General features: G+C 42.3%; 4 protein-coding genes across 4 annotated transcripts in view; 3 read left to right on the top strand and 1 right to left on the bottom strand.

Annotated features, from left to right (window-relative positions):
- Window positions 1-34,276: 34,276 nt before the first annotated feature.
- LOC311114048 (myc target protein 1 homolog) lies at window positions 34,277-36,089 on the top strand. Its single transcript, XM_084189324.1, has 2 exons — window positions 34,277-34,376; window positions 35,209-36,089. The coding sequence occupies exons 1-2, from the start codon at window positions 34,322-34,324 to the stop codon at window positions 35,787-35,789; spliced, it is 636 nt and encodes a 211-aa protein (XP_084045450.1). The 5' UTR covers window positions 34,277-34,321; the 3' UTR covers window positions 35,790-36,089.
- A 2,043-nt stretch (window positions 36,090-38,132) lies between these two features.
- Window positions 38,133-47,622, top strand: LOC311114046 (tubby-related protein 4-like; the record flags this gene model as incomplete). The annotated part of the gene is made up of 16 exons (XM_084189322.1): window positions 38,133-38,150; window positions 38,593-38,862; window positions 39,262-39,390; window positions 39,638-39,799; window positions 40,104-40,284; window positions 40,574-40,681; window positions 40,839-41,002; window positions 41,326-41,550; window positions 41,799-42,033; window positions 42,265-42,409; window positions 42,653-42,797; window positions 43,043-43,136; window positions 43,300-43,443; window positions 43,595-44,660; window positions 44,901-47,202; window positions 47,506-47,622. 16 exons carry the CDS (start codon window positions 38,133-38,135, stop codon window positions 47,620-47,622), a joined length of 5,505 nt encoding a protein of 1,834 aa, XP_084045448.1.
- Window positions 47,623-50,701: 3,079 nt separating this feature from the next.
- LOC311114047 (MFS-type transporter SLC18B1-like) lies at window positions 50,702-64,109 on the top strand. Its single transcript, XM_084189323.1, has 14 exons — window positions 50,702-50,888; window positions 51,232-51,374; window positions 53,777-53,872; window positions 55,940-56,013; window positions 56,228-56,375; window positions 56,760-56,916; window positions 58,773-58,909; window positions 59,119-59,220; window positions 60,958-61,049; window positions 61,155-61,250; window positions 61,397-61,471; window positions 61,571-61,664; window positions 63,735-63,784; window positions 63,913-64,109. The coding sequence occupies exons 1-14, from the start codon at window positions 50,846-50,848 to the stop codon at window positions 63,968-63,970; spliced, it is 1,365 nt and encodes a 454-aa protein (XP_084045449.1). The 5' UTR covers window positions 50,702-50,845; the 3' UTR covers window positions 63,971-64,109.
- A 7,974-nt stretch (window positions 64,110-72,083) lies between these two features.
- LOC311114045 (uncharacterized protein) overlaps window positions 72,084-72,089 on the bottom strand; it is a 10,595-nt gene continuing 10,589 nt past the window's right edge. Inside the window, exon 7 of the mRNA XM_084189321.1 lies at window positions 72,084-72,089. This exon is cut by the window's right edge and continues 218 nt beyond it. The gene's annotated coding sequence lies outside the window, so the exon portion shown is untranslated.

Here is a 72,089-nt window from a genome sequence, read left to right as displayed (position 1 = left end):
ATTTAGATTTTTTTTAACACTTCTTTGGTTACTACATGATCCCATATGTGTTATTTCATAGTTTTGATGTCTTCACTATTATTCTACAAGGTAGAAAATAGTAAAAATAAAGAAAAACCCTTCAATGAATAGGTGTGTCCAAACTTTTCACTGGTACTGTATATATTGTTTTATGGCACATGAGACACCTGTCTGATTGATGCCTGTCTCAGTGGACTAATCCATTGCCGTGGGGGAGGCACACCAGTATCACCAGTGGTACATTTACCCTTAATTCTCTAAGTTTGGTTACCGTAATTTCTGTTAATGCATTCAATATATTATTATTAGTATTTTACTGTTCTCATTATCGGAGTGGACACGTTGCTTGCAGAGCACACGACCTAGGTTACACTTGTGAGGAACAAGTTTTGGTTTATTTCATTCCATTTAGTAGTTGTCAATTTATTCATTGTGTTTTGTTTGGAGCACTCCTGTCAATGTTGAGTAAGGACACGCACCTGATTATACATAGAAGTAGGTCTATAGGCTACCTGGCTTGTGCTCAAATGTCGGCCTATAAATGTGCCCATTTGGGGATCTGATAGTATTTCTGATTGCCTTAACTCACCACCACTGTGGAGCTTCTCAAAGTATTTTTTTCTTCACCTCAAACAGCAAGTAAACAAAGTCTGTTTTTACATTCATTGAGAATGACAATAGTTCCTCAACGTAGCCTATTTGAAAAATCTTTCCAGCTCTCTTTCGATAACCACTCAGTGTGAAGGGGGGGGGAAGAAATGTCATGCTCTGATCCTGGTGGAAATGTCATAAAATAGGCCTTCCTGATTACTTATTATCCCTTGCCTAAACACTACAGCTATGTCTGTCCAGAGCTCACTGGAGCTGGAAACTCTGAGGGCCCAGAATATTTTATACAATGTTTGCTAGCAAGAGCTTCAGATCAGACCCAAGTTAATAGTTGATACAATGTTTCCAGTTCCTTGCCAACAGGATATTTATTTTCATTAGGGTGCAGTATGTTCTACCTGCAGGCTGCAATGTTTTTATTTGTTGGCTTTATTTATGGAGGCTATTTTTACATCGTTGGCAATAGAAGTTACTTTTAGAATTTTGATTAACCACATGAAAATGATTTTGAGATACAAAGACTTTATTATAAATGAAATGAAACTCTTCCACGAAAATGTGCATATATTAAAAATCATAACTGGCATGCAGATCGGTAGAAATGGTAAGATAAATTGGCACTCCAAATGGAAAAGGTTCTGGTGTAGCCTATCAGGAGCGTAATAATAATAATAATAATAAGCCATTTAGCAGACGCTTTTATCCAAAGCGACTTACAGTCATGTGCGCATACATTTTTACGTATGGGTGGTCCCGGGGATCGAACCCACTACCCTGGCATTACAAGCGCCGTGATCTACCAGCTGAGCTACAGAGGACCACAGTACAGCAGGAGTGTAACAGCAGGAGTGTAACAGCAGGAGTGTAACAGCAGGAGTGTAACAGCAGGAGTGTAACAGCAGGAGTGTAACAGCAGGAGTGTAACAGCAGGAGTGTAACAGCAGGAGTGTAACAGCAGGAGTGTAACAGCAGCAGTGTAACAGCAGGAGTGTAACAGCAGGAGTGTAACAGCAGGAGTGTAACAGCAGCAGTGTAACAGCAGGAGTGTAACAGCAGGAGTGTAACAGCAGGAGTGTAACAGCAGGAGTGTAACAGCAGGAGTGTAACAGCAGGAGTGTAACAGCAGGAGTGTAACAGCAGAATCTGCCAGCAGCAGCAGCGGGAGGATGAGGCTCGGGAACAGCTCATGTTCTCCATCTGCACCGTGTTGCTGCACACCATGGACACACACACACACACAGACACACACACACACACAGACACACACACACACAGACACACACACACACACACACACACACACACACACACACAGACACACACACACACACAGACACACACACAGAGACACACACACACAGACACACACAGACACACACACAGACACACACACACACACACACACACACACACACACACACACAGACACACACACAGACACACAGACACACAGACACACAGACACACACACACACACACACAGACACACACACACACACACACACACACACACACACACACAGACACACAGACACACACACACAGAAACACACACACACAGACACACAGACACACACACACACACAGACACACACACAGAGACACACACACACAGACACACACAGACACACACACAGACACACACACACACACACACACACACACATACACACACACAGACACACAGACACACAGACACACAGACACACACACACACACACAGACACACACACACACACACACACACAGACACACAGACACACACACACACACACACAGAAACACACACACACAGACACACAGACACACACACACACACACACAGACACACACACACACAGCTCCAATCTACAGGTAATATTTATGTAATTCTGTCCATTTATGTAGTTCTGTCCTTGAGCTGTTGTCTATTAATGTTCTGTCATGTTTCATGTTTTGTGTGGACCCCAGGAAGGGTGGCTGCTGCTATCGCAATAAAATACCCCCAAAATACCAAATACCATCTTCTCTAAAATGGCCTGGTGAGCTCCACTACAACAGAGTGACAGAGATAGTTCTACCTCTTGGCAGAGACCTTACTATTCCTTTCTCCTCATCTTGACTGTTCGGATCACATTGACTCAGTAAGACATACTGCAGGCCCACTGTGGCCTACTCAGAAACTGAGCAACTCAGGGATCTCTGCCCTGAGTCATATTTACTAGAGTCTCTCTCTGTCTGACTCTCCTCTGGTTCCAATGTTGTTTTGACAACCCAACATGGTGTTGTGACAACCCACTGTTTCCAATGTTGTTGTGACAACACAAGATACTCATTTTCAGCACAGTTGTCACTATTAAAATAACTCCACAGGACTGATACTGAATTCTACAAACAACTCAGTAACTAGTGTCACACAATCCAAGCATCCAGATAATTAAAAATGTTACGAGCCTATCATGACCTCAATCAAACTGTAGTTTCCATATGTAAATAAGGTACATAAAACCTCTGACATTGATTCTAACAGCTTCAATGTAATGGAGACCTTATTTACAGTCTATCTTTATTTATCTAATGTGGTTCTATTGCACTATGAGGTGCCTCTCAGAATCATTATGATTGGATGACAACTCTCATCTCACGGTCCAATCTCAGTTCACGCATGAAGGGTCATGAAATACCACTGTCCAGAGAGAGGCTATAAGACTGGCCCGGTCACAGACATTACAGCCTGATTACATACAGTGCTATGAAAAAGTATTTGCCCCCTTTCTAATTTTCTCTACTTTTGCATATTTGTGATACTGAATGTTATCAGATCTTCAACCAAAACCTAATATTAGATAAAGGGAACATAAGTGAATAAATAACACAACAATTACATATTTATTTAATTTATTTCATAAACAAAGTTATGCAACACCCAATTCCCCTGTGTGAAAAATGTATTGCCCCCTTACACTCAATAACTGGTTGTGCCACCTTTAGCTGCAATGACTCCAACCAAATGCTTCCTGTAGTTGTTGATCAGTCTCTCACGTCGCTGTGGAGGAATTTTGGCCCACTCTTCCATGCAGAACTGCTTTAACTCAGTGACGTGTGGGTTTTCAAGCATGAACTGCTCGTTCAAGTCCTGCCACAACATCTCAATTGGGATTAGGTCTGGACTTTGACTAGGCCATTTCAAAACTTCCAATTTGTTGCTTTTTAGCAATTGTCATGTAGACTTGATTGTGTGTTTTGGATCATTGTCTTGCTGCATGACCCAGCTGCGCTTCAGCTTCAGCTCGAAGACGGATGGCCTGACATTCTCCTGTAGAATTCTCTGATACAGAGCAGAATTCATGGTTCCTTCTATTAAGGCAAGTCGTCCAGGTCCTGAGGCAGCAAAGCATCCCCAAACCATCACACCACCACCACCATGCTTGACCTTTGGTATGATGTTCTTACTGTGGAATGCAGTGTTTGGTTTTCGCCAGGCATAATGGGACCCATCTCGTCCAAAAAGTTGACTCAAGTTTGCCAAAAAGCACCTGGATGATCATCAAGACTCTTGGAAGAACGTTCTATGGACAGATGATTCAAAAGTATAACTGGCAAAAACCAAACTCTGCATTCCACAATAAGAACATCATACCAAAGGTCAAGCATGGTGGTGGTGGTGTGATGGTTTGGGGATGCTTTGCTGCCTCAGGACCTGGACGACTTGCCTTAATAGAAGGAACCATGAATTCTGCTCTGTATCAGAGAATTCTACAGGAGAATGTCAGACCATCCATCTGTGAGCTGAAGCTGAAGCGCAGCTGGGTCATGCAGCAAGACAATGATCCAAAACACACAATCAAGTCTACATGAAAATTGCTAAAAAGCAACAAATTGGAAGTTTTGGAATGGCCTAGTCAAAGTCCAGACCTAATCCCAACTGAGATATTGTGGCAGGACTTGAAACGAGCAGTTCATGCTTGAAAACCCACACTTCACTGAGTTAAAGCAGTTCTGCATGGAAGAGTGGGCCAAAATTCCTCCACAGCAACGTGAGAGACTGATCAACAACTACAGGAAGCATTTGGTTGGAGTCATTGCAGCTAAAGGTGGCACAACCAGTTATAGAGTGTAAGGGGGCAATTACTTTTTCACACAGGGGAATTGGGTGTTGCATAACTCTGTTTACGAAATAAATATGTAATTGTTGTGTTATTTGTTCACTTATGTTCCCTTTATCTAATATTAGGTTTTGGTTGAAGATCTGATAACATTCAGTATCACAAATATGCAAAAGTAGAGAAAATTAGAAAGAGGGCAAATACTTTTTCATAGCACTGTAGAACAGGATAATATTCAGGATAGCAATATTATCATAGTGATAAAATTGTTGTATCTCAGTGACTATACCGTTGTAATAACATTATCGCATAAGCTCAGCTCCTATATGGAAATGGAAGCTGTGGGTGTCATAATAGCCCACCATAGACTACATGTCTTATCAAGTGTTGTGAGAGAAGCACAAGGAGAAAAATAAAAGTCATACCCTCTTACCTTTGTCAAGTGGGAATTGATCCATTTTGTAAAAGTCCTCTTCTGTACTGCTTCTTGCTCATCTGTAAGAAAAGTGGTACAGAACATTATCATGATGTCACAGAACATTGTCATGACGTCACAGAACATTGTCATGATGTCACAGAACATTGTCATGACGTCACAGAACATTGTCATGACATCACAGAACATTGTCATGATGTCACAGAATATTGTCATGATGTCACAGAACATTGTCATGATGTCACAGAACATTGTCAAGACACTGCTTAGTCTGCTTACACCCATTGCTGCCTCCACTATTTCATACTACAGTATATTCTCTATTCCCAATGCTTCATGTAGCCTGTTAAAGTAAGTGCATTCACAAACCGTGTGAATATTTCATTGAGTAGTGAGTAGTGTCCATCCTTTTTACAATAGCAGACCTCTGACCTCCCCAGCCCCAGACCTCTGACCTCCCCAGCCCCAAACCTCTGACCTCCCCAGCCCCAGACGTCTGACCTCCCCAGCCCCAGACCTCTGATCTCCCCAGCCCCAGACCTCTGATCTCCCCAGCCCGAGACCTCACTCCCCAGCCCCAGACCTCACTTTATCAAAGGTAGGCAGGGTTATGGGACAGAGGAAGAGAGAAAGAGATGAATGGAGGAAGAGAGGAAGGGAAGAAGAGAGGAAGGGAGGAAAAGATGCAGTGGAGCATTCTGCAACACAACTATACTCTGACTGGACAAAACTTTAGGAACACCTGCTCTTTCCATGACATAGACTAACCAGGTGAATCCAGGTGAAAGCTATGATCCCTTATTGATGTCACCGGTTAAATCCACTTCAATCGGTGTAGATGAAGTGGAGGAGACAGGTTCAAGAATTGCAACACTGCTGGGTTTTTCACGTTCAACCGTTTCCCGTGTGTATCAAGAATGGTCCACCACCCAAAGGACATCCAGCCAACTTGACACAACTGTGGGAAGCATTGGAGTCAACATGGGCCAGCATCCCTGTGGAACAGTTTCAACACCTTGTAGAGTCCATGCCCCTTCGAATTGAGGCTGTTCTGAGGGCAAAAGGGGGTGCAACTCAATATTAGGAAGGTGTTCTTAATGTTTTGGACACTCAGTGTAGTTCAAGACCTAACAGATCAAGAACGGGACGTGTGGAGAAACCTAATGACCAGCGATGCACTCAAACTTCACAATAATACTGTCATTTCTCTTATAAGCAATAGAAATCGACAGGAGCTGCCTTCCTTCCTTCCTTCCTTCCTTCCTTCCTTCCTTCCTTCCTTCCTTCCTTCCTTCCTTCCTTCCTTCCTTCCTTCCTTCCTTCCTTCCTTCCTTCCTTCCTTCCTTCCTTCCTTCCTTCACAATGAGGTCATAAGTAGATCTGAGTACGACCAGAGGAGATTTCTATTCTTGCAGACTCACTGCTCAGTGCACAATCCACCAATTAGAACATGCGTGGCCTTTCAGGTCACCCCCACTAACCCCTTTATGGAGGGGGGATAATATATGCAGACAGACTCTGTGTCTGATGCATAATGCCTTTCTGTTTTCGCACAAAACAAAACATCTGATTGTGTGGATCCTACTTCTGTCGGTGACATAGATAGATACAGTGACATGTGACATAGATAGAGTGACATGTACGCCGGTAGGTTGAACAATACTGGACACACACAGTGGCCATTTTTAAACATTCGCACTTGAAATATACTCACTGTTCACTTGCTGCAGGAGAACAGGGCCAGGCTAACACACTATCATGCATCTGGCTCATGCGTCTAGTTCACCTACATATAAGCCACAATCCAAGCCACATTCCTTGTTATTTTTCTATCGGCACTAACTAAATCCTCCACTAAGGATGAGAGGATGGGGATGCAGTGAGAGACGATGATCTATATAAAACGCTGCTGCCGGCCTACTTACCACGGAGATACTGAAAGAATCCCGTCACCAAGTTAAGAGAAGAGGTCTTTTTGACAGCTACATCCTTATAGTGAGCCATTCTCCACTCACAGGCTCATCACCTCCCTCCCTATGTCCTTCACATTGTGAGCTTGTTGTGAGCCTCTGTCTGTCTGTCTGTCTGTCTGTCTGACAGTCTGTCTGTCTGTCTGTCTGTCTGTCTGTCTGTCTGTCTGGGCTGCCTCAGCCTGGTTGGTCGCTTGTTTCCCAGTGACAACACAGAGCTGAGCTGCTGGAGGTTAGCTGCCTGCCAGCTGCAGGAATGCAGCCTCAATCCCTTCCTACTCCCTTGACACACACACACCGACCACACACACACACACACACACACACCAGTGCAGGCAGTGGAAACCCCTCTAATAGAGACAGATATTTACAATATTTCCCATCATCCCATCCTTCCCTCCTCTTCCTGTTATTCTCCCATGATCCAGAGGACAGGAGCCATGTGTGTGTTGTGTGATGCAATGTGTGATGTCATGTGTGATGTGTGCACAGCCCAGCCCCTGCTACACTGCTAGCCTCCCTGCCTCCTAGTAGCCCCGCCTCCCTGCCTCCCAGTAGCTCCGCCTCCCTCTAGCAGCAGCATCGTCCCAGACAGAGGGATCAGCCTGGAGCACTGCTCAACCAATCAGCATGAGGGAGGCAGTGATGTCACAGGCTGCCTTGGCTGCATTACCCCCCATTTAAGCAGGGAGGGAGGGTGTGTGTATGTGTGTGTAGTGGGAGGATGTGTAGTGTGTGTGTGTGTGTGTGTGTGTGTGTGTGTGTGTGTGTGTGTGTGTGTGTGTGTGTGTGTGTGTGTGTGTGTGTGTGTGTGTGTGTGTGTGTGTGTGTGTGTGTGCGTGCAGGAGGGTGTGTGTGCGTGCAGGAGGGTGTGTGTGTGTGTAGTGGGAGGGTGTGTGTGTGTGTGTGTGTGTGTGTGTACTGAATGTGTGTGCTTGTGCGTGCTTGTGAGTATGTGTGTGTGTGTTTGTGTGGGTGTGTTTGTCTAAAGTCTTCTAAGATTGAATTTGATTATTTCCCTCCAACAAAGACCAGAACATGCTACAATACCCCAGCATGGTTCAACAGAATAGTATCAACAACATGCTACAATACCCCAGCATGGTTCAACAGAATAGTATCAACAACATGCTACAATACCCCAGCATGGTTCAACAGAATAGTATCAACAACATGCTACAATACCCCCAGCATGGTTCAACAGAATAGTATCAACAACATGCAACAATACCCCAGCATGGTTCAACAGAATAGTATCAACAACATGCTACAATATCCCAGCATGGTTCAACAGAATAGTATCAACAACATGCTACAATACCCCAGCATGGTTCAACAGAATAGTATCAACAACATGCTACAATACCCCAGCATGGTTCAACAGAATAGTATCAACAACATGCTACAATACCCCAGCATGGTTCAACAGAATAGTATCAACAACATGCTACAATATCCCAGCATGGTTCAACAGAATAGTATCAACAACATGCTACAATATCCCAGCATGGTTCAACAGAATAGTATCAACAACATGCTACAATATCCCAGCATGGTTCAACAGAATAGTATCAACAACATGCTACAATACCCCATCATGGTTCAACAGAATAGTATCAACAACATGCAACAATATCCCCAGCATGGGACAACAGAATAAACCTCTAAATGAATGTCACGCCCTGACCTTTAAATGCCGGTTGTTTCTCATTGGTTTGGTCAGGGTGTGAATTTCTATGTGTAAATCTATGTGGTGTATTTCTATGTTGGCCGGGTGTGGTTCCCAATCAGAGGCAGCTGTCGATCGTTGTCTCTGATTGGGGATCATACTTAGGTAGCCATTTTGCCTACCTATGTTGTGGGATCTTGACTCTTGTTTGGCTTGTTTGTGTGTAGCCATTGTGAGCTTCACGTTACGTTGCTTTTGTTGTTTTGTCGTGTGTGAACTTAGTGAATAAACATGTATGCATTCCACGCTGCACCTTGGTCCAATCCTGTACTCAACGAACGTGACAATGAATTGTCTCTGTTGTAAACCTCTAAATGAATTGTCTCTGTTGTGAACCTCTAAATGAATTGTCTCTGTTGTGAACCTCTAAATGAATTGTTTCTGTTGCAAACCTCTAAATGAGTGTACATTGGGAGTCCTCTGCTTTTTGGTCATATCGACTGTTTTGATTGCTGTCTGATCATATTTTATTATCAAGTCACGGATCACAAGTTCAGACTAATAATTTATTATCAAACTTTCACATTATCTAATATTCTTGTGATCCATTACATTACATTGTGATCCAGCAGTACTGATTCCACAATGACTTTCCCTAAGAGAACAATAAAGTTTGAATTGATTGAATATAGTAGAGGTATTTGATAGCTAAGGATACTGAAAAGATTTGGCATGGGTCCTCAGATCCTTAAAAGGTTCTACAGCTGCACCATCGAGAGCATCCTGACAGGTTGCATCACTGCCTGGTATGGCAACTGCTCGGCCTCCGACCGTAAGGTACTACAGAGGGTAGTGCTTACGGCCCAGTACATCACTGGGGCCAAGCTTCCTGCCATCCAGGACCTCTATACCAGGCAGTGTCAGAGGAAGGCCCTAAAAATTGCCAAAGACTCCAGCCACCCTAGTCATAGACTGTTCTCTCTGCTCCCGCACGGCAAGCGGTACCGAAGCGCCAAGTTTAGGTCCAAGAGGCTTCTAAACAGCTTCTACCCCCAAGCCATTAGACTCCTGAACATCTAATCAAATGGCTACCCAGACTATTTGCATTGCCCTTTTTACGCTGCTGCTGCTCTCTGTTTATTATCTATGCATAGTCACTTTAATAACTCTACCTACATGTACATATATATTACCTCAATTACCTGGACTAACCGGTGCCCCCACACATTGACTCGGTACCGGTACCCCCTGTATATAGCCTCATTATTACCTGGACTAACCGGTGCCCCCACACATTGACTCGGTACCGGTACCCCCTGTATATAGCCTCATTATTACCTGGACTAACCGGTGCCCCCACACATTGACTCGGTACCGGTACCCCCTGTATATAGCCTCGCTATTGTTCTTATTACTGCTGCTCTTTAATGATTTGTTACTTTTATTTAGTATTATTTGATATTGTTTTTTTGTGTGATTTTTTTTCGGTATTCTTTCTTAAATCTGCATTGTTGGTTAAGGGCTTGTAAGTAAGCATTTCACTGTAAGGTCTACACCTGTTGTATTCGGCGCATGTGACAAATAACATTTGATTCGATTAGATTTTAACTGGTCTTTATTCAGTGGCTTCACAATACTATGTACTGTGTGCATTACAAAGCTTAAAGGCTATAGATTGGATGGAACACGTAAGTGTCTGTATTAAAACACCCCCAAGACACTGCTAAAATACTGTTAGGAAAACGATTAACTGGCCGTCTAATATTGTTGCACTCGCTAAATCTAGGGGTCTTAGTCGTAGTTAACTGTTCTGTAACCTGATTTAAAGATGTGCATCTATGTGAGAAATCAGCGTATGCGCCTAGGTGCCACTTTGTAACACAACAAAACGTGGAAAAAGTCAAGGGGTGTAAATACTTTCTGATGACACTGTACGTACCCAGCAGACAGATACCTTACCTTAAGTCCAGGGCCAGCTCCGTCTTGACCTCTTGGTCAGCCAGTCCGAGGATTATTATTTGTTCAATTGGTGACTAAATAAATATGTACAAAAAGGAAAAATACAAAAAGGCATGCTCAAACAAAAGGCCTCATGGCCACCAAACAAAACCCGTAGCCTGCCAGCTGTGACTCTGACTGACGATCCCCTTAATTGTCAGCACCTGATGTGCTTATCAACCAGGCTCAACACCTGGACAAGGTCGCTGCTGCCCCCTGGGGGAATGGAGTGTGAATGTGGTAGTGGGATGTAGTGTGCTGTCTAGTGGTTATCCCACTGGCTATAGGGTGAATGCACCAATTTGTAAGTCGCTCTGGATAAGAGCGTCTGCTAAATGACGTAAATGTGCCCTTGAGCAAGGCACTTAACCCTAATTGCTCCTGTAAGTCGCTCTGGATAAGAGCGTCTGCTAAATGACTAAAATGTAAAATGTAGACTACCTAAACTATTCCATAACTATACTTACAGTAATCCATCCTAAATGGTTAACAATGTAATTCCAATGTGAGTCCAAATCAACTAACATAACTTGCTCATCCTACGAGTTAGCAAGACAGCACAACTATATCTGGTACCAGGCTAGTACAACACCCCTTTCCTGAATAAAACAATAGCATTTATATCATCTAGTATTTGATAGCTTGTCATATCCAGCACAGAAAGCCCTTTATTATTTCAGGACCACAGCAGCTATTCTTCTAAAAGCCTTTTCTTACAGGCTATTAATACACTGGAGCGAGTCATCATACCATCATTACTGTACTGGACCCTGTTAGTCAGGCAGTAAAAAAAAATATGGTTTTATTATTTCAAAAAGGTAAAAGGACAGATATAGTACATGCACTGCATGTTGCTGTTATTGAGGGGGGGGGGGGGGGAACCTCATACAGTCTCCCTGAATACACAGTGCACTCATCTAGTGTATTCAGGAGCTGTCCTGCCCTGAACTCAGAGAGGAAGGAGTTGTTATGATACAGTATTGTCTCCTTTCAGGGGAATCAATTGGGTTATACTGTATAGGCCTATTCTAAACCATGACTACATTTACTGGGTATACCAGGACTCTCCAGTGCTACCATTCTGGTCACATGTGATCCTACATATTTTGCTGTGCTACCTGGAATTCTATTTGGGAGCACTAGTGCCCCTAGAAAACAAATCACCCAGATAATAATTGTTGTAATGAATACTTCGCTGTGTTGTAGCCTCTGAGTGCCACAGAGAATACACTGAGTGCAGATTCATGACCATCATGCACAAATACTACAGGGAAAACAGCTTGTTTTTGCTCAAACTGTTCAAATGTTGTGACTCATATTACCGGCGCACCGGTTTCTTCCTTTCTATTGCGTATTGGCGAGACCGCATGTCACGTGCCGTTCAAAAACTACTCACGAGACGCTTACCTTGTTCAGTCATGTTACAGCATCAACTAGCTAGCTAACAACCTGGTAACGCGGATGGAAGTTATCATACTCTGTGTGGTGACTAACAGCAAACATTTGGTGGCAGAGAAAGAAAAGGAAAGGGAGAGCTTCTTCAGGAGATCCAATCTAAGCTACACTGAACAAAAATATAAACGCAACATGCAACAATTTCAAAGATTTTACTGAGTTACAGTTCATATAAGGAAATCAGTCAATTGAAATAAATTCATTAGGAACTAATCTATGGATTTCACATGACTGACAATACAGACATAATTCTGTTGGTCACAGATACCTTAAAAAAAAAAGGTAGGGGCGTGGATCAGAAAACCAGTCAGTATCTGGTGTGAACACCATTTGTCTCATGCAGCGTGACACATCTCTTTCACATAGAGTTGATCAGGCTGTTGATTGTGGCCTATGGAATGTTTGTCCCACTCCTCTTCAATGGCTGTGCAACGTTTCTGGATATTGGTGGGAACTAGAACACACTGTCGTGCACGTCGATCCAGAGCATCCCAAACATGCTCAATGGGTGACATGGCTGGTGAGTATGCAGGCTATGGAAGAACTGGGAAATTTTAAGGAATTGTATACAGATCCTTGCGACATGGGGCTGTGCATTATCATTCTGAAACATGAGGTGATGGCGGCGGATTAATGGCATGACAATGGGCATCAGGATCTTGTCACGGTATCTCTGTGCATTCAAATTGCCATCCTCGAAGCGGGGAGTTAAGCTTGGCTTCTTCTTTATATGTGTAGAGTAAAGCTTAAACCATGCATTTAGATTGTAGGTAGGTATTGTAGTTAGGTATTGTAGGTAGCTTATGCAAGTAGTTATTGTAGGTAGTTATTGTAGGTAAGTATTGTAGTGTATTCGATTGAGCCCGATGAAGCACGAGGCTAGCTAGCTAACCCACTACCTGGACCATTAAAGCTAGCTAGCTAGCGGGTAGCAACACTGCAGCCACTGCTAGCTGGCCAACTATACCAGCTAGCAGTACTGTAGCAACTAAATACATTTCAACGGAACGATTTGATTAGTGTAAAGTTAGCTAGCTACATACAGTGGGGAGAACAAGTATTTGATACACTGCCGATTTTGCAGGTTTTCCTACTTACAAAGCATGTAGAGGTCTGTAATTTTTATCATAGGTACACTTCAACTGTGAGAGACGGAATCTAAAACAAAAATCCAGAAAATCACATTGTATGATTTTTAAGTAATTAATTTGCATTTTATTGCATGACATAAGTATTTGATACATCAGAAAAGCAGAACTTAATATTTGGTACAGAAACCTTTGTTTGCAATTACAGAGATCATACGTTTCCTGTAGGTCTTGACCAGGTTTGCACACACTGCAGCAGGGATTTTGGCCCACTCCTCCATACAGACCTTCTCCAGATCCTTCAGGTTTCGGGGCTGTCGCTGGGCAATACGGAATTTCAGCTCCCTCCAAAGATGTTCTATTAGGTTCAGGTCTGGAGACTGGCTAGGCCACTCCAGGACCTTGAGATGCTTCTTACGGAGCCACTCCTTAGTTGCCCTGGCTGTATGTTTCGGGTCGTTGTCATGCTGGAAGACCCAGCCACGACCCATCTTCAATGCTCTTACTGAGGGAAGGAGGTTGTTGGCCAAGATCTCGCGATACAGGGCCCCATCCATCCTCCCCTCAATACGGTGCAGTCGTCCTGTCCCCTTTGCAGAAAAGCATCCCCAAAGAATGATGTTTCCACCTCCATGCTTCACGGTTGGGATGGTGTTCTTGGGGTTGTACTCATCCTTCTTCTTCCTCCAAACACGGCGAGTGGAGTTTAGACCAAAAAGCTATATTTTTCTCTCATCAGACCACATGACCTTCTCCCATTCCTCCTCTGGATCATCCAGATGGTCATTGGCAAACTTCAGACGGGCCTGGACATGCGCTGGCTTGAGCAGGGGGACCTTGCGTGCGCTGCAGGATTTTAATCCATGACGGCGTAGTGTGTTACTAATGGTTTTCTTTGAAGTTGGAAGAGTTGTATTTGAGTGTTTCAGTGAAAGGTTAGTGAGGGAGGCCTCGTTTCCCCAGATATTTAGTTAATTTCATTCCGATCTCCTTTGCATTAGTGTAGCCTTTTCTGTAGCCTGTCAACTATGTGTCTGTCTATCCCTGTTCTCTCCTCTCCGCACAGGCCATACACACGCCTCACACCGCGTGGCTGCTGCCTCTCTAACCTGGTGGTCCCTGCACGCACGACCCATGTGGAGTTCCAGGTCTCCGGCAGCCTCTGGAACTGCTGTTCTGCGGCCAACAAGGCAGAGTTCATCTCAGCCTATGCTACCCTCCAGTCCCTCGACTTCTTGGCACTGACGGAAACATGGATTACCACAGAAAACACTGCTACTCCTACTGCTCTCTCCTCGTCTGACCATGTGTTCTCGCATACCCCGAGAGCATCTGGTCAGCGGGGCGGTGGCACAGGAATCCTCATCTCTCCCAAGTGGACATTCTCTCTTTCTCCCCTGACCCATCTGTCTATCTCCTCATTTGAATTCCATGCTGTCACAGTCACTAGCCCATTCAAGCTTAACATCCTTATCATTTATCGCCCTCCAGGTTCCCTTGGAGAGTTCATCAATGAGCTTGACGCCTTGATAAGTTCCTTTCCTGAGGATGGCTCACCCCTCACAGTTCTGGGTGACTTTAACCTCCCTACGTGTACCTTTGACTCATTTCTCTCTGCCTCCTTCTTTCCACTCCTCTCCTATTTTGACCTCACCCTCTCACTGTCTCCCCCTACTCACAAGGCAGGCAATACGCTTGACCTCATCTTTACTAGATGCTGTTCTTCTACTAATCTCACTGCAACTCCCCTCCAAGTCTCCGACCACTACTTTGTATCCTTTTCTCTCTCGCTCTCCTCCAACACTACTCACTCTGCCCCTACTCAGATGGTAACGCGCCGTCGCGACCTTCGCTCTCTCTCTCCCGCTACTCTCTCCTCTTCCATCCTATCATCTCTTCCCTCTGCTCAATCCTTCTCTCTCCAATCTCCTGATTCTGCCTCCTCAACCCTCCTCTCCTCCCTTTCTGCATCTTTTGACTCTCTATGTCCCCTATCCTCCCGGCCGGCTCGGTCCTCCACTCCTGCTCCGTGGCTTGACGACTCATTGCGAGCTCACAGAACAGGGCTCCGGGCAGCCGAGCGGAAATGGAGGAAAACTAGACTCCCTGCCTACCTGTCATCTTTTCACTCCCTCCTCTCTACATTTTCTTCCTCCGTTTCTGCTGCTAAAGCCACTTTCTACCACTCTAAATGTCAAGCCTCTGCCTCTAACCCTAGGAAGCTCTTTGCCACCTTCTCCTCCCTGCTGAATCCTCCTCCTCCTCCCCCTCCCTCCTCCCTCTCTGTGGATGACTTCGTCAACCATTTTGAAAAGAAGGTTGACGACATCCGATCCTCATTTATTAAGTCAAATCACACTGCTGGTCCTGCTCACACTGCCCTACCCTATGCTTTGACTTCTTTCTCCCCTCTCTCTCCAGATGAAGTCTTGCGACTTGTGACGGCCGGCCGCCCAACAACCTGCCCGCTTGACCCTATCCCCTCCTCTCTTCTCCAGACCATTTCCGTAGACCTTCTCCCTTACCTCACCTCGCTCATCAACTCATCCTTGACCACTGGCTATGTTCCTTCCGTCTTCAAGAGAGCAAGAGTTGCACCCCTTCTCAAAAAACCTACACTCGATCCCTCCAATGTCAACAACTACAGACCAATATCCCTTCTTTCTTTTCTCTCCAAAACTCTTGAGCGTGCCGTCTTTAGCCAACTCTCTTGTTATCTCTCTCAGAATGACCTTCTTGATCCAAACCAGTCAGGTTTCAAGACTGGTCATTCAACTGAGACTGCTCTTCTCTGTGTCACGGAGGCTCTCCGCACTGCTAAAGCTAACTCTCTCTCCTCTGCTCTCATCCTTCTAGACCTATCTGCTGCCTTTGATACTGTGAACCATCATATCCTCCTCTCCACCCTCTCCGAGTTGGGCATCTCCGGCGCGGCTCACTCTTGGATTGCGTCCTACCTCACAGGTCGCTCCTACCAGGTGGCGTGGCGAGAATCTGTCTCTGCACCACGTGCTCTCACCACTGGTGTCCCCCAGGGCTCAGTTCTAGGCCCTCTCCTATTCTCTCTATACACCAAGTCACTTGGCTCTGTCATATCCTCACATGGTCTCTCCTATCATTGCTACGCAGACGACACACAATTAATATTCTCCTTTCCCCAGGTGGCGAATCGCATCTCTGCATGTCTGGCAGACATATCAGTGGGGATGACGGATCACCACCTCAAGCTGAACCTTCGCAAGACGGAGCTGCTCTTCTTCCCGGGGAAGGACTGCCCGCTCCATGATCTCGCCATCACGGTTGACAACTCCGTTGTGTCCTCCTCCCAGAGTGCAAAGAACCTTGGCGTGACCCTGGACAATACCCTGTCATTCTCCGCTAACATCAAAGCGGTGACCCGATCCTGTAGGTTCATGCTCTACAACATTCACAGAGTACGACCCTACCTTACACAGGAAGCGGCACAGGTCCTAATCCAGGCACTTGTCATCTCCCGTCTGGATTACTGCAACTCGCTGTTGGCTGGGCTCCCTGCCTGTGCCATTAAACCCCTACAACTCATCCAGAACGCTGCAGCCCGTCTGGTTTTCAACCTTCCCAAGTTCTCTCACGTCACCCCGCTCCTCCGCACACTCCACTGGCTTCCAGTTGAAGCCCGCATCTGCTACAAGACCATGGTGCTTGCCTACGGAGCTGTGAAGGGAACGGCACCTCCGTACAGATATCACTAACACCTGGCCTTGTTCTCTCCAGTTAATATCTCTTAGATGATTCATTCAATTTAGTTTGACATACGGCAGGTAAGTACTACAATAGAGATGTAGCCTAAGTGGGCATTGAAGAGGATAGACCCAGGAACAAACACAACCACCAAGTGTACCATCAACCCCAGAGCAGAAGTAAGCTACATGAGTTCTTAAAGTGATCTAAGAGCATGATGATCCCTTTGGCAAGGAGTGTACTGTAGTGTACTGCCCTACAAAGGCAAAACGCAGTAACTACGAATTTGGTCAAGAATCTTTGATCTGTTGTCACCCTACTAGAATCTGAAGTCAAATGTCTACTGTTTGCTGATGATCTGGTGCTTCTGTCACCAATCCAAGGAGGGCCTACAGCTGCACCTAGATCTTCTGCACAGATTCTGTCAGACCTGGGCCCTGACAGTAAATCTCAGTAAGGCAAAAATAATGGTGTTCCAAAAAAGGTCCAGTTGTCAGGACCACAAATACAAATTCCATCTAGACACCGTTGCCCTAGAGCACACAAAAAACTATACATACCTCAGCCTAAACATCAGCGCCACAGGTAACATTCACAAAGTTGTGAACGATCTGAGAGACAAGGCAAGAAGGGCCTTCTATGCCATTAAAAGGAACATAAAATTTGACATACCAATTAGGATCTAGCTAAAAATACTTGAATCAGTTATAGAACCCATTGCCCTTTATGGTTGTGAGGTCTGGGGTCCGCTCACCAACCAAGAAAAACCACAGTGTGCCATCACAGCAGCAAGATTTGTGACCTGTTGCCACAAGAAAAGGGCAACCAGTGAAGAACAAACACCATTGTAAATACAACCCATACTTATGTTTATTTATTTTCCCATTTGTACTTTAACTATTTGCACATTGTTACAACACTGTATATATACATAATATGACATTTGAAATGTCTTTATTCTTTTGGAACTTCTGAGTGTAATGTTTACTGTTAATATTTATTGTTTATTTCACTTTGGTTTACTATCTACTTCACTTGTTTGGCAATGTTAACATACGTTTCCCATGCCAATAAAGCCTTTAAATTGAAAATTGAATTGAGAGAGAGACAGAGAGGGGGGGGGGGGGGGAGAAACAGAGACAGAGAGAGAGAGAGACAGAGAGAGAGGGGAGTGGATGCTCCCAGACAGTGTCAGCAGCAGCTGCCAGAAGGTGCACTCAGGGCACAGATCACAGACTCTATGATCTACAGCTAACAGCTTACAGACTGATGTAATCTGATGGCTAGAGACAGAGAATAATCACCACTCTCTTACAGCTACAGAGGAGACGTGAGTCTACGTATCCTGCCTATAGCCTGCAAAACTTTCCTCATAAATGAACATTAATGCAACAGAAGACAGGCCTGTTCAGAAAAGGCAACTGAGTTCTAATATATATGACATACACATGTCAGTGCCACTTCACACATCCTCAGAGCAAACTGCATACGTGTTTGTGCTAAGCTGATTGTGAGGGACAAGAATGAGGTCTGGTGGGTTCTCTCTCTATGCCTATCACTGTGCTTCCTGTGAAGGAGGGTAGTGATCACACGCGACATGCCCACCACAAACCGTTCACTGGCAGTGTTTCTTCACATCCTCCTCAGACCAGACACACCATCACCAGCTATAAAAGCAGAAACAACAATGTCTCAGTCAGTCGAGTCATTCTGAAACCGAGAGCATCTGGGCCGGGTCGTTCTGGTCTAGTCATGCACACCATTCTCCATTCCCGTCTCTCCTGGCAGTAAAAGTCAGTGATAACATGAGAGCATCTGAGGAGACTGGGTGTCACCTTCACCCTCCTTATAAAGCGGAGGATCTGTTGGCCTGGGTGGATTCTATGGTGCTCTAGTCTAACCTAACGCAATGGTTCTGCTAAATGTTAGGATTAAATTAAATGGGAAGCACTATGAAGGTTCAATTTCAATACTAATTAATTAACCACCCACAAACGTGTTTCGGACGAAGGTAGGCATCCTCTCTCAGTGTGTAAATGGTACACAGAGTCTCAATGTCTGAGGCCAAATGTTTCCCAAGGGCAAGTGACAGAGAATTTATGTTGACACGGGAAGCACTAATTAATTACCAAGACTGAAGCTGGGCAGACTATAGGATAAATCCTGGTATAACTTCACATGGTGCTGTAGGCTACTATACCTGCTTGTAGTCCAACAGCCCCGTGACCAGCCAACAAAATGTCTGTCGGTGAAAGACTAGGATTACGGAAATCATCATCAAGATGAGACCATTCGGTCCGTTAGTTTCAGGTTTCAAGTTCAAGTTTTATTTCGTCACAAGCCCTACCCAACAGTGCAGTATTCGATATAAAAAAGTATAGATAATAATACAATAAAATAAATTAAAATATAAGAAATAAGAGAGGAAGCTATAGACACTACAGGGTAAATGTACTATGTGCAGGGATACTGGAGTATTGAGGTAGATATGTACAGTGAGGGAAAAAAGTATTTGATCCCCTGCTGATTTTGCATGTTTGCCCACTGACAAAGAAATTATCAGTCTATAATTTTGTCCCACTCCTCTTTGCAGATCTTCTCCAAGTCATTAAGGTTTCGAGGCTGACGTTTGGCAACTCGAACCTTCAGCTCCCTCCACAGATTTTCTACGGGATTAAGGTCTGGAGACTGGCTAGGCCACTCCAGGACCTTAATGTGCTTCTTCTTGAGCTACTCCTTTGTTGCCTTGGCCGTTTGTTTTGGGTCATTGTCATGCTGGAATACCCATCCACGACCCATTTTCAATGCCCTGGCTGAGGGAAGGAGGTTCTCACCCAAGATTTGACAGTACATGGCCCCGTCCATCGTCCCTTTGATGCGGTGAAGTTGTCGTGTCCCCTTAGCAGAAAAACACCCCCAAAGCATAATGTTTCCACCTCCATGTTTGACGGTGGGGATGGTGTTCTTGGGGTCATAGGCAGCATTCCTTGTCCTCCAAACACGGCGAGTTGAGTTGATGCCAAAGAGCTCGATTTTGGTCTCATCTGACCACAACACTTTCACCCAGTTCTCCTCTGAATCATTCAGATGTTCATTGGCAAACTTCAGACGGCCCTGTATATGTGCCTTCTTGAGCAGGGGGATCTTGCGGGCACTGCAGGATTTCAGTCCTTCACTGTGTAGTGTGTTACCAATTGTTTTCTTGGTGACTATGGTCCCAGCTGCCTTGAGATCATTGACAAGATCCTCCCGTGTAGTTCTGGGCTGATTCCTCACCGTTCTCATGATCATTGCAAATCCACAAGGTGAGATCTTGCATGGAGCCCCAGGCCAAGGGAGATTGACAGTTATTTTGTGTTTCTTCCATTTGCGAATAATCGCACCAACTGTTGTCACCTTCTCACCAAGCTGCTTGGCGATGGTCTTGTAGCCCATTCCAGCCATGTGTAGGTCTACAATCTTGTCCCTGACATCCTTGGAGAGCTCTTTGGTCTTGGCCATGGTGGAGAGTTTGGAATCTGATTGTGTGTGTGTGTGTGTGAGTGTGAGTGTGTGTGTCTGTGTGCGCAAGAGTGTCAGTGTAGGCGTGATAGGCGGATATACAGAACATGTCAAAAGGGCTAAAAGTAACTGGTAGTGTCACGACTTCCTCCGAGGCTGCCTCCCCTCCTTGTTCGGGCAGGCTTCGGCGTTCGTCGTCACCGGCTTACTAGCTACTGCCGCTCCATATATCATCATCATTCCATTTGTCTTGTCTTGTCAATTACACACACCTGGTTCTTATCCCCTCATTAGTCCATGTATAAGTGTTCCCTCTGCCCCCCTTGTCCTTGTGGGTGATTGTTGTTTCGTGAGAGTAGTGTAGCTCGGTGGAGCTACTCGTACATTGTTATTGCCAGGGTAGATTTTCCCCTGTGCCTGTTTCGTTTGTCGCTATCCAGCGCTATTTGTGTACGACAGAATAAATTCTGCATTCGGTGATTACCCTCCTGCGCCTGACTCCTTCTATCACACTCATCACAGGTAGCAGGAATATATAAATATGGATGGTAATATACTAATGGTAATATATACATGTAAACAGGAGTAATAGTGACCAGTAGCAGGATAAATACAAAGATATTAATGGTAATGGAAATCAATAATCAATGAACAGCAGCATAGTGGTAGTAATACAATAATCAATAACAATTTTAGCAGCAGGGTAGGTGTGAGGGGGAGTCCGCCAACAGCCTGACAGAAGGTAGAAACTTTCTCCACAGGATATATCCTTTTTGTGACAGGATTCACAGGAAGTTATGTTTCCTCTCAATTCTGGGCCGTGCTCATAAGGCAACAAACCACTTAAACCAGTTATAACTTTTGCCTTATGGCAAGATGCTCCATCATGCTGGAAAAGGCATTGGTCGTCACCAAACTGTTCTTGGATGGTTGGGAGAAGTTGCTCTCGGAGGATGTGTTGGTACCATTCTTTATTCATGGCTGTGTTCTTAGGCAAAATTGTGAGTGAGCCCACTCCCTTGGCTGAGAAGCAACCCCACACATGAATGGTCTCAGGATGCTTTACTGTTGGCATGACACAGGACTGATGGTAGCGCTCACCTTGTCTTCTCTGGACAAGGTGTTTTCCGGATGCCCCAAACAATCGGAAAGGGGATTCATTAGAGAAAATGACTTTACCCCAGTCCTCAGCAGTCCAATCCCTGTACCTTTTACAGAATATCAGTCTGTCCCTGATGTTTTTCCTGAAGAGAAGTGGCTTCTTTGCTGCCCTTCTTGACACCAGGCCATCCTCCAAAAGTCTTCGCCTCACTGTGCGTGCAGATGAACTCACACCTGCCTGCTGCCATTCCTGAGCAAGCTCTGCACTGGTGTTGCCCCGATCCCGCAGCTGAATCAACTTTAGGAGACGGTCCTGGCGCTTGCTGGACTTTCTTGGGCGCCCTGAAGCCTTCTTCACAACAATTAAACCTCTCTCCTTGATGTTCTTGATGATCCGAAAAATTGTTGATTTAGGTGCAATCTTACTAGCAGCAATATCCTTGCCTGCGAAGCCCTTTTTTGTGCAAAGCAATGATGACGGCATGTGTTTCCTTGCAGGTAACCATGGTTAACAGAGGAAGAACAATGATTTCAAGCACCACCCTCCTTTTAAAGCTTCCAGTCTGTTATTCTAACTCAATCAGCATGACAGAGTGATCTCCAGCCTTGTCCTCGACAACACTCTCACCTTTGTTAACGAGAGAATCACTGACATGATGGCAGCTGGTCCTTTTGTGGCAGGGCTGAAATGCAGTGGAAATGTTTTTGGGGGATTAAGTTCATTTTCATGGCAAAAAGGGACTTTGCAATTAATTGCAATTCATCTGATCACTCTTCATGACATTCTGGAGTATATGCAAATTGACATCATCAAAACTGAGGCAGCAGACTTTGTGAAAATTAGTATTTGTGTCATTCTCAAAACTTTTGACCACGACTGTACAGAGAGATCCTTGATGAAAACCTGCTCCAGACCGCTCAGGACCTCAGACTGGGGCGAAGGTTCACCTTCCAACAGGACAACGACACTAAGCACACAGCCAAGACAACGCAGGAGTGGCTTTGGTACAAGTCTTTGAATGTCCTTGAGTGGCCTAGCCAGAGCCCAGACTTGAACCCGATTGAACAGCTCTGGAGAGACCTGAAAATAGCTGTGCAGCAATGCACCCCATCCTTCTGACAGAGCTTGAGAGGATCTGCAGAGAAGAATGGGAGAAACTCCCCAAATACAGGTGTGCCAAGCTTGTAGCGTCATACCCAAGAAGACCCAAGGCTGTAATCACTGCCAAAGGTGCTTCAACAAAGTACTGAGTAAAGGGTCTGAATACTTACGTAAATGTAATATTTCAGTTTTAGTTTGTTTATACATTTGCAACAAATAAAAAAAATACTGTTTTTGGGGTCATTATGGGGTACTGTGTGTAGATTGATGAGGGAAAAAAACAATTTAATCCATTTTAGAATAAGGCTGTAACGTAACAAAATGTGGAAAAAGTCAAGGGGTCTGAATACTTTCCGAATGCACTGTATATATACAGTATATAGATGTCCTAGCCTACCTCTTTCAGGTACTAAATTCAATGCAGTTTTAGCCTTATATTTAGTTAATGAATGATGGGTTATGCATAATAAGCTTCTAACTTATAGCCTCTGTCTCTTGCGCAATACACACGCACCTGTGCTCCACTGGCCTCTCCTTAAAAAACGCTCCTTAGCTCTTGGGAGTCCCATTTAGGAAAAGCTAGACTAGAATAGCTTGCTGGATTCTTTTGTTTTTGCATTTCTTATACCAATAGACTATTCAAAGAGGAACACAAGCTCTTGTTTGCTGAATGTTAAATACAGCAGCCAACAGAACTCACGGGTAGTTTGAAAGAAGAGCGAATGCACGATTGCAGTAGGCTATAGCAGTGATCTAGTCAGACCAATAACTATTCAATCTTGGTGAAGAGAAGTGAAAGCCGTCTGCATCTAATTCTAGTATTATATTATTCAAGCCTGTCATTAGAATGATGAAGATCAGGACAACAAAACTTATTTCATTTAACTAATGAAAACGCGGAAGGAATGAAGCAACAATAGAGAGAGAAAGAGGAGGTAGGCTAATAACATTAGGGGAAATATTATGAAAGGTTTATGCGTCAGCCTACTAATTATACAAATAGGCCCTATTATATTTCCAAATTAAAATCAAATTTTCTAGCCTATACTTGTAACTTTGTAGGCCGCATGTGCTGCACCAGAATCACATGTTCTCTTCTGCTTTATCATGGTTTGAACGATGTGCGTAATTCCAGTCCATATAATACAGTATAATACAATACAGTACAGTAATACAGTTCACACTCAAAAAGATTAGCCTACTGGAGCTTGTTTCATTTATTTACCCAAGAGAGCATATAGCTAACTACATCTATGACCATATACTGTACTAGTACAGTTGGGTACCTTCTGTGCATTCATAAAATGGGGGCCCTTTTCCAGCTTTGGGTTACATCCCAGATGGCACCCTATTCCCTATGTAATGCACTACTTTTGACCAGGGCCCATACTAGGGTGCCATTTGGGACACAGTCTTGGTTGTGACAGAGGGAAGAAGAATGTCAGCAATGCAGTAGCCAATTAGGAAGTAGCCAATTAGGTGGTTATAACAAATATTAGGGGGTAAAATATTATGAATAGAAATTCAGGAAAAGAAGAAGGATGAGCAAAGAGGAGCCACATCTTGTGTCACTTCCGTAAATGTAGCCTACATGAATAGGGTTTGTTCACCAGGTTAGCACATGCCAACTTCAAGCTTGGGCATGCCTAAGTAAAGAGTTTGGTTTCAACACAAACACAACATTTAAAAAAAAACATTTTAGTCATTTAGCAGACGCTCTTATCCAGCGCGACTTACAGTTAGTGAGTGCATATATGTTTTTTTTTATACTGGTCCCCCGTGGGAAACGAACCCACATCCCTGCCGGCCAAACCCTCCCCTACCTTGGACCAATTGTGCGCCGCCCATGGGTCTCCCAGTCGCGGCCGGCTGCAACAGAGCCTGGACTCGAACCAGGATCTCTAGTGGCACAGCTAGAACTGCGATGCAGTGCCTTAGACCACTGCGCCACTCAGGAGTAGGGGGGAAAGTTTTACTACCGCAGATAGCCTTTAATAACATTGTAGTGTTCAGTCACCATCACATTTTTCTCAAAGATGATGATTTATTCACAAAAATGAATTAATACAAATACTAAGCCTTGCACTTTACGTAGTGATGATTACACTCCACTCAAATGGCAGGTGTTCTGGCCTATTGGCACTGATTGCTTCAAAATTTTACATAGATTAGAAATAGCTAAAGTTGACGCACAGGAAAACATCCTCTCAAAGAGCAGGAAGTTGGTTATCAGGCAGCAGTGGCACAACCACACACAGATGTTTCATAGCACAGTAACTATGGTAACGAGCTACACACACACACACACACACAATGAATAGACATAAAAATAGGCAGAAGTGGTACAACCACACAGAGATGTTTGGCTCATAACTATGGTAACGAGCCACACACACACACACATCCGCAGACTATCAGAGTGACAAAACGTCCACAAATGAAGGTGCAGGTTACGAGCTGACATCCGGTCCCAATTCACTCCGTACACTTTCCCCTAACCCAGAACCCTTTGATGTTTGCAGACCTATGAGTTCCATCACTACACTGCTTTTGACCCTTCAGATCTGCAAACATCCATGGGTTGGGGCCAAGGGGAAGGGGTAGGGAGATAATTGGGACCACAGACTCTCAATTCAGGGATGGATTTAGAATTTCTATGGACAGAACTCCCACAGGTGAAGGTGCAAGTTACAAGCTGAAAACCTAGACTCTCAATTCAGGGATGGCCCCTATCAGGGGATGGTGGTGATGACCTGATGCCCTTGTAACAGGGGGGGAGAGAACACCAACAGAAAGACTCCCTATATTGATCTGTTCTCTTTCCAAGAATAGATTTCCATTTCAGCGAGCAGAAACATTTCTCATTTGAAGATTGGCTTTGATACACTCTTAAAAATAAGGGTTCCAGTTGGAACCAAATAAGGTTATTCAGAGCGGCATAGGGGAATGATTTGAGGTTCTCTGAAGAACCTTAAAAGGGATGGTTCTTTGAACAACCACACACACTCAACACCTTATTTTATTGAAATAATGTGTTGAGCCTTATTTGCATATTTCCCAGGGTGCCTTTTGAATTCCCAGTACCACCCATGACTGTGCTTGCTAGTGACAGAGACATGGTTGGTGCATTTATAAATGTTCAGTCCTGTGGCCTTCACCAAATGAGATCCTAAGTGAATGTGTTATCATTAAAATGTAATTCTTTAAGACAATACTGTACATATTTCATAAGGACTTATTTTGTGGGCCTAGTTCAGCTTTTCCCAGACTCGGTCCTCAGGACCCCAAGGAGGGCACGTTTTGGTTTTTGCCCTAACACTTGATGATTAGTTGATTATTTGAATCAGCTGTGTAGTGCTAGGGCAAATAACAAAATGTGCCCTCCTTGGGGTCCCGAGAACCGAGTTTGGGAAACCCTGGCCTAGTTTTACTCATGGTTTACAGGCCATATCAGGCCTGCAAGTCACATTATAATTATAATAATATGCTGGCATCAGGCCTGCAAGTCACATTATGCTGGCTTGCAAAGTGATGTGTAATTCCAACTGGAATTCAATCAGAGTGGGGATATCCAACATTTGGAATTTTAACCTGCATTCAAAATAACTGCCAGGGTTGGGAAGACAAAGATATGAGACTACCTAAAGCATATGAACTGGAACAACCATTTCAGTAGTGGGTGAAATAACTCCAAGTAACAGATTGGATCAGTTTAGAAAAATGTATATTTATATTTGAGTAGCATAAGATTAATTAATCAATCAAGGTACATGGAAAAACATAGATATTGAAACAAAAGATTCCAAAAATCAACATGCAATAGAGCATGCTGAGAAATATGATAATGACAGATGGGCGTGGTTTTGGTTCAACTCTATTTATTAACACTAACACTGAAGTTATTTTACACCACTTAGTGTTAATTTAACTATTTACAGTAACAACAACACAAACTCCTATAAACTGTGTTTAATGCTGATCATTAAGTTCAGATAACAAAGACTAATAGATAGCTATGATTGGGTCCCCTGTAGCTCAGTTGGTAGAGCATGGCACTTGCAACGCCAGGGTTGTGGGTTCGTTTCCCACAGGGGGCCAGTATGAAAAATGTATGCACTCACTAACTGTAAGTTGCTCTGGATAAGAGCGTCTGCTAAATGACTAAAATGTAAATGATTGCTCCATTGCAGCAAGTGTTGGGCTCCATGGCAACCAAAGTGTGAGATGCCTGACAACCTTAACACTTCCCCAATTGCTCTACTTCTCGAAAACAAGACAGTGACTAAGAATAACTTATTTTTATATAATGAACAAAAATATAAACGCAACATGTAAAGTTTTGGTCCCATGTTTCATGAGCTGAAATAAAAGATCCCAGATATGTTTCATACGCACAAAAAGCTTATTTCTCTCAAATGTTGTGCACAAATTAGTTTACATCCCTATTAGTGAGAATTTCTCCTTTGCCAAGATAATCCATCCACCATATCAAGAAGCTGATTAAAGCTGATTAAAACTGATTAAACAGCATGACCATTACACAGGTGCACCTTGTGCTGGGCACAATAAAAGGCCACTCTAAAATGTGCAGTTTTGTCACACAACACCATGCCACAGATGTCTCAAGTTTTGAGGGAGCATGCAATTGACATGTTGATTGCGAGAATGTCCACCAGAGCTGTTGCCAGAGAATTCAATGTTCATTTCTCTACCATAAGCCACCTCCAACATCGTTTTAGAGAATTTGGCAGTACGTCCAACCGGCCTCATAACCGCAGACCACGTGTAACCACGCTAGCCCAGGACGGCCACATCCAGCTTCTTCACTTGCGGGATCGTCTGAGACCAGCCACCCGGACAGCTGATGAAACTGAGGAGTTTTTCTGTCTGTAATTTCTGTCTGTCCCTCCCCATGGTTGAGCTCCTGCCCAGTCATGTAAAATCCATAGATTAGGGCCTAATGAATTAATTTCAATTGACTGATTTCCTTATATGAACTAATTCAGTAAAATCGTTGAAATTGTTGCATGTTGAGTTTATATTTTTATTCAGTATACATAGTGAGGAAATGCAGTGAACATTTTGTGTGGTTTTAAGCCAACAGGATATGGTGTTTTATATCAACGTCACCAACCACGTGTAATAAATGGCTCTGGAAACCAACTGCCACATTTCTGAGAATCCATTCTTATTGCACTACATTAAAATATTTTTTACCCCCTTGATACACATTTATCTAGGGACAAACTACAACAGTGCTTCTCTTTGTAGCTCGATGACCACTCCTTCTATTGCAGGAATTCTCTAAATGCATCTCATCAGTTACCTTAATGAAATTATCAATTACTTTAACTTTAGTTCCAAAAAAGAATACAACAACAAGACAACACAAGAGGTTCCTTATTCACTGTTTTGGGATGAATGAGTAGGCAATCCTAAGAAGAGGGACTAATTCTCTCCAATGTAATAAGCCTGCCATAGCCTATCCTTCAGGCAGCACTACAGTGGCAGTGCACACAAGGCCATTACAAACAAGACTGCGTTTTCTGGGTGATTTGAAAAGTCGTAGTCAATCGATCAATAATATAATAATACTCTTAGCAAAAAAAGAGCCTAAGTATTGTTGTCCATTAGTTTACTCCAATTAGGGGAGGGGTGGTAGGGTTAGAGAAAATAATAAAGAAGGAAAATATTTTAAAATATATATTATATATATAATAATATATATATTTATAAAAAATATATATATGGGGGATTGGAAATTATGCAGACAATTACATTGATAGAAGCCACAATCTATCTGCAATATTAAAGCTGATCTACCCCCTAAACAATCAATAGAAATAAAGAAATAAGCCTGCCATAGCCTATACTTCAGGCAGCACTACAGTGACAGTGCACACAAGGCCATTACAAACAAGACTTTGTTTTCAGAATCAGGCATATCCTCCCTCTGAAAGCATTTCACTTGTATGTAATATCTCAACAGGCACAGGTGAGGCATCTGAAATACTGACAGTAAACCCCACATACTGCGTGACGTTACACACAACTTCTGATCATAGAATAGAATAGAGTAGAATAGAACAGAGTAGAATATAACAGAATAGAATAGAATAGAGTAGAATATAATATAATAGAATAGAATAGAGTAGAATAGAATAGAACAGAGTAAAATATAATAGAGTAGAATCGAATAGAGTAGGATAGAATAGAACAGAGTAGAATATAATAGAGTAGAATAGAATAGAGTAGAATAGAATAGAACAGAGTAGAATATAATAGTATAGAGTAGAATAGAATAGAATAGAATAGAGTAGAATAGAATATAATAGAATAATATAGAACATATATATATTTAGAACATAATACAATACAATAGAACAGAGTACAATAACTTTGTCTGTATATGTGTCTGAGAGAGTCTGCATTGTTCATTCTACCATGCAAGGGAACCTGGAAAACTCCAGACATGCGGGCACATAGCCAAGGTATTGAACAAACTCCAGACATGCGGGCACATAGCCAAGGTATTGAACAAACTCCAGACATGCGGGCACATAGCCAAGGTATTGAACAAACTCCAGACATGCGGGCACATAGCCAAGGTATTGAACAAACTCCAGACATGCGGGCACATAGCCAAGGTATTGAACAAACTCCAGACATGCGGGCACATAGCCAAGGTATTGAACAAACTCCAGGCATGCGGCACATAGCCAAGGTATTGAACAAACTCCAGGCATACGGGCACATAGCCAAGGTATTGAATCAGAATAATAGCAAGGTGGCACAGCATGCATACATATACAGAAGGTTTGTCTAAAATGGCATCATATACCCTATATAGTGGACTATGTTTGGTCTGAGCTCTGGCCAAATGTAAAGTAGTGCACTATATAAGCCAGGGAATAGGGTTCCATTTCGCATGCATCCAAAGTATCAGTACCCCCATAGAACCCAATTGAATGAGACCTACCTTGCAGTTTTTGCATCACGTTGGCTATGTCCATGGAGTTTCTTCCGGACTTCCATGGTGAGGCCATGTCGTTTCTCTGCTACTGGACTGGACCACAGTAGGTAATACACTGATGCAGACGAGACGACACGTTACTTTTCTGAGGAGGGCAACCTCCTTAGTGACTGTGTCTCTCTGTCTGTCTCCCTGTCTCTCCCTCTGTCTTTCTGTCTCCCTCTCCCTCTGTCTCTCTGTCTGTCTCACTGTCTCTCAGTCTCTCTGTCTGTCTCCCTCTCCCTCCCTCTGTCTGTCTGTCTGTCTGTCTGTCTCACTCTCTCTCTCTCTCTCTCTCTCTCTCTCTCAGTCTCTCTCTCCCTCTGTCTCTCTGTCTGTCTGTCTCTCTGTCTCTCTGTCTGTCTCCCTCTCCCTCTCCCTCTCCCTCTGTCGCTCTGTCTGTCTCACTGTCTCTCTGTCTCTCTGTCTCTCTGTCTCCCTCTCCCTCTCTCTCTCTGTCTCACTCTCGCTCTCTCACTCTCTCTCTCTCTCTCGCTCTCTCTCTCTCTCTCCCTCTCCCTCTCCCTCTCCCTCTGTCTCTTTCTGTCTGACTGTCTGTCTGTCTGTCTGTCTGTCTGTCTGTCTGTCTGTCTGTCTGTCTGTCTGTCTGTCTGTCTGTCTCACTCACTCACTCTCTCTCTCTCTCTCTCTCTCTCTCTCTCTCTCTCTCTCTCTCTCTCTCTCTCTCTCTCTCTCTCTCTCTCTCTCTCCCTCTGTCTCTCTGTCTGTCTCTCTGTCTGTCTCACTATCTGTCTCTGTCTCTCCCTCTCTCTGTCTGTCTCTCTTAGTCTCTGTATTTCTCTCTCTGTCTCACTCTCACTCTCTCTCTCTCTCTCTCTCTCTCTCTCTCTCTCTCTCTCTCTCTCTCTCTCTCTCTCTCTCTCTCAAGCAGCAGAGGGGTCCAATCGAATCTCAGGTTTCAGACAGGGGGATGAGCAGCTATGCTACTCAGTGGCAGTCGTCCTTCCATTCAATGTCTAGAGAGGAGAGAGAAGACAGGTGTGCCAGTCAGTGTGTTTCCTTAAAAGTGACAGCTACAGCGCCTTCTGAAACTATTCATTCCTAATTTTGTCGTGTTACGGCCTGAATTTAAATTGGATTAAATTGAGATTGTGTGTCACTGGCCTACACACAATAACCCATAATGTCAAAGTGGAATTATGTTTTTGGAAATTTGTACAAATTAATTAAAAAGGAAAAGCTGAAATGTCTTCAGTCAATAAGTATTCAACCCCTTTGTTATGGCAAGCCTAATTAACTTCAGGAGTAGAAATGTGCTTAACAAGTCACATAATACGTTTCATGGATTCACTCTGTGTGCAATAATAGTGCTTAACATGATTTGTGAATGACTCCCTCATCTCTGTACCCCACACATACAATTATCTGTAAGGTCCCTTTGTCGAGCAGTGAATTTTTCCAATGCCTCGCAAAGAAGGGCACCTATTGGTAGATCGGTAAAAAAGCAGACATTGAATATCCCTTTGAGCATGGTGAAGTTATTCATTACACTTTGTAAAACAGTTTCATGGCTGTGATAGGAGAAAACTGAGGATGGATCAAAAACATGGCAGGTACCCCACAATACTAATCTAAATGACAGAGTAAAAAGAAGGAAGCCTGTATAGAATAAAACATATTCCAAAGCATGCATCCTGTTTGCAATAAGGCACTAAAGTAGAACTGCAAAAAATGTGGCAAAGAAATTAACTTTACAGTATGTCCTGAATACAAAGTGTAATGTTTGGGGCAAATCCAACACAAGACATCACTGAGTACCACTCTACATATTTTCAAGCATGGTGGTGGCTGAAACATGTTATGTGTATGCTTGTCATCGGCAAGGACTAGGGAGTTTTTTAGGATAAAAATAAACGAAATAGAGCTAAGCACAGGCAAAATCCTCGAGGAAAACCTGGTTCAGTCTGCTTTCCAACAGATACTGGGAGACAAATTCACTTTTCAGCAGGACAATAATCTAAAACACAAGGCCAAATATACACTGGAGTTACTTACCAAGGCAACATTGAATGTTCCAAAGTGGCCTAGTTACAGTTTTGACTTAAACCAGCTTGAAAATCAATGGCAAGACTTGAAAATGGCTGTCTAGCAATGATCAATAACCAACTTGACAGAGCTTGAAGAATTTTAAAAAGAATAATGTGCAAATATTGTATAATCCAGGTGTGCAAAGCTCTTAGTGACTTACCCATAAAGACTCACAGATTTTTCTGTATTTCATTTTCAATAAATGTCTAAAAACATGTTTTCACTTTGTCAGTATGGGGTGTTGTGTGTAGATGGGTGAGAAAATACATATATTTTATCAATTTTGAATTCAGGCTGTAACATAACAAAATGTGGAATAAGTCAAGGGCTATGAATACTTTCTGAAGGCACTGTCAAACATTTATTATTAGATGAATATCAACTAAACAAATGCATAATACATAGCTCATAAGCCTTTATAAATGTGCTTATAATGCATTATTACCAAAATCCCTAGTGCATATAAATGAAATAGGACTGAAATCATGTCATCAGAAAATACTAGGAGAAAGTGACATGAAGTCTACTGTAAGCCTACAGTGCATACTCTGAATGAACTAACAATGAATTAACTGTCAAAAATTGTTAATTTTGAGACGCACTTCAAACAACAAAGACATTGTCACTCACTTTAATGTAGGCTCTATTAGGAGTTCTTGTCTTGAGCTATTGCATCAATTATCTATAAGCTATACGATAAATTTGCCTTCCCGCATTTGGTGAAATAACTAGAAAAAAAGGAACATAGACTCCGCAGTTGTAGTACTAGTAACACATTAGTAAAATAAATTGATAGAAATTGATGTATCTAGTAAAATAAACGTAACTAAGAAACGTTTCACTGAATACAGTGTTCAACCGTTTCTTACCACTAGACTGTCAATCCACTAAGTGCAGTGTTCAACCAATTTTTACCACAAGACTGTCAAACTGCAGCCAATCCTACAGCCTCAATTTCAGGCAGGAAGTGTATGTTTTACTATGTTGCCAATGGTAACAATCAAACATTGTAGCGGTCTCCGTGTTTGTAACAATAGTTTTGAATGTGCAACATTGTAGCAATATTAGATACACTTTTCGTTCCTTGTAGTTTCTTGTTATGAAAAAAGGGAGAATATGGTCCTCACGCTAAAGTTACGCTGTAGTTATTCGCTCCTTGTCGAATTGGGACATTCCTTCCCACTGGGCATTTTACATCAATTCAACTTCTATCCCTCGTTCGTTGAACGGAAACAACTTTGACTCAAACAGTGTGTGCCCAGTAGGTCTCCTTTACAGTTTATTGACATTTCTTTGGCGTCCAGTGATGATGACTGTGAATGTATGGATTTAAAGAAATCAGTGTGTGGATGTCACAGAAATAGTGTGTTTTACCCCTTAAAAAACGGGTAAAAAGTTATAGAAATACCTTCTTTAAAAATGTTTTACAAAAATAACCCTCTGCTGAAAAAAGTTTGAAATATGTTATTTCTTAATTAAACCATTGGCATGTGTATATTGACGTGTACATTTCACGTGTACTCATGCACATTCTTTTGCAACAAATATGTTAGTCATGTTATCATCTTACATTATCAGCTTTGCTTTCCCACAATCAGATGTTTCATGAGCATATGTTTTTTTTAATGTGTATCTGTCAATCGTTGGACTTCACTGCCATCTTCTGGTTCCTTGAAGTAATGTATAGTTTGTCTGCCTTACTGAATGGGTCTACAGTAGGTCTATCAGTACTCACTACACAGTGCGTCTTAGTATGCCTAGTAATTAGCTACAATATACTTTTATTCAGCAATGTCTATTTGACATCTACATTCTAGGCAAACAGTGGCAGCGCCCATAGATTATTGCAGCCTACATGGGAACCACTGGAGCTAGGGAGGGCTTAGAGTTTAGGGAAGTGGGAGTAGCACAACAATTGAAGGAAATCCCAGCATACTGTATACTTGATAGTGTGCACTGCATACTTTTTTTTGGACAGTGAGTTTTCTTGGTGGGTTTGCCTATCATAACCTTATTGTAACACTTGCAAGACACTTGGAAACAAAATGGTTATTGTGCGCAACAGAGTGTTGTGTTTCTATTTATGTAAGCTCTATCACCCTAGTCCCTATCGCTATCCCTTACAATACACCCTTACAGAACTTTATAGAACAGGAAAAAGGCTCTCGATCTAAAAGTCACATAGTTGCCATACATGTAAATCACCATATTTGAATAATGGAGCCAAGAGGCCATTGTTCAACAGGAATATTGATTGTTCATTGATCAGGAGGAAATGATGTCAGAGGAAGCAGCCTTGTTTCCCAGAGTTCTGTCCCACACAGATAAGCAAAGCACCAGCTAATTTTTTTTAACTAGAGAGAGGGGCAGGAAGCATGACAGCAAAGCTTCCGCTATTGCAAACAAAACAGACAGGGAAAAAATGGACCAAGCAGGCAGTCTGTCTTGGAAAGAGTTCAGTTCAGTGTGTTGCAGGGTTCAAATACTTTTATTTTCTGTATTATAATGGCATTCAATGAGACAAATCAATTTCTGGATATACTACAATCATTTAACATTGGTAAGAATTTTAAGCCTGCCTTATTAGTACATGTGTATTTTTTTAATTAAGGAAATCTCTATGCTACCTGCATTAGTCTTCTGTGTAGGATGCATTTCACAGTACAACCTCATGTTATTATGGTCTTATAATACATATATTTATATAATACATCAGTCTGGAATCGTTAGTCAGGTGAAAGGTTGATGCTTAAAGTTATTGTCTGAATTTAACCGATAGTCCATGAAGTGATATGAGACCCTCTTTGACTAGTCAATTTACTACTCAGTTTGTCATTGCAATTGTGGACTATGGAAGCAATCATTTGCAATTTGTCAAGGAACGTATACTAGCATTTTGAATCTGATAACTCAGTTATACAACAAGTGAGTTCCTTGCCTCTCCTTTTTGATCAACCCCAGCAGGCAAAACTGGTTGCAATGATGTCATTTTAGCCAGTTTTGCCCACTATCCCAGCACACATCCTTCGGTCTATTGCCTTACCTCCATAACTAGCTACATTTGCACACACTGTATATATATTTTCTGTTGTATTTTTTGACTTTATGTTTTGTTTTACCCCATATGTAACTCTGTGTTGTTGTTTTTATCGCACTGCTTTGCTTTATCTTGGCCAGGTCGCAGTTGTAAATGAGAACTTGTTCTCAACTGGCTTACCTGGTTAAATAAAGGTGAAATAAATAAAATATAAAATATAAAACATCCTTCGGTGTCAGTTCCCCTCAAATCTGTTGACTTTAAATGAGTGTTACATGCGTCACGTCTAGACTATTCGCGCTACATTAGGGAAAGTCTTGAAAAGTTCTCTAATATCTTCCATCTTTTCCTCCAGATAACCTAGTCCTAGCCTTCTGTCTGTCCATGCTGGTGGGCCTCCTGATTGGAGCTCTGATCTACATCCTCCTTACATGGCTGTTGAGACGCAGAGCCTCCGCCCGGATTACCAGGCGCCCCAAACAGCAGCACCGCTCAGCCACCTCCCAGCACTCACACAACTTCATGGCCAGCCGCCTGGGCCTCTACCGGAACCCAGTGTTCGACCGGCGCAGCGACAACAGCCTAGGAGGAGGAGGTATTCTAAGTCTCTATAGACAGCCATCGGTGGAGCCGGTTGGGCCACTGGGGAAGAAGCCCAGCTCTGGAGCATCCACATTCCGACCAGTGCCCAAAGGCAGCAGGTTGGGTCAGGGTGACGGGGCAGAGGGTGACATTAACAACCAGGATACCTTGCCCCTTCATGACACTACTGCCACCAATTCATCAGCAGCAGATTCTGCCTCCCTCATGCCAGCTCAACCCCAACGGAACTCTTTCTGGTTGGGTAACAGCAGTCTTAAAGGATTCCTGCCCACACAGACTCCTCCTCCCACATATGACAGTGTCATCCATGCCTTTCAAGAGGCATGCACCTGATGATGTCACCATATGCCGCCTGGGAATACATAGGTTAAGTGATTATTACATTAGGGTTTACTGCTGGCAGTCTTTGGAAGAGACAGGGCCCTGTGTTTATGGAGAACTGTTCCGTTTTGGGTAAGGTGCCCTTTGGCCTTTTGGTCCACCGTCCATCCTACCTTCTATTCAGTCTACTAACTAAGAGAACTTCAAAAGATGGATTTAAATAAATAAATTGTGCTCTGATTGACCATACTATAGGCCATGTTTTTTATTAACTGTTTGTATCCTAATGGAATCTATGTGCAATAAGATTAAGGGGGATTGTCTAGAATGGCCCATATTTCTGTGATTTGTTAATAAAGTTCTTAATAAATGTTTTGTTATTATCCAGTCTAATGTGGTTTGTCTAGAACTCCATTCTATACATCTGATAGTTTATGTGATGTGTCTGAGATCAACATTGATATTTGATATTTAAATTTTTTATTTAATCAACAGATTTTTCTCTGCAAAAGCATGTTTTTGATTGCGTTCCAGGTCATCATTATTGGATTCACGCTGCGGATCTCAGAGGATCGCTACATCATTCATACTGGTGTTTCCTGAGATCTTTATAAACACCTCTCCAGGCTTTGTGAGAGCTGATGATCTGCACATCACGACTACAATTAAAAACGACCTGGAACGCGCCCAATGTAAACTACATGGCAACAGGGATTAAAGGAGCACCAAGCGTCAGCTGAAACAGTTTGGCAACCAATGATTTATATATACACTAGATGACCACTGGGGTCTCTATGTTGAAGCCGCCATACCCCCATCTTGGCACACCCTCACCGGCGTGAAAATATTTTGGAAGCTATGGAAATGCATTTATTAATGTCTACATTCGTTTTTGCCACATTTATTATATTGCAGATACCTTAATGCATACTTTTAAATTATATTATGTGAGCTAAACATTAAAAAAGAAATGACAAAATATATTAAAACATTTTCATTCAAGTATAATTTGTAGAGCTTATTAATGTTACTGTCCCCACTACAACAACTAAAATACTTAAATACATGCAATTTTGTTCTGGAAACATTTAACTGAAATACTGTAGAATTCCATTCAATCCTATGGAGGACTGCTCCTACTGGGGAGTGCCAATACGGCCGACCGGTGGCTTTAATGCCTCCCAATGGCCAATACACGGCAACAGCTATCCAGGGTTGATATACATCACTGTTGGCAACGCGACTGCACCTTATCATTACAAGTATTTGGTGTACTGCACAGATCAAGGATATGACAGCGACCTTATATTTGATAAAGTGAGTTCTGCATCGTGGCTCTTTTGTCGTGTGTGTATGTGGCATGTATATTTTGTCAGTCTTGCGATTGGAATTGGTCAGATAAAGAAATACGAAAGAGGGAAATCATCCGTTTTATACAGGTTCCTCGAGATCTCCTCTGATTCCATCCAAACAAAAAGCGGTGGATGAGGGTGATGGATTTCATTTTCATGCATTATCTTAATTCACTATGACAACGCGATTTGATTGATTCATTGAGTATCCATCTTATTGTAAATATGGAAAATATAGCCGATGGATAGCCTACTGAACATATGTGTGTGTGTGTGTGTGTGTGTGTGTGTGTGTATATATAATATATATATATATATATATATATGGTGGACTATTTCTTTCGCTTGCCATTAGGGCTTATTCTTTTTCCGTGTATTCTTTGAAATCTACAAGTTTAATTGAATCAGTATCATGTTAATGACGTAACAGACTGATCTCGGTACCTATGGAGACACGAACGCAAGAGTGTTCAGTTCAGAATGTTCAATACAGTTTTTCATAAAGACCATGATAGCTAGCCATTCCATTTAATAGCTAAGAGCAATATTCATTTCAAGGTTGATGCACTGAATGGACAAGGCAGTGATTTTCCTGTTTAAAGACTGCACCTATTCGATTGAATCTATAGGCTTATAGGCTATGGATATTCTTGGAATAAATTAATTGGCTTAAGCCTAATTCATTCTTAAACTTTAAAATGTTTCTTGACATGGAATAGTCATCATACTGCACTGCTCCATACTGTAGGTATTTTTTCAGACACTGATTGGAATCACATGAAGACACAGGCCTACATAATGGCCCTGTCATAGGCTACCAATCAGGATGGACATTTCAAGACCTGAGGCCCAAGCCATCTTGGTGTAGTAAACTGAATGCTGTGAGTCCTTTCATTTATATATTATTTTCTCTGTTCAGGGCATTAGGAATTATCTCGCTCTTCAGTGCACCATCTGAATGGAAACATGGACACCACCTACAGGGGAGGAATTGTAGTCAACAATGTCCAGGAACTGTGAGGTGAGTAACATGTGGGCAATTTTATTTCTATTCTATTCTATTCTACATGTCACATTACCTGGTCATATATAGCCTAGTAATATTGAGTTATGACCTGACTGTATTGGATGGTTTAATAAGCCTACCTCTTGGAGAAAGAACCTAAGCACTTTAGCCTACCTAATAATGGAAAACAAAAAAGAATCAAGCAAAGTCAGTCAATTAAACTATTTTTATTTATTTTATTTAAACAGGGAGTCCCATTGAGACCAAGGTCTCCTTTGCAAGGGAACCCTGCATAACAAGACCAGCAGCAATTACACATTAAAAGTTAGAGACACAAATGCTTTAATCAAGACGGGAACGTAGGAAACACAACAAAAAAAACACATACAAAAACGATTATAAAAAAGAAGAAAGACACCAACCTCCACTATCTTCTCCTCCTCTGCTTACCTCCTAGCCTGGTCACTCAGTAGGGATGTTGGCTGCTGTGGAACATGGTCCCATCCTCTGCAGCGACTCCAACATCCTCTGCCTCTCCTGGAAGGGCCGGGTCCCCAAGAGCGAGAAGGACAAGCCGGTGTGCCGGCGGCGCTACTATGAGGAGGGCTGGCTGGCCACGGGGAATGGAAGAGGGGTGGTGGGGGTAACGTTCACATCCAGCCACTGCAGGAGAGACAGGAACACCCCTCAGAGAATCAACTTCAACCTGCGAGGACACAACAGTGAGGTGAGTGGGCCGGCTTTGTCATTTTTGCGTTTTCAATATCTTATTAGGCAGAGAACTGGGCAACCATTAGAACATAATTTGATGTGTGTTAGTGTGAAGTATGTACAGTATGTAGATTTATATATGCATATTCAATATTTTCTCTGATACCGTCTGATAACTTTAAATTATTGTGTAGCTTCTAGGTCATACTGAGTATTTTTTGTCAGAGCTCACATCTGTGCTGACTGTACCATCAGAAACTGGGGTGGAGAAAATTCACTGTTTTGTTATTTTTCCCATCAGGACAGTGTAGGCCTATTTCATGTGGAATATTGAACTGTATTCCACATTCACATTCCTAGACAGCCCCCTGTGTTGGTGGAGTGTAATAGCAGTTGCATTGTGTTTTCTCTACAGGTTGTGTTGGTCCGTTGGAATGAGCCCTTTCAGAAGCTGGCCACGTGTGACATGGAGGGAGGCATCTTTGTTTGGATTCAATATGAGGGACGGTGGTCTGTGGAGTTAGTGAATGACCGCGGTGCCCAGGTAAGTTTGTACCTGCCCAGGTAAGTTTGACGTCATCAGCACACACACATTATCATTGATCATACAAAGGCACATTTCATAGGAAATGCACGATCATCATCATCATCAGAGTAATATATGAATTGATGGGTAGAATATTAGTTAAAGGATAAAAAAAATGTTAATATTTATTTGTATTTGTGAAAAGATCATGTATTGATGGATGTATGTTTACTCTTACCTCTCTCCTCTTATCTCTCTCCATCAGGTGAGTGACTTCACATGGTCTCATGACGGCACCCAGGCCCTGATCGCCTACCGTGATGGGTTTGTCCTAGTGGGGTCAGTCAGCGGACAGAGACACTGGTCCTCAGAGATTAACCTGGAGAGCCAGATCACCTGTGGCATCTGGACACCTGATGACCAACAGGTAAACCGCCTCAATCAATCAATACATCAAATGTATCAATAAAGCCTTTATGACACCTAAACAAAACATTGTTACATGTATTACACTTTTACAAACAGATATAGAAATACACATGATGTGTTTGGCATACATTATATTAAATAATCTGTTGGTTTCCAGGACACAGATGACGTCTAGTCCTGGACTAAAAAGCATGTTCAATGGACATTATTTCGTTCTTAGTCAAAGGCTTCATCTGCGTCCAGGAAACTGGCTCCATAAATGCGTTCTCTCATAAAAATGATTCCTGCCCACTGTACTTCAGGTGTTGTTCGGTACGGCTGATGGTCAGCTGATAGTGATGGACTGCCACGGTCGTATGCTCGCCCATGTCCTCCTGCATGAGTCAGATGGCATCGTCGGCATGTCCTGGAACTGTCCCTGTTTCCTGGTAGAGGACAGCACAGAGAGCGACACCGACTCTGATGACAATAACCCACCTCAAGGTAAGATCATGAATTAATGATTATGTAAGACAGTGTGCCTATTTAGATAATGTGAGCACTGATTATTTGGGCACAGATATCGACACTGACCATAATGACAATAACCCACCTCAAGGTAACACATTGTTTTAACGCTAAAACAAAGAACAAGGGAATCCCTGTCTTATACCTCTCTCTTTAATGTACCTCTAACGTATTTTGACCCCTACTGTGAACACTAGGATTGTGCACTATGATGGCGACAGTACATTGACCAGTAGGCTAACGTGTTTATTTCTCTCTCCCCTAGTACGTAACCTGAAGCCCCTTCTGACAGTCAGCTTCATATCAGGAGACATCAGTTTGATGAACAACTACGATGACCTCGCTCCTATCGTCATCCGCTCAGGACTCAAAGGTCATTACTTTATCCATCTTCTATGTGTGAGCGAACCAAATTCGTAAAGTGAAGCACTTTGCTGTCCGTGAGAGAAATAATGTACTAGGAAACCCACCGCTGTGTAATATAAAAGATACTCTACAGTATGAATGTGACTGGAGCCTCTCCTCTTCAGATGTGGAGGTCCAATGGTGTTCGCAGGGGGACCTCCTGGCAGTAGCTGGGATGGAGAGACATGGGCTCCCTGGAGTCCCCTCTGACTCTATCATGAGGAACGCCCTGGTCAAGTTCTACAACGTCCAAGGAGAACATATCTACACGTTAGAAACACCTGCCCAGGTGAGCTCCCCTCTGATTCCCTCCTCTGAAACGTTATAGTGTGATATTTACAAACTGGTTGTAATCTGTTTGCATGGCATAATTTCAACCAGTTTTTCCTTCTGGGTAGGTCCTCTAACACGTATAAGTCAAAGTCTATAGGTCATCTGAAATCTTCAATCAATACTAACAGGAATTAAACTTAATATGAAATGTAGTCTTGCCACACTTCCAAGTCTCGTTCAGTTCAGTCGGCTATGGAGAAAACCGGAAATCAAGGTTCCATAAAATGTGAATACAACATGGCTGACTGGGAACCTGCCTTGTCAACCTTTGCCTTGCAGCGCCCCATCACCACCATCTGCTGGGGCCACAGAGACTCTCGTCTGTTTCTGGCATGTGGCCCGGTGCTGTACGTGGTGCGTGTGGAGCACCGGGTGGCCAGCCTGCAGCTGCTGTGCCAACAGGGCATCGCCAGCGCCCTGCGAGAGGAGAGGGACGTGGGCAAACTCAACATGCCCTCCATACTCTGCTCCTACGTCACCACCGCCTTCATACCCACCATCAAGGTAGAAGGAGCTTTATTCAGTTGGCTACTGTAGGTTACTATCTCAGCTCAAAGACATCTGGACTTGGTTGTAACCCTTCAATGTTTGTAGATCTGTAAGGTGCAAGGGATATGCTGGAAGCTCCATCACTACCCTGATTATAACTATCCAGATTCTAAAGATCTAAAGAGCTAAGGGGCCAAGGGGAAGGAGTAGGGGCAGGGTGCGAATTGGGACCAACTGTTAATGCTCTTCTCTTGTTTCTCTAGCCTCCCATTCCTGATCCCAACAACATCCGGGACTTTGTCAGCTACCCCACGGCTGGCAACGAGAGGCTGCACTGCACCATGAAACGAGCGGAGGACAACCCTGAGGCAGGGGGACCCTGTTACACCCTCTACCTGGAACACCTAGGGGGGCTGGTGCCCATCCTCAAAGGCAGACGCATCAGCAAGCTACGCCCAGAGTTCATTATCATGGACCCTAAAACGGACAGCAAAGCAGGTGGGCTTGGCACAGGAAAAGGTATTTTAATGAGCTTTTAAAAAATAGATTGTATGTTAGGCACAAACAGCTCATTTTAGACCGGTAGATTGTGATCAATGGGTTGGGCACCCCTACTATTGTTTGTTCAGAAGTAAATTGCCTTTTTACAGTTCTGACCTGTTCAGGTTGAGTCATACATTATTTTTCATTTGTTGTTTGTATGTTTGTTTGTTTGTTTGTTTATTTCAGACGAGGTGTGTGTGAATGCTATGATCTCCTACATGACTGACAGCTGTAACTGTTCCGACTCCAGCGACATTGAGTTGAGTGATGAGTGGGTCGGGAAGAAGTCGCCTAAACTCTCCAGAGGAAACAGGTCTCCCAAGCATTCCAGGTATCTTTCATTACAATGGTCTAGATTCTGTAGGAATGACGTTATAAGACTTCTGTTTACCATTTTCAACCCTAATCCTAACCATTACCCGTCGCTGATCCATCTAAAACAAAAGCTCAAGCTTCCGAAATATGTCATATTTATCATTTGATTTGTTCTAACCTGTTGTGACGACAGTGTTTATGATAAAAAATTGTCTATTTTGCCTTTATTTGCCATTGGTTTTGTTGTTTTCTGGCGTAGAAGGAACATGGAATCTAGAAAATCTCCCAAGATGTCTAGGACTAGTCAGGAAGGGCTTAGATCGCCAAGGTTACCAACAAAGAAGCCTCTGATTCGTTCTCCCAGTCTGACACGTCGAGAGATGTCCATGGATGGAATCTCTGAGGTATTGTCTGAATATGTGTTATGTGGAAAGTTCATAGTGATTCTATAGTGGGGAGGGGCTGAAACTTCTGTTTTCGCTAGTTCTGATTTTGCCACTTCCACACCCGAAAGTAAATCAGTTAGCTAGCTAGCTAGCACACATGAGATTTGGTTCTGGGTTATGAGATCATGTTTCATTTGGATTATTTTGTGATTTTCTTTACCATATTTGTACCCATCTGCCTTTCTATTTGCTTGATTTTACAGCATAATTACCTGGCTCAAGTCACGTCCAATATTTGGGGGACAAAGTTCAAAATTGTGGGACTTGCTTCTTTCTTACCTGCTAATCTGGGGGCAGGTAAGATCACTACAATTTGAGAAGAAAACATTTACACATTAAATCACACATTGCCCAATTTTATGTGTTTAACTTTTTACATTTTTACTTTATTGTGACTGCAATTTCCTTTCTGCCATTTTTCTGTCAAATTTGACCAAATACATGTTTCTCTCCATTTCAGTTATCTATAAGACCAGTTTGCTCCATCTACAACCAAGGCAGATGACAATCTACCTTCCAGAGGTGCGGAGAATATCACTTGACTTCATGAGCCTGCCGGTCTTTAACCCCAACGTCTTCAGTGAGGATGAGGATGACTTGCCAGGTATGAATGAATTAAATAATTGGATTTCACTGGATTTTTCAGGATTATTAGATACAGGATGTCATGAATTTGAGAATGAATACTTATGAAATTTGGGTGCATCAATGTGTATGTTGATGTAGTTCATAAGAGTCTCTGACTTGTATTTCAGTAATGGGACCATCTGGAGTGACAGGTGACAACCCTCCCTGTACGGTCAATATCCCCATCGCGCCCATCCACAGCCCCGCCCAGGCCATGTCCCCCACTCAGAGCATTGGTCTGGTCCAGTCCCTGCTGGCCAATCAGAACATTCAGCTGGATGTCCTGACCAATCCCACGGCTACGGCTTCAGCAGCAGCAGCAGCAGCAGCAGCAGCGGCCTCAGCCTCTGTTCCGGGGTCTGATCATGGTCAGGATGCTGTGGCAGTACAGTACAGTGGGACTCTAGGAAGGTACTCCAACCCAGGACAGGTGATCTTTAATGGGCTAGAGATGGGTCCCCTCCTGGCTGGAACGCTACCTCCACCTCCGCCTCCACATAACCTCCCTCAACAACCTCACCAACAACGTCCTCAGTCACAACAGACGCACCAACAACAGCAGTCCAAACAACCACAGCAGATACAAACGCAACAGCAGCAACAGCAGAGGATGCAACAACAACATCAACAACTACAGCACCAACAACAACAGATTCCACAACAACATCAACAACTGCAACAGCTTCACATACAGCAGATCCAACAGCAGCAGCAACAACAGACTCAGCAGCACCAAGCACTGCAACAACAGTACCAACAACAACAGGCGGCACTGCAGCAGCAACAACAGCAGATCCAACAGCAGCACCAACACTTGCAACAGCAGCAAATCGCTCAGCAGCACCAACAGATGCAACTACAACACGAGCAAATGCATCAGCAGCAGCAACAAATGCAGCAGCAACAACAGCAGATCCGACAGCAGATTATAGAGATGAGACAACAACAGCAGCAGCTGCAGCAGCAGCATCAGCAGATACAACAACAACACCAACAGATGCAGAGGCAGCACCAACAAATGCAGCAGCAACTGAAGCTGCAGATCACCTTGCCCCCTCCGCCTACTGGCTACCCCACCATCTCTCTGCAGCAGTTTCAGGTACCCCACCCCAGTCCAGAGTCGGGGCCAGAAAGAGGACAGCAGGGGCATACTCAGAGCCATACTCTGGGCAGGCCAAGTCTACCGCGGTCCAGGCCTCCATCATTCATTGATGTAGACAGCATACGGTCTAGACCTCCTTCCTTCCTCGAAGCAGACACATCAAGATCTAGACCGCCGTCATTCATCGACATAGACACAATACGGACTAGACCTCCTTCTTTCATTGATGTAGATACCGGTACATTGCGGTCTAGACCTCCGTCTTTCCTCGATGCGGACTCCTCCCGATCCAGAACTCTTTCATTCATAGACACAGACACACTACGGTCTAGACCTCCTTCCTTCCTCGATGCAGAGACTTCCGTTGAGATCCAGATGAGGAAAGTGAACCCTCCACCGCCCTACCCAGGAACTGTAGTATCTGCAACCACCGTTACAACCTCCACCGCTCCTCAGACCCTCATCACCAACTGTGACAACCCCAACATCCTGGTTACAGCAGACCCGTGTCTGAAGAAAGACGAGTTCTCCCTCCACCCAGTTGGTCTCCAGTACCAGATGGGATACGAGAGAATCACGACCTTTGACAGCAGTGGGAATGTAGAGGAAGTGTGTCGCCCTCGCAGAAGACTCATACGCAACCAGAACGCCTACGCTGTTCAAGGCATGGGAGGTTCGGCCACACTTAAAGTCACCTCATCGTCTGACAGTAAGAAAGTCCATCTTCCTTACAGCTCAGCGACTCTAAGCCGCCTCTCAGTGCCACGATACTCCATACCCAGCAGAGACCCGCCCCCCTACCCAGATCCAGCCAATCAGGTTAACATTAACACGACAACACTTCCTCCTCCCCAACGCATGGACAGTAGTCACATGATTCACGCTACGTTGCGGCGTGACAGGCGAGATGTGGAATCCCGCTTGAAGGTGTCCCAGATGGTTGACGCTTCAAGGACTCTACCGTCCAAGTCTAAGATCAACAGTGCTGCCCTAGCGCTCTCTTACCAGCAGAGGGTGCCTACAGCTCTGTATACCTGCACTCAGTGCAGCAGCAACAGCAGCAGCACCAGTGTCAGTGTTAGCGGTGGTGGTAGTAGCAGCAGTGGCATCGCAGGAGGCACTGTGGTGCGGCAGGATTTCCCACCAGGAAAAGGTGCTCATCACAGCACCATCATTGTCCACTCCAAAAGTACTTCGCCTCTAGCTTCTCAGTCGTCGTACAATCTGCTGAGTCCTGTTGATAACAGCAGGGATAGGACGGTGTACGTGAACTCTGCCTTTACTGAAGACGAGACATTAAGTCAGCAGTGTCGTCACTTGACTCTTGGGGAGGTTAGTTTGACTCTGAAACGTCCTCCACCATACCAGTGGGACCCGAACACCGCAGAGGAGTTCTGGATACCTCAAGAACAGACTATCTTAGCTCCCCCTCCACCACCAACGCACAAACCACCACCCCCGCTCATCTTCAGCAATGCTCAGCACCTGGACATGACGCGGCTGCCTTTCCTACTCTCAACAAAACCTCCCAGCAGCCCAAGCACTGTTACTTTCCCCTCAGGTTACCAGATCTCCCTGTCACCTTTCCCTCCAGGGGGAGGTCAGGGTGGACCCCCACTCCAGTCAATGCAGAGCCCTCCACCACCCTGCCCTCCCAACGAAGTAGTTGCCCCAGTCCCCCAGTTCACCCCACAGGACCCCAACCTGGTCTTGCCACCTGGATACCCTCCCAACCTTGCCAACCTGGCTTGCTGCCCTCTGCCCCCGATGTACCCAGGAGCCAGCTCCTGTGCCGGGCTTCAGCTGCACCCTGTTAGCCTGCACCCCTGGAACCCCTACAGCCTACCCATGCAGGACCCCTCAGGCTCTGCCACCCTCCCCATCAAGTCTCATCAGTTGTTAGAGAAGCCAGTCCTCTCCCCACCTCCTCCTACGGCTCCTCCTCCTCCCCCACCTCCTTCACTTCCTCCTCCTCCACCACCAACCGAGCTGCCAAAACCCAAAAGCCCTACAGAGGAGCTGGCGGAATCTGCCAGTAGCTTCCAGGAGCCGTCTTCTCTAAACGAAAGCCCTGCTCCAGACCGACAGGGGTCCGACAGGTTCAGCAAGAAGAGTCGTAAACGTCTGGACAGCCGAGCCGAGGAGGCAAACATGACCACCGTCTCAGAGGGAAAATCCAAAAAGGAAGGGCGCGCCCTCTCCGACTTCAACTCCCTCATCTCCAGCCCCAGGCTGGGTGGCAGGGAGAAGAAGAAACCCAAAGGCCAGAGGGAGCAGCTGAACAAAACCAAGAAGCTGAACAGGACAAGTACCACCAGCGAGTTCCAGGACAGTTCGGAGAGTGAGCCCGAGCTCTTCATCAGCGGAGACGAACTGATGAACCAGAGCCAGAGCTCCAAGAAGGGCTGGAAGAGTAAGAGGAGCCTGAGGATGGCCAGCGAACTGGAGGAGATCAAGTGCAGGAAGGCCAATGAGAGAGAGGACCGCGGGCTGGGCAGCCAGGGATTCGTCTACGTCATGGCCAATAAGCAGCCACTGTGGAACGAGGCAACACAGGTCTACCAGCTGGACTTCGGAGGACGGGTCACTCAGGAGTCTGCTAAGAACTTTCAGATCGAGCTGGATGGCAGACAGGTAAGATTTTGCTTTTATTATTTACAGAAACATTGATGATTCGTTAATAACGGCACTTTTATATAAGTTAGAATGCTAAAATCAGTGTAGTATTGTGGTTGCTTTAAATATATGTTTAGGCTCCAGTCTCTCTGGAGACCTGGGTTCAGATTTCACCGCTGACACCAACTGTCACATTGACCTGTTTATGGCTGAGCTGAGTCAGTACTTATTGAGCTCCAGGCAAACAGATGCGATGCAAACAGGCCTTCCTCAAAGCTTTATTTCTGTTTCCCAGATTTTTTTCATCCTGTCTTTCTACAGGTGATGCAGTTTGGCAGAATCGATGGGAACGCCTATATCCTGGATTTCCAGTATCCTTTCTCAGCAGTGCAGGCCTTTGCTGTGGCCTTAGCCAATGTTACTCAAAGGCTGAAGTGAGAGACTGCTCTATCCCCGCACCACATACAGTACCAGTCAAAAGGTTGGACACACCTACTCATTCCAGAGTTTTTCTTTATTTTTACTATTTTCTACATTGTAGAATAATAGTGAAGATATCAAAACGATGAAATAAAACATATAGAATCATGTAGTAACCAAAAAAGTGTTAAACAAATCAAAATATATCTGAGATGCAGTGCCTTTGACCGCTGCGCCACTCGGGAGCCCATGGTCCAATTGCTGCAAAGAAACCACTACTAAAGTACACCAGTAATAAGAAGAGACTTGTTCGGGCCAAGAAACACGAGCAATGGATATTAGACCGGTGGAAATGTGTCCTTTGGTCTGATGAGTCCAAATTTGAGATTTTTGGTTCCAACCGCCGTGTCTTTGTGAGATGCAGAGTAGGTGAACGGATGATCTCCGCATGTGTGGTGCCCACCGTGAAGCATGGAGGAGGAGGTGTGATGGTGTGGGGGGTGCTTTGCTAGTGACACTGTCTGTGATTTATTTAGAATTCAAGGCACACTTAACCAGCATGGCTACCACAGCATTCTGCAGCGATACGCCCTCAGATCTGGTTTGCGGTTAGTGGGACTATCATTTGTTTTTCAACAGGACAATGACCCAACACACTTCCAGGCTGTGTAAGGACTATTTGACCAAGAAGGAGAGTGATGGAGTGTTGCATCAGATGACCTGGCCTCCACAATCACCCGACCTCAACCCAGTTGAGATGGTTTGGGATGAGTTGGACCGCAGAGTGAAGGAAAAGCAGCCACCAAGTGCTCAGCATATGTGGGAACTCCTTCAAGACTGTTGGAAAAGCATTCCAGGTGAAGCTGGTTGAGAGAATGCAAAGCTGTCTTCAAGGCAAAGGGTGGCTACTTTGAAAAATATAAAATATATTTTGATTTGTTTAACACTTTTTTGGTTACTGCATGATTCCATATATGTTATTTCATAGTTTTGATGTATTCACTATTATTCTACAACGTAGAAAATAGTAAAAATAAAGAAAACCCTTGAATGAGTAGGTGTGTCCAAACTTTTGACTGGTACTATATGTCATATATAATTATAATATTAATATGCCATTTAGCAGACGCTTTTATCCAAAGCGACTTACAGTCATGCATGCATACATTTTTGTGTATGGGTGGTCCCGGGGATCGAATCCACTACCTTGGCGTTACAAGCGCCGTGCTCTACCAGCTGAGCTACAGAGGACCACTCTGTTCCAACCTATTCTGGTGCGTAATGACAACATAATCAGAGATGATCCTCCTGGGTCCTGTAACATGGGACTGTCGATTTAGTGCTGTGCAAGGACAAGACGGTTGATGGGGCTATGAACAGTGGTGTAGTGGAGGGTAAACACAACGTAAACACCGGCTACGCACCTTTTTACTTTTGTGCAAGCTGAAAAATGCATTGAAAATATAGGGAGCGTTACTTTAGCGTTTACCCAACTATTTATTTTTTACCACTACATCACTGGCTATGAAATATACTTAGTAAGCCTCATATAAAAACGTTAAAGTAGGTAAGTTGCTCTTACTTACTGTATCTATGCTTCGGATTTAAAGACTGCCCTGTGGAGAAGTGCAATTTTAAAAGACCTGAATAAAGAAAAGAAAAAAGTGTTGAAATAATGCATTGTAAGAAAGGAGACCATATTGATTGTGGAAAGACAACAAGATGAGTTTGAAAGTATTAGAGTTTATTTAGAAGTTATTTAGAACATCACTTCTATGAAGTGATCCTATAGGAATATCCACATTTCCTTAAGTTGTACCATAATTTACATGCCATTATGTAAATGTTATTGTATGACCACATACTCCCGTACAACATAAATTGTAACACATTCATAAATAAATTGTAACACCTGTATATTATCAATGTTAGACCTAACTTTCTGCCAATCATCTCTTTTAGTAGACCCTATGAAAAATTAAAATTAACGCATGTGTAAATCATTATAAAAAAAAATTCAAATGCATGGATCACGTTATCTGGGGCAAAGTTTATACAGTAGAAATCCCACCTGCTGCCAGATCGGTCAACTCATGTTAAATCATACAACAACGACAAAAAAAGACAAGCTAACCTCTGAATTAATGTAACATTATGGTGTATAAGCTTGGTTGGCTCTGTGTTTTAGTCAGTCACTGGTGGTGTTTAAAGACGCTACTTGAACATTGCATTTGAATGTGAAGTGCTTTGCCTCCTTGGAGTTGCTGCTGCCATTTGATAGATAGAGATTGTCCGCATTATTGCTAATAGTGTGTCACATGGTATTGAAGACGTCAAAGTTATCATTTGTATATTTTATGATTTTAATTTGTTTTTGATTGACTGATTAATTTGTGAACATGTTCAGTAATTAACATGTCTGGTGCTGCTTTATTTGAAAGTATATCTGCAGGTTTATTTGAAAAGGTATTATAGACGAAGTTATGTGATGATTCAACTATTCAATGCTTAGCATTGTTACTCTACTGTGTCATACAGCAAGACTTCAATGTGTATTATTATCAATACAGACGGTGTGTGTGGTGTGGTCATTGTGTTATTGTCATCACCACCTAAATGAATATTATTGTATTGCCTAGATGGATTTTTCTCAATTTTTTTCAATTGAATACAATTATTTTTGTCCAGAATATATATCAAAAGATATATAATTAAAGATAGGTCTAACTGATGTCCAAACACTTAATAAAATGTATAACATTGAAAACACATATCTATGTCTATTCAGTGTGTGTGTGCGTGTGTGTGTGCGTGTGCGTGTATGTAGGGGGAGGGGTGGTGTAGGGGGAGGGGGGAGGGGGAAGGGGAAGGCGGGACGCGGGACTTACCAAACGTCACCAAGCCACCCCTACTCAAAATGTTACTTCACAACTTTCGATTTGACAGGGGTGTAATCATTAGTCCAAACAGTTACAAAACGTTGCGTTTTGCAACTAAAACGACAGTTTCTATTGGACAAATTCAGCTAGGTCTCTACACGCTTCCTTCCGTTTAAGAAACGTTTTGCAACAGTATAGGTGTAATGAATACACCCCAGGCCTCCTCTCTAGGCTCGCGTTTTGGCGAAGTTGTGACACATTTGGTTTCCCTAACTTTATGAAGCAGTGATCTATTCATGTAACAGGAATTTCAGTCTAAGCTTTTGTAACTTGAATAGCAATCCGGATCAGGAGGATAATCTATGAATGACAACAATATGGATTCTGATGAAGTTCAACAAACAGGTTGGTGACATTACATAGAAAAACGGCAATTTATATAATTCCAGCTAATAATAAAACATTGTTTCTCAATTCATCTCCTCAAGTGTCTAGTTTAAAATGTATTTAAAAAGTTTGTAGGCGAATTCAACGAATGAAAGTCCTACCACTACAGATATTAGAAATGAGCTACATTAAGGAATGCACTTGTTGGTTGCCTAAAAAAAGTTGTTACATTGTTAACATGTTTTCAGTCTTACTCTGACAGCAAGTATGTAATGAGTTAATTAAATGATTAATTATTTGTTAATGCCCAAATTGTATTTACTGTTTGTTTGATTGATTTACTCATTCATTCGTTCTGTAGATGGCAGCACATCAGAAGAATCAACAAGTAGTCCTAATCAAAGGATGACAAGAAATCAGATCCTCACATTGATATCAATCGCATCTGTCAACTTCAGCTCAATGATTTGTTACTCTATACTGGGACCATTCTTCCCCAAAGAGGTATTGTTCAATAGGCTACCAACCATTTTACTTCTTCATTGCTTGTGAGATATTGTTACAGGTTTTGGTTTTTCCGATGCATGTTTTGAGGTCGGACTTTAGCACGTAGGGCGCACCAATTGGTGTCTTCTTCTATTGTATATTGGCGATCACACAATATAGTAGGTGGCGGGATGGAAAGAGGATTACAGATTGGCGTCATCTCGTTAGTCAGTATGTGTTACACCTGTGCTGGTTGCCATCTCGTTAGTGGGAAGGTGTTTCACCTGTGCTGGCCCAGGTGCTATTTAATAGTGGCTGGTACAGTGCTCCAATTGTCTTGAGAGATGTGGAGGGTCAACACCTTTAGTTGGCGCTCCCTATTTGATTTCTAGAAAAACAATAATTTATCTGATTTCGTTTTGCGCCACTTTTTTGGTTTGCTTCGCTTCATATCTTTAAGTTTGGTATGGGGTTTTTGCTTTTATTTGCCTCTTCTTGGGCAAACTTAGAAGGCGTTAATGGTGGGTGTCTTTTAGGTTCCAGTTGTTGTTTCTAGTCAACTTGCAGTGGACACGCCCACGAGTGTCTTTCAGAACCCCTCCTAAAACCCTACCTGTTTTGGTTGTCAGCGACTCTTTGTTAGTTCCCCCTTCTGTTTGCCTTTTTTGTTTTTTTTGCTGCGGAACGTAACAATATACTAAACAGAGTTTATGCAGAATCATGATTTCTTTATTCAGATTATAAAATAAATTGGCACATGTTGAAAAATTACTAAATTAATGTTTAGGAGTGCCATAGTAAAGTACACTTCATTTTATTGGTTGGCTGTAAGATACCAGTTCAGACTAGATGTCATGACTGACATGTGGTTGTATTTGTATAATGTGTTGGACACGAAAAGCCCCTAAACCTTAGGGCAATGATGTGTCATACAATGGATACTCAGTCACATCAACACATGCAAACATCAAAGCAGAAACTCGCTCCTGCAGGTTCATGCTCTACAACAGGGCTCTCCAACCCTGTTCATGGAGAGCTAAACCTCCTGTAGGTTTTCGCAACAACCCCAGTTGTAACTAACCTGATTCAGCTCATCAACCAGCTAATTATTAGAATCAGGTGCGCTAGTGACACAGGTCCTAATCCAGGCACTTCTCCTGTCTGGACTACTGCAACTCTCTGTTGGCTGGGCTCCACGCTTGTGCCATCAAACCCCTGCAACTTATCCAGAACGCCGCTGCCCGCCTGGTGTTCAACCTTCCCAAGTCATCCCAGTCCTCCGCGCACTCCGCTGGCTTCCAGTCGAATTTCATAGCCACTACAAGACCATGGTGCTTGCCTACGGAGCAGCAAGGGGAACTACTTTCAGGCTATGCTCAAAGCCTGAACCCCAACCTGAGCTCTCCGTTCTGCCACCTCTGGTCTCTTGGTCCCCCCAACCCTACGGGAGGTTAACTCCCGCTCAGCCCAGTCAAAGCTCTTCTCTGTCCTGGCACCCCGATGGTGGAATGAACTTCCCCCTGATGCTAGGACAGCGGAGTCCCTGCCCCATCTGAAATCCTTCCTCTCCAAAGAGCATCTTAAATAATATTTGTTTCCCTTCTAGCACTGACTTTGATAGTACGTACATTTTCCTCAATGAAGTAGCTATGATTCAGATATGTTTTTGTCCCACCTAGCTATTTTAAGATGAATGCACTAAGTGGCTCTGGATAACTATAATATAATGTATATGTCAGATAGGCTGTCCTGTGGACATATGCATTTGAGTGACCAGAGTCTCTTGTGACTGACTGAAATCTCTGTTATAAGCCCTAAGCTATATTATGGTGTAAACATTTTTTTAAAATAAAGTCACGACCACTGATATACCTGTGGAAAAGTGTCATAAACGAAGAAAAAAAAACAGTGATTTTCAAACACTATGAGATTCGTGGGGAGCAAGAAATACCCTCCCTCTGGCTCGAAGCTCGTTGCAGTTTTTGAAAATCATTTTTTTAGGACCTACTTATCGTTTTAACCACAGATCATAGAAATGCGCTGTTTTCACACATGTAGACTGGAGATAATGAATATGAGGTTGAAAAGTGGCGAAATTGCTCTTTTTAAGATCATAGTTGATCTAATTGCTAAAGATGATCTATATGCTTTTGGGAAACTCAACCTATAGATGAGTGAACGTTGCTGACCTAAACAGCACTGAGTCATGACTATGATATAAAGTCAGCTGTTGTGACTGTTTTCCAAAGTATTTTGTTTACGTGCCTTCGCTTTCCAAAAGGAAAACGACATCTTGTACACAATCATAACTGAAGCTTTTTCACCAAGCTTTTTTTGTGTTTTGCAGTGTCTGTATGTTTGATGTTGTAATGTATTGATAGATACAGGATATTTACTGTATGTATATTGTCTCTATACAGGCCATGGAAAAAGGAGCCAGTCAGACGGTCATTGGCCTTATATTTGGCTGCTATGCTCTGTGTAATCTGATGGGCTCCTTAGTAATGGGTAAATATGTAAGTATTTGGAATAACTAGGCTATAGTGCCTTAAGAAAGTATTCATACCTCTTGACTTCTTCCACATTTTTGTTGTATTACAACCTGAATTCAAAATGTATTAAATATATATTTTTTACTCTCACGCATCTACACACAATACCCCATAATGACAAAGTCAAAACGTGTTTTTAGAAATGTTTGCAAATTTATTGAAAATGAAATACAGAAAAATCTCATTTACATAAGTATTCACACCCCTGAGTCAATACATGTTAGAATCACCTTTAGCAGTGATCTTAGCTGTGAGTCTTTCTGAGTACCTCTCTAATAAGAGCTTTCCACACCTGGATTGTACAATATTTGTACATTATTCTTTTTTAAATTCTTCAAGCTCTGTCAAGTAGGTTGTTGATCATTGCTAAACAGCCATTTTCAAGTCTTGCCATAGATTTTCAAGCTGATTTAAGTCTAAACTCGGTAACTAGGCCATTCAGGAACATTCCGTGTCATCTTGGGAAGCAACTCCAGTGTATATTTGTTTTGTGTTTTAGGTTATTGTCCTACTGAAAGATGAATTTGCCTCCCAGCACCCACTGATAAATCACAATTTTATATATTATTTTGTTTAATGGAGAAGAAGATTTGCCCCAAACATAACACTTTCTATTCAGGACATAAAGTTAATTTCTTTGCCAAACTTTTTGCTGTTTTACTTAAGTGCCTAATTGCTTTCAGGTTGTATGTTTTTGAATATTTTGTTTCTGTACAGGCTTCCTTCTTTTCACTCTGTCATTTAGGTTAGTATTGTGGAGTAACTACAATGTTGATCCATCCTGTTTTCTCCTATCACAGCCATTAAACTCTGTAACTGTTTTAAAGTCACCATTGGCCTCATGGTGAAACCCCTGAGTGGTTTCCTTCTTCTCCGGCAACTGAGTTAGGTAGGATGCCTGTATCTTTGTAGTGACTGGGTGTATTGATACACCATCCAAAGTGTAATTAATAACTTCACCATGGCCTCTCGAGTGGCGCAGCGGTCTAAGACTGAGGCGTCACTACAGACCCGGGTTCGATCCCAGGCTGTGTCACAACCGGCCATGACCGGGAGTCCCATAGAACGGCGCACAATTGGCCCAGCATCATCCGGAGGGTTTGGCCGGGGGGCTTTACTTGGCTCATCGAGCTCTAGCGACTCCTAGTTGGACGGTGTTTCCTCCGACAGATTGGTGCGGCTGGGTTCCAGGTTAAGCGGGCAGGTGTTAAGAAGCGCGGTTTGGCGGGTCATGTTTGGGAGGACGCATGACTCGACCTTCGCCTCTCCTGAGCCCGTTGGGGAGTTGCAGCGATGACACAAGATCGCAATTGGATATCACAAAATTGGGGAGAAAATACAAACAAATATTTTTTTTTTTTAAAGTACATAACTTCACCATGCTCAAAGGGATATTCAATGTCTGCATTTTAAAGTTTTACTCATTGACCAATAGTTGCCCTTCTTTGCGAGGCATTAGAAAACCTCCCTGGTCTTTGTGGTTGAATCTGTGTTTGAAATTCACTGCTCGACTGCGGGACCTCCCAGATAGTTGTATGTGTGGGGTACAGATGAGGTAGTCATTCACAAATCATGTTTAACACTATTATTGCACACCAAGTCCATTTCTTCCTGCTGAATTTATTTAGGCTTGCCATAACAAAGGGGTTGAATACTTACTGACTCAAGACATTTCAGCTTTTCATTTTTAATTAATTAGTACAAATGTCTCAACATAATTCCACTTTGACATTATGGGGTATTATGTTTAGGCCAGTGACACACATTCTCAATTTAATCCATTTTAAATTCACATGTTTAGGCCAGTAACACAACAAAATGTGGAATAAGTCAAGGGGTGTGAATACTTTCACCCTGTTCCCTATGTAGTGCACTACTTTTGATCATGTAGCATAGGGCTCTGGTCAAAAGTAATGTACTTCATAGGGAATAGGGTGCCATTTGGAACGCATCCTACGTGTAGTCATCAGACTACTCTGCTTGCGATATGACTTTTCACAAACATAACACATGCTATATCTCTCCTTTCAGATTGTCCAGATCGGGGCAAAGTTCATGCTAATTTCAGGCTTATTTGTGTCGTCAGTGTGCACCATTCTCTTTGGGTGAGTGAGATGGATAGCGTTCTGCAAGCATCACATACTGTCTATTGTGATTAATGGCAGGTGACTACCTAAACAAATGAGTTAGTTATCCATCAACAGATTCCAGGCAAAGTGCTCATGGAAAGCACTTTTTTTAAGTGCCCTCCTAAAATGTTTCCTCAACATGGACATATACATATTTTAGTCTAATTATTTTCCTGTTCTTGTTTTGCAGCTTACTCGACAGAGTTCCTGACGGAGCTACTTTTATTGCTCTGTGCTTTATCATAAGGTCTGTTGATGCTGTGGGCTTCAGTGCTGCAATGACCTCTTCTTTCGCAGTTTCAACAAAAGTTTTCCCAAACAATATAGCAACTGTTCTGGTGAGTTTAGTCAGCCAACCCTTGTGTAAGAGTCTGTCTGGTATGTTATGTGACGGAATTAGACACCATGTTCAAACACAAAAGCATTATGGTTGAGGTTGTTAAAATGTTTTGTATCCCAAGAGTTATGCCCCATTCGTCTTGCGGCTGTCTGAAAGCATCTTTAGCAATGAGCATTGTGATAAGTTCCTCTATTTGGTCATAATAATAATATGATGATGATACAATTGGATTCTGTTCTGTTTGGAACTGGAACCCATACAAACAACATTCTTTCTTTTAAGGCAGATCCTTCTATTTAGTAAACAGAAGCCTGTGGGTACGAGGTTCAACTGCATGTGCACATTTACTATGTTGAATATTGTGTTGTGTTTGTCTTCTTAGGGTAGTCTGGAGATGTTTGCAGGGCTGGGTCTTATACTGGGACCACCAATAGGTGGATGGTTGTATCAGTCGTTTGGATACAAAGTTCCGTTCATGGCTCTGGGATGCTTTCTTATTCTCATGGTCCCCTTCAACATGTACATCTTACCAAGCTTTGGTAACGGTTTATTTATGGTTTATGAACTTTTAACTAATAGTTAGCCATCTATAAGATAGTTATGAATACATTACGTCCCCCCCTTTAAAGAAAAAGGTGTTAACTTAAAGTGTGTAAAGTGTTAAACATTTAGTTATCTGAGTGTAAAAGATACATGTTGAGTCAAATGTTTTCTCTCTTTGTCATTATGAAATGATTCCTGTGATAATGTTTCTTGTTATTACAGTGAGGGGAAAAAAGTATTTGATCCCCTGCTGATTTTGTACGTTTGCCCACTGACAAGGAAATGATCAGTCTATAATTTTAATGGTAGGTTTATTTGAACAGTGAGAGACAGAATAACAACAACAAAATCCAGAAAAACGCATGTAAAAAATGTTATAAATTGACTTGCATTTTAATGAGGGAAATAAGTATTTGACCCCCTCTCAATCAGAAAGATTTCTGGCTCCCAGGTGTCTTTTATACAGGTAACGAGCTGAGATTAGGAGCACACTCTTAAAGGGAGTGCTCCTAATCTCAGCTTGTTACCTGTATAAAAGAAACCTGTCCACAGAAGCAATCAATCAATCAGATTCCAAACTCTCCACCATGGCCAAGACCAAAGAGCTCTCCAAGGATGTCAGGGACAAGATTGTAGACCTACACAAGGCTGGAATGGGCTACAAGACCATCGCCAAGCAGCTTAGTGAGAAGGTGACAACAGTTGGTGCGATTATTTGCAAATGGAAGAAACACAAAATAATTGTCAATCTCCCTCGGCCTGGGGCTCCATGCAAGATCTCACCTCGTGGAGTTGCAATGATCATGAGAATGGTGAGGAATCAGCCCAGAACTACACGGGAGGATCTTGTCAATGATCTCAAGGCAGCTGGGACCATAGTCACCAAGAAAACAATTGGTAACACACTACGCCGTGAAGGACTGAAATCCTGCAGCGCCCGCAAGGTCCCCCTGCTCAAGAAAGCACATATACAGAGCCGTCTGAAGTTTGCCAATGAACATCTGAATGATTCAGAGGAGAACTGGGTGAAAGTGTTGTGGTCAGATGAGACCAAAATCGAGCTCTTTGGCATCAACTCAACTCGCTGTGTTTGGAGGAGGAGGAATGCTGCCTATGACCTCAAGAACACCATCCCCACCGTCAAACATGGAGGTGGAAACATTATGCTTTGGGGGTGTTTTTCTGCTAAGGGGACAGGACAACTTCACCGCATCAAAGGGACGATGGACGGGGCCATGTACCGTCAAATCTTGGGTGAGAACCTCCTTCCCTCAGCCAGGGCATTGAAAATGGGTCGTGGATGGGTATTACAGCATGACAATGACCAAAACACACGGCCAAGGCAACAAAGGAGTGGCTCAAGAAGAAGCACATTAAGGTCCTGGAGTGGCCTAGCCAGTCTCCAGACCTTAATCCCATAGAAAATCTGTGGAGGGAGCTGAAGGTTCGAGTTGCCAAACTTCAGCCTCAACCTTAATGACTTGGAGAAGATCTGCAAAGAGGAGTGGAACAAAATCCCTCCTGAGATGTATGCAAACCTGGTGGCCAACTACAAGAAACGTCTGACCTCTGTGATTGCCAACAAGGTTTTTGCCACCAAGTACTAAGTCATGTTTTGCAGAGGGGTCAAATACTTATTTCCCTCGTTAAAATGCAAATCAATTTATAACATTTTTGACATGCGTTTTTCTGGATTTTGTTGTTGTTATTCTGTCTCTCACTGTTCAAATAAACCTACCATTAAAATTATAGACTGATCATGTCTTTGTCAGTGGGAAAACGTACAAAATCAGCAGGGGATCAAATCCTTTTTTCCCTCACTGTATATTACCCTGCTTGCTCCTCTGTTCAGCTGCTGATCCTACCAAGGACTCCTTCTTCAGGCTGTTCACGCATCTGAAGATAGTCCTCATATGCTTTGCCATATTCACCCTGAGCTCTGGACTCGGCTTTCTGGATGCAACCTTGTCCATATATGCAATTGATACGGTAAAGCCAAGCATACACCAGGGTTGAGGTGAATTCCATTTCAATTCAGTTTACTTCCTGAATGGACTGAAATTCAATTTACACCCAACCCTAGTATACTTTAAAGCTTCATATTTGAGAATATATTTGTCACATTTCAAAATATGATGGTTATGTCCAGTAGGACGAACCTCAGTAACTTAACCTATCTCTTTTGTTTCTCTATGTAGTTTGACCTGTCTCCAGGTTATGTGGGTCTTCTCTTCCTTGGTCTGTCGTTGCCTTACTGTCTGGCCTCACCTCTGCTTGGTATCATCAGTGACAGGTCTCCTGTCAGTACAGTTAACCCAACACTATACTATACTACACTATACAACACTATAATATACAACACTATACTACACTACATTGTTGGTTAACGGCTGCATTGTTGGTTAAGGGCTTGTAAGTAAGCATTTCACGGTAAGGTCTACACCTGTTTTATTCAGCGCATGTGACAAATAACGTTTTATTTGATTTACACTCTACAACACTATATAACACTACACTATACTATACAGCACTATAGTATACTATACAGCACTATACTATACAACACTATGCTACACAACACTATGCTAACAGTACACTGTACTATACAACACTACACAACACAACACTGCTATACTATATACCACAATACTATATTACACAATACTATATTCAACACAACACTATGCTACACGATACAGTACAACACTGTGCTATACTATACACCACAATACTATACTACACAATACTACACTTAAGTGATAATGCCGGAGAAGCCGGTGTTTGGAGGATATATTGGCAGGGGTGTTGTTTGTCGAGGGCCGGCAAACCGTGCCAATATATCCTCCAAACACCGGCTTCAAGGGCATTATCAATTTGTATACAACTGGTTACCAACATTTTCAAATAATGATTGACATATTTTAATTTAAAAAACGTTATTTTGATGAATTTATTCATACTATTTAATCCTTCCACAAGATATAGTCCCGACACAAATCTAGGGTTGCTACCCAAGCCGGCTGGTCGTTCGTTCTATCCGTTCGGTTGCTAGAGACGCGACTCAGTCGTTCAGTCTTTTTGTTCTGTATCTATGGACGCGACCCAGTCGTTCAGTCTTTTTGTTCTGTATCTATGGACGTGACCCAGTCGTTTGTTCTAAATGTTCCATTGCCATATTTGCTGGCAACATTCTTATCCCTTGCTTGCCAGCTAGCCAACTACGGCAATTTACAGTCACTTCAAACAGTGCAGCCAGAATAACTGCAAAGTAGCCGCATTTGTTTAAGCTGTTTTCTAGTGACATTTATCTGGATGCATCCAAAACAATGAGTTAATGAGGCGCGATTTCGCATGGCATAAAAAATGTGCTCTCGTCAGGACACTGTTGTTCAGAGGAGCTAGCCAACAACACAGCTAACACAATCACTTCAAACTGAAGCTGGAAAGACTGCAAACTAGCTGCACTTCGTTTCGTTTGACCTTTTTCAATTGACATTTCTTTGTTTATATCCTTAACAATGATGCCAGCTGATTCATGATTTCAACTGGCTGAGAAACGCTGCCTGCCTGTCTGTTTCGTCCCGACTCCCAACACGTACATTACTATGGGACAGCTGGAGATCGAATTTGAATATTGAAATAATGTTGCAAATGTTGGCGAGACAGATAGCAAGGTTTATACAAATCTCCGCTGTTGAAAACTGTTAGTCTACAAGACATGTGAGATAATGTCTAGCTGCTTTTTATAATGTAGATCAAGTTTATAACTTGCCTGGCAGGGCTGATGAGACAGTGGATTGTGCAATCAGATGGAACAGAGTAAATAGGCATTTTAATGTCATAGATTTAGCGGTGGTAACTTGTGAAATAAACACCGGCAGGAATGTGGTTTTAACCAATCAGCATTCAGGATTAGACCCAACCATTGTATAATATACTATATACAACACCAACCAATACCAGTCGTGTATTGTAGACACAACTTCTCTTTTCTACATATACTATAATGTGATTTTACCTTCTGGTTGTGTTTGCAGTACACTAGGTCGTGGTTCATGGTGCTAGGAGGCTTGTCTACAGCAACTGGCTTCTGGTTCTTAGGTCCTGTCCCCATTCTGCAGATACAGAGGTCAGCATCTGTTATTATCAGTGTGAAGTGTACTACTTCTCCTGCTATTACTACTAACAAGAAGCCAATGTGATACAATAATTATACTTTTTTTTGTCTCTGTAGTCAGATGTGGCTGGTGGTCTTCATGCTGGGTGTCATAGGATTCTCTCTTAGCATGACTACCATCCCCACGTTCCCTGAAATACTCGAATGTGCATAGTGAGTTGACCATTTACGTACACACCATGGCACTTGCGCACATATACAAATATACTGTATTTATAATGTCCATTTTGACTTAGAAGAATCGGTATCATGCAAGAGGTACAGAATGCAAAATAATATTTATAATTTTCCAATGGCAGTGAAAATGGATTTGAGGAGGGGTTGAGCACTCTTGGACTGGTGTCAGGATTGTTTGGAGCAGTGTGGTCCATTGGGTGTGTACTTGCAGTGTTATATTAAGTCTCTGAGGCGCGATTTGAGAGTTGGAGTTTGGAGATATGAATTCTAAACAAAAGTATGTTTTATTTGTTCAGGATGTTTTGTGGTCCAATGCTCGGTGGCTTCATCACACAACAGCTGAGCTTTGAGTGGGCTGCTTCTGTTCAAGGAGGCCTGGCCTTTCTAGCCGTATGTATAATAACAATATATGTATTTTATATAACAGTTTTCATTACAATGAGAATCTCAAAGACACTTTAAAAAAACAAATAAAGAAAACAGATATAGGGTTGTGGCAGTTCCTGCACGATGGTCTCCCACAGCTTCAGATGAATGGGCGAGGCAGTTCAGAAGGGCGGTTCAGAAGGGCAGTTCAAAAGGGCAGTTTGTGTATTCTATTATGCACACTTGAATACTGTCAGTCCTGCCTCGACACTCCTGACTCCTGACCCCTATAAATGGGTAACTCAAATGTCTGTGCTAAATTGCTTACTTGGACATCAACACATTGTTTATGCTAGTTAGTAAGAGTAATTTAGGTCACATGGATTATTATTACAGTTGAAGTCGGAAGTTTACATACACCTTAGCCAAATACATTTAAACTGTTTTTCACAATTCCTGACATTTAATCCTAGTAAAAATTCCCTGTCTTAGGTCAGTTAGGATCACAACTTTATTTTAAGAATGTGAAATGTCAGAATAATAGTAGAGAATTATTTATTTCAGCTTTTATTTCTTTAATCACATTCCCAGTTGGTCAGAAGTTTACATACACTCAATTAGTATTTGGTAGCATTACCTTTAAATTGTTTAACTTCGGTCAAACGTTTCGGGTAGCCTTCGACAAGCTTCCACAATAAGTTGGGTGAATTTTGGCCCATTCCTTCTGACAGAGCTGGTGTAACTGAGTCAGGTTTGTAGGCCTCCTTGCTCGCACATGCTTTTTCAGTTCTGCCTACACATTTTCTATAGGATTGAGGTCAGGGCTTTGTGATGGCCACTCCAATACCTTGACTTTGTTGTCCTTAAGCCATTTTGCCACAACTTTGGGAGTATGCTTGGGGTCATTGTCCATTTGGGAGACCCATTTGCGACCAAGCTTTAACTTCCTGACTGATGTCTTGAGATGTTGCTTCAATATATCCACATAATTTTATTTCCTCATGATGCCATCTATTTTGTGAAGTGCACCAGTCCCTCCTGCAGCAAAGCACCCCCACAGCATGATGCTCCCACCCCCGTGCTTCACGGTTGGGATGGTGTTCTTCAGCTTGCAAGCCACCCCCTTTTTCCTCCAAACATAACGATGGTCATTATGGCCAAACAGTTCTATTTTTGTTTCATCAGACCAGAGGACATTTCTCCAAAAGGTACGATCTTTGTCCCCATGTGCAGTTGCAAACCGTAGTCTGGCTTTTTTATGGCGGTTTTGGAGCAGTGGCTTCTTCCTTGCTGAGCGGTCTTTCAGGTTATGTCGATATAGGACTCGTTTTACTGTGGATATAGATACCTTTGTACCTGTTTCCTCCAGCATCTCTCACAAGGTCCTTTGCTGTTCTGGGATTGATTTGCACTTTTCGCACCAAAGTACGTTCATCTCTAGGAGACAGAATGCGTCTCCTTCCTGAGCAGTATGACAGCTGCGTGGTCCTATGGTGTTTATACTTGCGTACTATTGTTTGTACAGATGAACGTGGTACCTTCAGGCATTTGAAAATTGCTCCCAAGGATGAACCAAACTTGTGGAGGTCTACAATTCTTTTTTCTGAGGTCTTGGCTGATTTTCTTTTGATTTCCCCATGATGTCAAGCAAAGAGGCACTGAGTTTGAAGGTAGGCCTTGAAATACATCCATAGGTACACCTCCAATTGACTCAAATGATGTCAATTAGCCTATCAGAAGCTTCTAAAGCCATGACATCATTTTCTGGAATTTTTCCAAGCTGTTTAAAGGCACAGTCAACTTAGTGTATGTAAACTTCTGACCCACTGGAATTGTGATACAGTGAATTATAAGTGAAATAATATGTCTGTAAACAATTGTTGGAAAAATTACTTGTCATGCACAAAGTAGATGTCCTAACCGACTTGCCAAAACGATAGTTTGTTAACAAGACATTTGTGGAGTGGTTGAAAAACGAGTTTTAATGACTCCAACCTAAGTGTATGTAAACTTCCGACTTCAACTGTATATATTTTTTTATATATATATTTTTTCCCACTGTGCTGTCTGAATATGACTGTTTCCTCTTCTCAGGCTTTCTTTCTTGGTATATATTTTCTCTGTCAAAGAACACGACAAGAAAGGTAATGATTCTGTTTATTTACATAAACAAGTAGAAAATAACTGTTGAGAAAGCCATTTGAAAAGAGTAACAGGTTCGGAGAAATTGGTATTTGTGCCTGAATTTGCTTTTATTTGTTTGGACCTAAAGGGCTCCTCAGATCCAGGGGACAAGACCTTCAGATGAAAGTACCCATCTTCTGACCTGAACAACGATCATCTACCAGGAACAATAATTTAAATTTTTCTGCTGTGAGAAACTGGTCAAATTAAAATCCTACACCTGTAAATGTACATAGGTGATAAATGTAACTTGTATTAAAATGTAAAACTAAGAGGATGATACTACACAGGTTCTCATTTGTTGTCATAGCATTAGCAATCTTAACAGAAGCAGTTCAGTTTGCATTATGCCAATACCATATAAGACCTGTGCATATAATGACTTGAACTGTCAAGGACCTCAACAAGCCGTGGTAAAGCTTTGGAACTATTTGAAATAGCTTTTAGCAAACTATTTTAAAACACCATTTACTTCGGAACAGGTGAATATTTCACAAAATAATGTTTACATGACGATAATCAAAGGGCATTTAATCAGTTGGCTGTTAAATATGTACCCATTGAAATCCAGTACTATCTAAATGCCTCTCATTCTCCAATCTCCACAGCACCTGACATGGATTATGTCTGAACAGTGGGGTCAGAACACCATGTATGGAGTGATTCCGTGCCAACAGAAACTTTATTTCAATTCCATAATATTGAATTTGAATTCAAGATTTTTGAATTTGTAACGCACAAATTTAATTACATTTACGTAATTTAGCAGACGCTCTTATCCAGAGCGACTTACATGAGCAATTAGGGTTAAGTGCCTTGCTCAAGGGCACATCGACAGATTTTTCACCTAGTCGGCTCAGGGATTAGAACTAGCGACCTTTCGTTTACTGGCACAACGCTCTTAACCGCTAAGCTACCTGCCGCCCATTGAATTCATAAAGGGCCCGATTCCGACTTAGGAAATTACGCCTTTCAAATGCACTTCTCAGTAGTTGGTATTCAGACTTACTTTATGAAGGTGGTAAAGGGCTTTGCAGGAGTGGTTCACTTGAGTGTGCTGAATAAATGTAATTCAACCGCTGAAAATCCTACCCCTTGCTGGCCAACAGATTCTGGGTGGAATTTTCATTCAATAGGGTTTTCAGTACATTTATCTTAAGCCATCCCTTTAAATATGGTGTACTTTTACTATAGAATTTTGTGGACAGACTACAGAGTACATGGAGAGAATGGGTTCAGAATATATGGATCAATGAAAGAATGCTATCTACAGTATGCATCTTCCTCTCAGTTTCAGCACCAACTGGTAGATTTATAAATACTCTGATCTTGTAGATTATTTAGGCAAATTTTAGGGTTAGTAAAGTATGTATGAATCATAAAAAAGTAACTGGTTTGGAGAGCCTATGGTAATATTTTATGTATCATTAAGGAAAATGTTGGGAAATGTCAAAAGTAAAATATAGGAAACATGACTGACATTCTATAATCCAGATGCATGTTTAAATAAGGAATATAGCCAATACAGTGTGTAAACATAAATTAATGTATGTATGTGTAATGAGATTAGGGAAAGGGTCTGCTACCAATATAATGAGATTATGGAAAGGGTCTGCTACCAATATAATGAGATTAGGGAAGAGGCTTCCTATGGAAAAGCGCACATGACCTTTTGGAGTAAGCCACATGTGACATCTGGACGTTGAAAGATAAGGGTAGTGTGGCACTAAAATAAGTTAATCATTTGCCCTAAGGGGAGTAATTGTATGCGATGTAAACATGACTGTGCATTTGTGTGTGTATATAAGAGATCTCTAAGCCAAAAAGAGACAGTTGCTCCATGGAGCAAGCTCGGCTTTGTTATGCAAATAATACAAGTCTAATTTCTAAATTCACAAGTTGCAGTCTCTTGAGAAATATTTTTAAGTTGACTACTTTTTGAGTCAAATATTTCCACGACAAGCCTTTATGCACAAAGTATATTGATGAATAAAAAAGTGGTTTGATTCATCCTGAAAGTTGTCATGTTCAAGTTCAAGCCATGAAATATTGGAAGGTGGAAAAAAGTGTAAATAGGGGTTAAACAATAGTCCTATAAATCTACCCTAATCATCACTAATCATGGAACTGTATGACAACAGTCCAGTCGTCGTGAACCGTGCGCCAGGTTCCAGGTTTAACCTGCTATGTGTGGTCTGAGTTCCATAATGATTCAAGTAGGCTACATGGCCCAAATTATTGCACAATGTTAGCCTAATATGATCCACTAATCAGGGGCCCCTCACATTCTGAAATTGCATTTTTGTCCACCCCAGTTTTATCATTGGACTGTGATACAAAAAACGAGGCAACGGTATGCTTTTGGACCATGCGGACGCCTCCGAGTGTTTATCCAACTGGATTATTTATTATTTTTTTAGTTATGTCCCCCCCACTTCTAAAACCAAAGTTGCGCCCCTGCCACTAATGCTAGCGACCCTCAGGAACAATTTACACGGACACGACAGAGGAAAGAAAGGTCAACTGAATGGAATTGATAACTGTAAGCTACAAATTGAAGGAAACTAAAGTGACAGTTTTAAATATATGTGGGTCTGACAGTGGCTCCGGATAGTGGCTAGTATTTAACATGATACAAATTGTAAAATAAAATGGAGAAAAGCCTATAGGCTATAATTAAAAAAATGTAAAGCACATACATGAACTCAGCAGGTTCAGCCCTACAGAAGCCTATAGCTTGGGTGTCCAAATGTCATCCATTCAAATTATAAGGGCACACAATTAAAATTCTGAATAACAGCACAGCTGTTTATAGCCCATTTCACTGTGGAAAAGGGTCCACAATACACGTCATGTTGATATGATTTTCAGTTTGCTTCGATATGGCTGGTTTCACATTCTCCTCCAGGGATCATAAAGAACAATTATCCAAAACAATTGCTATGTGTATTTACAATCCCCTTCTCCAAACGGATTACTCATTTACCTAGAGCTCTTATCCATTTATAAATTACAGTGCATGGAGAATGCTGTTATTTCAAAAAAATAAAGTAGATTATTTTTCTACTTGGAACCGGCAGGTTTGCTTGACCTTATTTATCGTTTCCTCGTGCATAAAGGTGGTGGGATTATGAGGGAATTAAGTGAAGGTCAGAATAGGTTTTATCTGTAGACACACCTCCTCCACACCTTCATTTCTTAGATCTCCACCCTGAACCAACAGAGGGTGAATAACATGCTATTCTCATGATTAAAGTCAAGGTCAGAATATGCAGAGAAGTGCATAACAAGGGAATAATGTTCCATTTACACGCACTTCATTCAGGTCGGAATCGGTGCCAAATTGAACTTTAATATTAATATTGCATTCAGTTTTAAAATTCAATTTTCAATTTAAATGAATATTCAAATTCAATATGATAGATATTGCATTCATTGTCTGTGTATCAACTTTACAAACCATAATTTCAAGTTTACCAAAGTTTCATATATTCAACTTCTCAGGTGCATTCAGATTCTGTTTTCAAATTCAGTTCTCTAAATTCAGATTCAAAACAAAATACTGGTACTTTGCCAGGCAGGAAAGGTAGATGAGAACATATAGAATCAAACTCTTTGTGGCAAACAGGACCTACAGTAGAGATACCAATGGAGCAGTTTCTGGCGGTTTTCTGAAGCCAATGTGGCATGTTTTAATTTGTTTCTTCCTATGAATTTGGCTCTAGCATTTGAACCGTATGGGCTTTAAGCTATTATGACCCCATTCCCAAGAAAGCTACGACTCATTAGGAGGGAGTGTGACAAATATAATGGCCGCTATAAGAATATAGTTGAATAACCCTGTGTAGCAGAGCCTGGGAGAGGCCACTGCCACGGACAAGAGTTGGAGGGGTTTCAGGGTACAGAGGCTCAGTTCAAACTTGAGTTTTTATTACATAACTTCAAAACAGAAATGCTCAAGAAGAAGAAACTTAAAGTATAACCACAGTAACAAAAAGTTAGTCCTTAATTGTAACGATAACAAAGCGGCACCCCACCTCTGTTTTGGTAAAACAGATGGATGGGCCTGGATAAATGTAACCACTCTCATCCATATATAATGTTTGTTTACAATTACATTGTTTACAAACAATGGGGTAAAACAAGCATTATTTTAGGAATTCTTTACAAATGAAAAGCTGAAATGTCTTGAGTCAAAGTATTCAAACCGTTTTGTTATGGCATGCCTAAACATGTTTAGGATTAAAAATGTGATAAACATGTCACATAATAAGTTGCAACGACTCACTCTGTGTGCAATAATAATGTTTAACATGATTTTTGAATGACTACCTCATCTCTGTACCCCACACATACAAATGATCTGTAAGGTCCCTCAGTCGAGCAGTGAATTTCAAACACAGATTCAACCACAAAAGCCAGGGAGGTTTTCCAATGCCTCGCAAAGGGCACTTATTGGTAGATGGGTAAAAAAATAAAAAATAAAAGCTGACATTGGTTATCCCTTTGAGCATGGTGAAGTTATTAATTACACTTTGGATTGTGTATCAATACACCCAGTCACTACAAAGATACAGGCGACCTTCCTAACTCAGTTGCCGGAGAGGAAGGAAACCGCTCAGGGATTTCACCATGAGGCCAATGGTGATTTTAAAACAGGTTCCAGGTTCAGTCTGCTTTCCAACTATCATTGGGAGACAAATTCACCTATCAGCAGGACAATAACCTAAAACACAATGTCAAAGGGTGTGAATTCTTTCTGAAGGCACTGTACAATGTCCAGAGTACAGCAGATATACACTAGTTAGTCTCTAGTTAGTCACTAGCCTAGTTAGTACAAGTTATGTAATAAAAACCTACGTTTGAACTGTTTACTCTGCCTTACTGAGCCTCTGTACCCTGAAACCCCTCCTAGCTCTTGTCCGTGGCAGTGGCCTCTCCGAGGCTCTGCTACACAGGGCTATTCAACTATATTCTTATAGGGGCTAAATTGCTTCTTATTTTTTGTCACATTCCCTTGTAATGTGTCCTGCGCAACCTGTGAGTATCATAGAGGGAAACAGGCACGTGCATGTTCCAGAGAGTGTAAGCTTTCAGGAATGGGGTCATAATAGCTTATAGCCAAAACAGTCAAATTCAACATGCCACATTGGCTTCAGAAAACCGCCAGAAACTGCTCCATTGGTACCTCTACTGTAGGTCCTGTTTGCCACAAAGAGTTTGATTCTATATTTACATTTTAGTCATTTAGCAGACGCTCTTATCCAGAGCGACTTACAGTTAGTGAGTGCATACATTATTTTTTTATTTTTCATACCGGCCCCCCGTGGGAATCGAACCCACAACCCTGGCGTTGCAAACGCCATGCTCTACCAACTGAGCTACATCCCTGCCGGCCACTCCCTCCCCTACCCTGGACGACGCTGGGCAAATTGTGCGCCGCCCCATATGTTCTCATCTACCTTTCCTGCCTGGCAAAGTACCAGTATTTTGTTTTGAATCTGAATTTAGAGAACTGAATTTGAAAACAGAATCTGAATGCATCTGAGAAGCTGAATATATTAACTTTGATAAACTTGGTACACAGACAATTAATGCAATAACTACCATATTGAAACTTAATATATAAATATTGCATTTTAATATTGAATTACATTGAAATAAAATGTTACAACTAAATGCAATATTCATTAAATACTAATTCAATTTATTAATCCAATTATTCAATTTGTGCATTACAAATTCAAAAATATTTAATTCAAATGCAATATCTTAATACAGATAAAAAATTATAGAATTCAAATACAATTTCTGTTGCACTGAAATCACTCCATAATCTAGCTGTTAACCTCCTTCATTGCTATGTAGATTGACCAATGACCAAAATGACAATTTCTGTGACAGCAATAAATAAAGAATATGTGTGCAGATGGACCAATAAAGCAAGTATTGTATTCCATTGTATTGTAAATCCATTTATTAAATGGATTTTGGCAATGAGCCCTTTATCTACTTCCCCAGAGTCAGATTAACTCGTGGATACAATTTTTACATCTCTGTGTCCAGTATGAAGGCAGTTAGAGGTAGTTTCGCGAGCCAATGCTAACTAGTGTTAGCGCAATGAAGCAATTGCGCTAGTGTTAGTTAGCAACTTCCTTCAAACTACATGCAGAGACATACAAAATGGTATCCACGAGTTCATCTGACTCTGGGGAAGTAGATAAAGGGCCTCATTGCCAAAATCCCGAAGTATCCCTTTAAATGATACAAAATGAAGTTAATTCAAGGATACCATAATATTTGAAAATATGTAACTAATGTAAGCCTAGACCTTGGTTACAGTTGTCGAGTTACTTCTCAGTTGTAGTTACATGGCTTTGGTCTGATTCCAATGTGTGCCTCTGCTCTGCTGCTAGAATCCTTGGTTGCTACATCCATTTTTGGATTTATAAATTAATGATAATATACCCATTGATTCTTGAAGAATATAACTTATAAATTCCCCATGAGCTTAGTTCAACTGTCGTAACCCATCAGAACCCAAAATAGAAGCTTGTTTTACTCCAATGTTTGTAAACAACGTAAATGTAAACAAACACTGTATCACCTCAAAACATGATATCATGGATGGTAAATCCTTGCAACCATAGCTTTGTCTATGAATTTGAGAATGGTTCATCCCTAATTTGAGAATGGCTCATCTCTAAGCTTTTTACCAAAACAGAGGCGGGGTGTGCCGCTTTGTTATTGTTTCAACTGCACATTCTAGCTTTAAACTCGGAATTTACAATAATGGACTTCGGAGAACTCTAGGTACCTTGTTCCTCACTGACTGCAGAGTTACAGATTTTACAAACGTTTCTAGCTATACTGAACAAAATATAAACGCAACATGTCAAGTATTGGTCCCATGTTCCATGAGCTGAAATAAAAGATCCCAGAAATGTTCCATACACACAAAAAGCTTTACTATCAAATTTTGTGCACACATTTGTTTCCATCCCTGTTAGTGAGCATTTCTCCTTTGCCAACACGGTTAGTGAACACGGAACATTTCAAGAACTTTTAAAGTTTCTTCAAGTGCAGTCGCAAAAACCATCAAGCGCTATGATGAAGCTGGCTCTCATGAGGACCGCCACAGGAATGGAAGACCCAGAGTTACCTCTGCTTCAGAGGATACGTTCATTAGAGTTACCAGCCTCAGAAATTGCAGCCCAAATAAATGCTTCACAGAGTTCAAGTATCAGACATCTCAACATCAACTGTTCAGAGGGGACTGTGTGAATCAGGCCTTCATGGATGAATTGCTGCAAAGAAACCACTACTAAAGGACACCAATAAGAAGAAGAGACCTGCTTGGGCCAAGAAACATGAGCAATGGACATTAGACCGGTGGAAATTTGTCCTTTGGTCTGGAGTCAAAATTGGAGATTTTTGGTTCAAACCGCTGTGTCTTTGTGAGACGCGGTGTGGGTGAACGGATGATCTCCGCATGTGTATTTCCCACCGTAAAGCATGGAGGAGGAGGTGTTATGGTGCTTTGCTGGTGACACTGTCTGTGATTTATTTAGAATTCAAGGCACACTTAACCAGCATGGCTACCACAGCATTCTGCAGCAATACACCATTCCATCTGGTTTGGGCTCAGTGGGACTATGATTTGTTTTTCAACAGGACAATGACCCAACACACCTCCAGGCTGTGTAAGGGCTATTTTACCAAGAAGGAGAGTGCTGGAGTGCTGCATTAGATGACCTGGCCTCCACAATCCTCCGACCTCAACCCAATTGAGATGGTTTGGGATGAGTCGGACGGCAGAGTGAAGGAAACGCAGCCAACAAGTGCTCAGCATATGTGGGAACTCCTTCAAGACTGTTGGAAAAGTATTCCAGGTGAAGCTGGTTGAGAGAATGTCAAGAGTGTGCAAAGCTGTCAAAGGCAAAGGGTGGCTATTTGAAGTTATATATAAAATATATTCTGATTTGTTTAAGACTTTTTTGGTTACTACATGATTTCATATTTGTTATTTCATAGTTTTGATGTCTTCACTATTATTCTACAATGTAAAAAATAGTAAAAATAAAGAAAGACCCTTGAATGAGTAGGTGTGTCCAAACTTTTGACTGGTACTATATATATATATATATATATATATATATATATATATATATATATATATATATATATATATATATATATATATGCAGACATCATTTAAAACATATTAGTGAAAAAAAACTATGTTTAAGCTTTACAGGATAGTTT

Source organism: Coregonus lavaretus (genome assembly GCF_964263955.1).
Source record: "Coregonus lavaretus genome assembly, contig: HAP1_SCAFFOLD_2303, whole genome shotgun sequence".
NCBI classification, from domain to species: domain Eukaryota; kingdom Metazoa; phylum Chordata; class Actinopteri; order Salmoniformes; family Salmonidae; genus Coregonus; species Coregonus lavaretus.
Note: the sequence above shows the minus strand (reverse complement) of the source record. Positions and strands in the feature narration are given on the sequence as shown.

What these genes read in the sequence shown, in the direction of transcription:
- LOC311114048 (XM_084189324.1), top strand. Translation starts at nt 34,322, where the DNA reads ATGGCATTCAATGAGACAAATCAATTTCTGGATATACTACAATCATTT. An exon ending in ACTACAATCATTTAACATTG is followed by an intron (nt 34,377 to 35,208) that starts GTAAGAATTTTA and finishes CTTTTCCTCCAG; the next exon opens with ATAACCTAGTCCTAGCCTTC.
- LOC311114047 (XM_084189323.1), top strand. Translation starts at nt 50,846, where the DNA reads ATGAATGACAACAATATGGATTCTGATGAAGTTCAACAAACAG. An exon ending in GGAGCAGTGTGGTCCATTGG is followed by an intron (nt 61,472 to 61,570) that starts GTGTGTACTTGC and finishes TTATTTGTTCAG; the next exon opens with GATGTTTTGTGGTCCAATGC. An exon ending in GAGGCCTGGCCTTTCTAGCC is followed by an intron (nt 61,665 to 63,734) that starts GTATGTATAATA and finishes TCCTCTTCTCAG; the next exon opens with GCTTTCTTTCTTGGTATATA.